The sequence below is a fragment of the Mesocricetus auratus genome, unplaced genomic scaffold (genome assembly GCF_017639785.1).
Source record: "Mesocricetus auratus isolate SY011 unplaced genomic scaffold, BCM_Maur_2.0 Super-Scaffold_100054, whole genome shotgun sequence".
Taxonomy (NCBI): domain Eukaryota; kingdom Metazoa; phylum Chordata; class Mammalia; order Rodentia; family Cricetidae; genus Mesocricetus; species Mesocricetus auratus.
Window position 1 is genome coordinate 1,084,793 of NW_024429231.1, and position 61,214 is coordinate 1,146,006.

At 52.6% G+C, this 61,214-nt stretch overlaps 6 protein-coding genes, 1 long non-coding RNA gene and 4 other non-coding genes across 37 annotated transcripts in view; 9 read left to right on the plus strand and 2 right to left on the minus strand.

The window, feature by feature from the left end:
* Window positions 1-4,422, plus strand: part of LOC121136209 — a 4,934-nt gene extending 512 nt beyond the window's left edge. Inside the window, exon 2 of the long non-coding RNA XR_005873344.1 lies at window positions 1,271-4,422. This is a non-coding gene — a long non-coding RNA (uncharacterized LOC121136209). The remainder of the gene's footprint in view (window positions 1-1,270) is intronic.
* Window positions 4,423-12,314: 7,892 nt separating this feature from the next.
* Klk15 (kallikrein related peptidase 15) lies at window positions 12,315-21,911 on the plus strand. The gene is made up of 6 exons (XM_013124129.3): window positions 12,315-12,349; window positions 14,590-14,660; window positions 18,559-18,709; window positions 19,318-19,601; window positions 19,704-19,840; window positions 21,160-21,911. Exons 2-6 carry the CDS (start codon window positions 14,618-14,620, stop codon window positions 21,310-21,312), a joined length of 768 nt encoding a protein of 255 aa, XP_012979583.1. The 5' UTR covers window positions 12,315-12,349; window positions 14,590-14,617; the 3' UTR covers window positions 21,313-21,911.
* Window positions 21,912-23,755: 1,844 nt separating this feature from the next.
* Klk1 (kallikrein 1) lies at window positions 23,756-27,681 on the plus strand. 2 transcript variants are annotated; one of them, XM_013124127.3, is made up of 5 exons: window positions 23,756-23,884; window positions 25,675-25,834; window positions 26,653-26,939; window positions 27,049-27,185; window positions 27,473-27,681. In XM_013124127.3, exons 1-5 carry the CDS (start codon window positions 23,839-23,841, stop codon window positions 27,626-27,628), a joined length of 786 nt encoding a protein of 261 aa, XP_012979581.1. In that variant the 5' UTR covers window positions 23,756-23,838; the 3' UTR covers window positions 27,629-27,681. The 2 variants fall into 2 exon arrangements, with proteins under 2 accessions (XP_012979581.1, XP_012979582.1); XM_013124128.2 differs by lacking the exon at window positions 25,675-25,834 and having other exon boundaries at window positions 23,807-23,884.
* A 284-nt stretch (window positions 27,682-27,965) lies between these two features.
* Window positions 27,966-35,011, minus strand: LOC121136207. 6 transcript variants are annotated; one of them, XM_040736116.1, is made up of 5 exons: window positions 34,930-35,011; window positions 30,462-30,662; window positions 29,441-29,587; window positions 28,827-28,955; window positions 27,966-28,686 (listed from the first exon to the last, which is right to left on the minus strand). In XM_040736116.1, exons 1-5 carry the CDS (start codon window positions 34,955-34,957, stop codon window positions 28,397-28,399), a joined length of 795 nt encoding a protein of 264 aa, XP_040592050.1. In that variant the 5' UTR covers window positions 34,958-35,011; the 3' UTR covers window positions 27,966-28,396. The 6 variants fall into 6 exon arrangements, with proteins under 6 accessions (XP_040592050.1, XP_040592053.1, XP_040592051.1 ...); XM_040736119.1 differs by having other exon boundaries at window positions 34,903-34,989; XM_040736117.1 differs by lacking the exon at window positions 34,930-35,011 and adding an exon at window positions 30,161-30,245 and having other exon boundaries at window positions 30,462-30,547.
* On the plus strand, window positions 35,008-40,769 carry LOC121136206. 3 transcript variants are annotated; one of them, XM_040736113.1, is made up of 5 exons: window positions 35,010-35,817; window positions 36,220-36,488; window positions 37,319-37,465; window positions 40,195-40,342; window positions 40,599-40,769. In XM_040736113.1, the coding sequence occupies exons 1-5, from the start codon at window positions 35,150-35,152 to the stop codon at window positions 40,729-40,731; spliced, it is 1,365 nt and encodes a 454-aa protein (XP_040592047.1). In that variant the 5' UTR covers window positions 35,010-35,149; the 3' UTR covers window positions 40,732-40,769. The 3 variants fall into 3 exon arrangements, with proteins under 3 accessions (XP_040592049.1, XP_040592047.1, XP_040592048.1); XM_040736114.1 differs by having other exon boundaries at window positions 40,195-40,326; XM_040736115.1 differs by lacking the exon at window positions 40,195-40,342 and having other exon boundaries at window positions 35,008-35,817.
* Window positions 40,770-42,973: 2,204 nt separating this feature from the next.
* On the plus strand, window positions 42,974-60,561 carry LOC101838366 (Friend virus susceptibility protein 1). 17 transcript variants are annotated; one of them, XR_005873315.1, is made up of 8 exons: window positions 42,974-43,090; window positions 44,452-44,495; window positions 46,316-46,353; window positions 46,637-46,668; window positions 58,225-58,284; window positions 58,374-59,369; window positions 59,484-59,606; window positions 60,169-60,561. XR_005873315.1 is itself a non-coding variant. In XM_040736042.1 (6 exons), exons 2-6 carry the CDS (start codon window positions 43,579-43,581, stop codon window positions 47,857-47,859), a joined length of 1,059 nt encoding a protein of 352 aa, XP_040591976.1. In that variant the 5' UTR covers window positions 42,993-43,090; window positions 43,485-43,578; the 3' UTR covers window positions 47,860-48,602. The 17 variants fall into 17 exon arrangements, 9 of the variants coding, with proteins under 9 accessions (XP_012979730.1, XP_040591980.1, XP_040591981.1 ...); XR_005873319.1 differs by lacking the exon at window positions 42,974-43,090 and adding an exon at window positions 43,097-43,801 and having other exon boundaries at window positions 58,374-59,373; window positions 59,847-60,561; XR_005873318.1 differs by lacking the exon at window positions 42,974-43,090 and adding an exon at window positions 43,097-43,801 and having other exon boundaries at window positions 58,374-59,373.
* On the plus strand, window positions 44,289-44,380 carry LOC121136225. The gene has a single exon (XR_005873365.1). It is a non-coding gene; the product is annotated as a small nucleolar RNA SNORD88 (small nucleolar RNA).
* On the plus strand, window positions 46,145-46,235 carry LOC121136223. The gene has a single exon (XR_005873363.1). It is a non-coding gene; the product is annotated as a small nucleolar RNA SNORD88 (small nucleolar RNA).
* Window positions 46,467-46,556, plus strand: LOC121136224. Its single transcript, XR_005873364.1, has one exon. It is a non-coding gene; the product is annotated as a small nucleolar RNA SNORD88 (small nucleolar RNA).
* LOC121136226 lies at window positions 46,786-46,878 on the plus strand. The gene has a single exon (XR_005873366.1). It is a non-coding gene; the product is annotated as a small nucleolar RNA SNORD88 (small nucleolar RNA).
* Window positions 48,184-57,976, minus strand: Acp4 (acid phosphatase 4). 3 transcript variants are annotated; one of them, XM_040736039.1, is made up of 11 exons: window positions 57,560-57,634; window positions 52,977-53,081; window positions 52,813-52,899; window positions 52,038-52,184; window positions 51,393-51,491; window positions 51,211-51,306; window positions 50,483-50,615; window positions 50,320-50,402; window positions 49,870-49,997; window positions 49,604-49,782; window positions 48,184-48,729 (listed from the first exon to the last, which is right to left on the minus strand). In XM_040736039.1, the coding sequence occupies exons 1-11, from the start codon at window positions 57,626-57,628 to the stop codon at window positions 48,317-48,319; spliced, it is 1,539 nt and encodes a 512-aa protein (XP_040591973.1). In that variant the 5' UTR covers window positions 57,629-57,634; the 3' UTR covers window positions 48,184-48,316. The 3 variants fall into 3 exon arrangements, with proteins under 3 accessions (XP_040591973.1, XP_040591974.1, XP_040591975.1); XM_040736040.1 differs by lacking the exons at window positions 48,184-48,729; window positions 57,560-57,634 and adding exons at window positions 49,345-49,525; window positions 57,867-57,976; XM_040736041.1 differs by lacking the exons at window positions 48,184-48,729; window positions 57,560-57,634 and adding exons at window positions 49,345-49,525; window positions 53,159-53,491.
* Window positions 60,562-61,214: the final 653 nt, after the last annotated feature.

The following is a 61,214-nucleotide window of genomic DNA, read 5'->3' on the forward strand; positions in this document are numbered from 1 at the left end:
CCACCCTAGACTTGGGCAGCCAACAGTGAGCAGAGAGCAGCCCCTCCCACACAGAGCACCATTGGAGGGCCGGGACGCTGCTCCTCCTGGGTCAACTGCCCCTGCTCATCACAGACAGAGAAGGCAACATACTATCCCATCCACCTTGGTGAGTTCATGAGTCACTGGGTCAGCCTCAGGAGCATGGGCGACTCAAAGGCAACTGTATCACCCAAAAGCCTCCCCAGCATAGGTGACGACTCAGGAAAGTTGCTCCTCTGGCGTCCCCTGCGGAACTTCCAGCAGTTCCGCTGAAGAGCATCCCCTCCTGAAGGGCCCCCTGAACCCCCATGCTCAAGCCAGGAAGGGGGTTTAGATGTGGAGAACACAGCTCCACAGAGAGGCAGCCACAAACGTGAAGCACACTTCGGACATGATGGGGTGGGCGTCATAAGGTAGAGCAAGAAGCCTGGCAGGGCAAGAGGAGCACCTGTGGCAGGAGGGGGTGTTGTGTGCACGGGGAGATGAGCAGAGGGGAAAGCAAGTGCCAGGTCCCCAGGTCCCCAGGTCCCCAGGTCCCCAGGTCCCCATGCGCCGGAGAGTTTGAGGGACAGCCAAGGGGCTTGTGACTAGATAAATGTCAGCAGACAGAGTGCGAACAGGGATCAGAGCAGACACGAGGTCGCTCTCTTCAGGGTCTCAGCTGGGCCACGTGGGAGGCTTTTACCCCCTGTAGTGCAGAGTGCAGAGCAGGGAAAAGCTGGCTGTGCTCACAAGCGCCCTCTGGTGTCCGTGAGATCAGGCCGCAGGAAGGCAGATGTATCTCAGCTCTGAGCTGGGTGGAGGCTCCAAGTCTGGTTTCACCTACCACCTTCCTCACAGGCCTTTGCCTCAGTCTCTCTTACTGCACTGCCTCCAAGAAGTCCTTCTAATTTCATACTGGCCTTTCCCCGTCTCTGCTTACAGTGCTCTGTGTCTCCCAGTGCCTGGGCCATGAGGTATCTATTTTAGTGAGGTGTCTATTCTAGAAAAGTTCATGGGAAGGAGGTCATGAGGTGACCCTGGGTGGAAGAGCTGCCTCTGCCTGGGGACCCTGCTTTCTGATCCCCCACTGACTTGGGGACCCTGCCCTCAGTACAGGAGCTGCACACATTTCCCTTCCTCACTCCCCAGGGCTCTGGGCTACCCCCCTTTTGGAATGCTATCCTGCATTCTCCTGGAAGGCAAAGCTAGGAGGTTGCAGTCAAGTCTCTGTTGGTGGCCACTCTACCTCTGTGCCTTCTTCCCTTAGGGTGGCTCCGGAGGCCCACTCATCTGTGACGGGGTGCTTCGAGGGTGGTGACCCCTGTGCCCAGCCTAGACAGCCTAGCATGTTCTCCAAGCTGAAGCTATACAAGAAGTGGAACGAGGTCACCGTGAGGAACAGCCCATGAGGTCCCCGTGTCTCCCTTAGTAAACTGACGCCTACCATCCTGTCTTCTGCACTGTCCCCCTTTTCTGGGCTCTAGGCACCTGGGGGCCCAGGACTCATCTGGCAGAACCCAAACCCTCCTAAGCCTCCCAACTCAGGTGCCGGGTATGAATTCATCACTTAGCAGGAAGAACTGAGACATGTGGGAGCCAGCGGGCCTCAGAGGGGCTCCATGTGCTTCTCCCATCTCCAGAGCACAGCGGGTCTGGAAACCTCTCAAGCAGAAGGAGATGGTGGTGGTGACTCTGGAGTGTGTGTGGAGGGTGTGTGTGTGTGTGTGTGTGTGTGTGTTTCAGAGATGGACGAAGGGTCACCCGGGAGACAGGACCAAGTCCCATGGTGACAAATGCATGAAGCCCTGAGCAAGGCCCAAGGCCCACACAGTGGGCACACAGTGGGTGGTGCTAAAATGTCAACACAACTGGGCACAGAGTGGGTGGTGCTAAAATGTCACCTTCATTCTTCTGGAGGCAGCAGGATGTCTGAGGCCATTCTGAGCAGAGGAAGGCGTTGACCCCATGTTACAGGGCTGGGCTGGAAGCAGGGTGGAGAAGCTTATTCATCTGTGGGTGTTGGTGACCACAGACCACAATTAACAGTAGGACTCACAGCCACCAAAGATGCGGCGCTGAGGTGAGGCCCGGGTGAAGACCATGGCAGTGAGCAGACAGAGATCCAGAGATAAGCTCCCGGTGGACGGTGGAGCCACCTGTCCAGTGCTCCTGCGGACAGCGGTGTGTGAGGGCCTGTCCAGTGTGGGGAGGCCTCCTATCCACAGCAACCGGCCCAGCCTGGTGTGTGGGGTGCTTGCTCACTGGTCTCTGTACCCCTGTACTCAGAGGGTCCACATGATTGGCACGCGGTCCATCTCCAGTGTCACCAGGGCACAGCCCAGGACCCCAGATACCGAAATCCAGGTTCACACCTGCAGTCACACTGCCAGCACAAACTGCAGCTGATGTCTCTACTGCACTGAGACCTCTCAGGCTGGGAAGTCGGAGGCATCCAACAAAGTCCCCAGAAGGGACTCAAGTGAGGGTTCTCTCGTAGTCAAGTTCCCTGGGCTCCTGAGAAATCTACTGTTCAGGTGATGAAGGAAGAGACAGAGTGCGGAAGAGGAGAAAAGAGGGGAAAGGTGAGGAAGAGGGAAATGGAGGAGAGAGGGAGAGAGGAAAGAGGGAGTAGGGAAGAGAAGAGAGGGATGTGTGAGGAAGCCGAGTGGACCCCGGGACAGGTGGGCCGTGGAGGGGCACTCGGGAGAGTGCAGGTGTGGGACAGACCCTGCACTCACTGGGGACAGGGTGGTGACGCCATGCTTTTTCTCCATACGCTTGTGCATGAAGGAGCCCCACCCTGAGTCCACGGGGTGGAGGGATTCCCAACACTCCATGTTGTACACAAGGAACCTCAGGGTGTGTGTCACAGCTGGGGAAGCAGGGCTTGGCTGGGCGTATGGGACCTCACAAGGCTGTATTCGGGATCAGGATGACAAGAGGTACTCTGAGAGCCAGGCTGAGGTTAGTGGACTCTGGTTCTCCCGGGGAGACTGGAATTGTGGTATCAGCATCCTTGAAGGCTGGCAGGATGTGAGGACCTTGCGAGGCACTGCTGGAGGTCCCACTGGTGGAGAAAGTGGCTGGATTGGGGGCTTTCCGTTGGCTGGAACCCTGTGGGCCACTGAGGCCTCCTGGTGACAGACCCTGAGGCGGAAGCTGTTGCTGAGTGCCAGTTCAGACCACACTGTTTGGAGGCCACTTTGATATGAGCAGGTTTGGAGGACACTGGGTGGGACTGGATCCCTCCCTCACAGTCACCTATGAAACCCAGGTGCATGGGCTGCAGGGCTGCAATTACTCAGTAGAACAGAGTCTGAGTCACTGCTGTGACTCCGGGATAGGACGTGATGTCCCGAGTTACCCCAGGAGCTGAAACGCTGTGAGATTGCACCCTAACAGGAGGCTGAGTAAGAACACGGGTGCTCTGCTACCCCTTCCAACTGGACAAGACAAAGTGCCCCAGGAAAAGTTGCCTCTTCTGGAGGCTTTAGGACTAGGGTGAAGGCCACCTAAACTGTAGACTATGACATTGTCTGTGTTCACCCGCATGTCTCCCTCTACAGCAAACTCTGCCGTCTTCTACACAAAGCTTTGTGCATCTCAGATGAATTCGTTTTGATGGAGATCACAGGGACTGGAGAGCCAGGGGGGATCCAGGGTGGAGTCCTGGTGACTGTGCCTTAGAGTGTGAAGGGGCATGTGATGACCAAAATATTTAAGTTGGATTCCAAATTGAGTTGAAAATGTCCTGATAAGCATACTGAAGGAGATATGACAAGATATTAACAATATTAAACATGAAAACATAAAACAGGCCAGAAAAATACTTGGCAGGAAAGATTTAACAGCTGAAAAAGGAAACTTTCAAAATGTGAGTATCTGGGACGGGCAGATGACTCAGTCAACAAAGCACTTGCAAGTGTGAGGAACTAAGTTCGGATCCCAGCACCTACAGCAATCTCCACTGAGGGTGGGCATCCTGGCATCTGGAATGGGGCTCTGTGCTGGCCCTTCCAGGGTCCCACTGGACACAGATTAACCTTCTTTCTGGTCCTTTGTGCCTGCCCTGTGTCCCCATCAGTGTCCACCCGCACAGTATCCCCTTTGCCAGTCTCCAAGATTCAGTTCTGCGAGTCTGACTCTCCCTGCATTTTCAGCAACTTTCCGCTTCCACCTCTAAGCCTGAGAGACGCCTGGATACTGACTTAGCAGGGTGATATCTGGACACTGGGTCTCTAGTATCTGGGTCTGCAATTCTGAGTCTCTACTAATGGACTTTTGGATGGATGACGGTGTCACCCTTGACAATCTCTATTGAGTTCTGTGAACATGTCTGACGTTAGATAATTTATCTGTTGAACAAATTGACTAACCCTGTGAACCTGCTATAAAAATATCATGTGCTACTGATGAAAATAATCATTGTTTATTAAGGAAGTTCTGTCTTTCAGACATTATCATGCACACACAAACAGAGAACTTCCCTGTACCCTTAAAACAACAGGTATCTCACAAATTAAAGAACAGTGTAATCAAATAAATTCTTCAGATAAACAGAGCTGATACATTGAATGCCAAGAGTTTAGGCTGGGAATATACTCAGTGTACCACATTGAGTATGAGTGATTCACCCACAAAGCTCCTTGCTTGGACCCACAAACCCCCATAGTGGAGATTTGGAATAACACACCTAGCCACAGACACCAACATGTAAGAACGCATTAGACCAGATTCCAGCAACTCCCAGACATAGAGCTGGGTGCGCGATACATGTCAGTATCTCCCCTGTGCAAACTTCTGAGACCCCCTTCTGGCACATCATATGGGACATAAGCTATCCAAATTTATACTGGGAACTAAATTAGATCTTATTTTTACATCCAAACATGTCTGTGTTTACCCATGTCTCAACCTTGCAATATTAATTTATGCATATGAACTCCAATGTTGTGGTTATTGAAGCTCCGCCTGTGAGGGTCATCTAACAGTGTCATCCACATTGATACTCTGACATGGGTCCACATCCATGGCCACATCCTAGTTACTGCTGTGATGGTACCCTGCTCCCTGGTCCCAGTTTCTATCGTAGTCACTGTTCTGTTGCTGTGGAGAGACACAATGACCAAGGCCACTCTTACAACAGGAAGGATTTAATTGTGGCTGGCTTACAGTTTCAGAGGGTGAGTCCACCATCTTTGTGTCAGGAAGCTTGGTGACGGTGACATGCGGGGCAGTGGTTAGAAGCTTTACATCCTGACAAACAGGGAAAGAGGAGACACTGGGTCTGGTGTGGGCTTTTGAAACCTCAGAGTCTACCCCCAGCAACACCCCTCCCCCAACAAAGCCACACCTCTTAGCTTTCTAAACAGTCCCCCACAGAGGACTAAGAATGCAAATCGACGGCTCACGGAGGCCATTCCAACCACCACACAAGCCTTTCTTTGTCACTGAGTCTGACTGACAAAGGCAAGCTCTGGGAGCAAACCTTCACTTAGTATGTGTGACAAATGGGTGGTTTTCATGACTGGTTCCCTACGACTGGACCTACTGCAGCCACAGTCCTCATCTCCATCCCCAACCAGAGAGAACCTCAGCCCTGTGCCCCCTCAAGCCTTCCCTTTTATAGAAAATAAGGCAAATGGCAGAAATAAAGAGACACGAGGCTCCAGAAAGGCAGAAGGCTGCAGGTGTGGCTCCGTTGGTAGACTGCCTGGGTTCAAACCTCTGCACCTCACAAATCAGGCATTAGTACCAACGCTCTGGAGGCAGATCAGAAATTCAGATTTATCCTTGTCTATATCATGAGTTCAAGGCCAACCTGAGCCATGAGGCCCTGTCAAAAAGAAAAAAGGGAGGTGACAAAAATAACTGAAAGTGTCTTAGGGTCACTACTGCTGTGATGAAACTCCACGACCAAGAGCGAGTTGGGGAGGAAAGGGTTTATTTGGTTTACACTTCCATGTTGCAGCCCATCAACGAAGGAAGTCAAACAAACAAGGAACCTAGAGGCCATGGAGGGTGCTGCTTACTGGCTTGTTCCCTCTGGCTTTCTCAGCCTGCTTTCTTATAGAACTCAGGACCACCGGGTTCAGCCCACCATGGGCTGGGCCCTCCCCCAGAAATCACTAATTAAGAAATTGCCCCACAGGCTTACATACAGCCAGATCATATGGAGGCATTTCTCAACTGAGGCTCCTTCCTCTCAGATGACTCCAACTTGTGTCAAGTTGACATAGAACCAGTCAGGACAGAGAGGAAGGAACAGAAGCCGTAAGTTCCTGTAGAACAGGCCATGGTGAGGGGAAGGCGTGAGGAGAACCCTGTTCTCAAGGACGGCAACACAGCTCTGAGGATTGTGGCCTCTGTGTCCCATATCCAGGCTGGAAAGTGACCTTGTGGACTTTGACACCTTTAACCCGAGCTTCTCAACCTCTGCCCACACTGAGTGCTGCTGTTCAACTCGCTAGAGAGGCAGGCTCAGCATCCTGGGTACCGAGGCTGGGAGCCAGGGCCTGGCTGCTGGAGAAGCCCTGGAGAAGACAAGGGACTGACTCCCAGATCCTGGGGGAGACAGGTGCTAGCACCTAGGCCCAGACCCTCAAATGCTCTTCATCTTTTTGCCCAAGATTACCCCTCTTTCAACAACCCACGAGTGCAGACTCCAGCTCCAGACCCAAAGCCCCAGGCCTGGATCCTCTCCCTCATCTCAAGGGGCCACACCCAAGCCCTCATCTCGTAAACCAGGCCCTCCTCCCTAGAGCCCGTGTGTCCAGCCTCTTACCCAGGGCCAGAACAATTTCTGGTCCTTGTTCTTCAGACACAAAAGTGGTGGTGGCTCCCTCGTCCCTCTGACAGAGGGGGGAAGTCCCTGTGAATTCACTCAGGCATCACCTGGTGACTAGTCCCTCCAAGTACAAGTCATGCTTTTGGCAGCACAGCCTGGGCAAGGACCTGGGAGACCTGGACTCTGGCTGTGTTGTTCACTCTGTGGTGCCGCCTCACACGGGGCCTCCCATACTCACGTGCCTGGGTTCCCTCAACTGCACACAGGGTCATGGTCAGGGGATTTTAGGGATACAGAAAGGGGTGTCACACCTGTGAGATTAAAAAGAAACAGCCGGGCGTTGGTGGCACACCTTTAATCCCAGCACTCGGGAGGCAGAGGCAGGCAGATCTCTGTGAGCTCAAGTCCAGGCTGGGTGAGCTCCAGTACAGCCATGGATACACAGAGAAGCCCTGTCTCAAAAAGAAGGAAAGAAAGAAAGAAGGAAAGAAAGAAAGGAAAAGAAGGAAGGAAGGAAGGAAGGAAGGAAGGAAGGAAGGAAGGAAGGACAAATGTCTTCTTCCTTGACACCGTCTTCTCCCCTGATCTCTGTGCTCAGAGACTGTAACTCAGCACTGACTCCCAGGGACCCCAGCCACCAACACTGCTCTGTAGAGATGCACTTACAATTCCTGCCTCGGAAATGAAGAAAACAGGCACAGAAAGACTAGGTGATGTGCCCAAGGGCAGGATTTGAACCCAGCCCACCTTGCTTCAGCTGAATCACACATGCTGACTAGTTTTTTGTTGGTTTGTTTGTTTTGGGGTTTAATTTTTGTCTGTTTTGTTTCATTTTGCTAACTAGTCTTTAAGAACTAGCCTGATTTTAAGATTAGCACACACGCTCCATAAGCATCATCTTACTCGGTCCCAGGGAGTCCCCTTCCCATCACCCTAGCCTAAGACAGCCACAGGCCTGCTTCGTGCCCATGGGGCAACAGGATCCCTGGAACCAGAATCTTAGACCCCCAATATCTGTGTCTTGGAGACTGGGACAGTCTTCCTCATGAATAGCCTGTTTGTATGTGATGAATCTAACCATCGATTATGAGAACTTGAAAAAGTAATTTGGTGTTTCAGAAGAAAAAAAGAAAGAAAGAAAAAACTTCACGTGGGAGCCAGCAGGAGCACGGTTCTGATTAGTGTATCTTACAGATGAGAAACAGGTGCACCAGGGTCTCCAAATTAATGATTAATAAACAAAGGTCCTGGATGCAGCTCAACGAGAGAGCACTCACCCAGCCCCGATTCAGTCCCCAGCTTCAGAAACCAGACCTGGTGACACACACACCTGCAAGGCCAGCCCAGGGAGGCTGGAGCGGGGGGGGGGGAGGGGGGAGTTCCTTTTCTATGCAGCAAGTTCAACCTGGGCTACGTGAGGCCCTGCCCTGAATTTCATCCCCAGCACCACATAAAAGTGGGTCGCACATGGAATCAAACTACTAAGGAGGCCTGAGCAGGAGGATCCCTGAGGCTAAATTGCCAGGCAAACTCTGAGTTCAGTGAGACACCCTGTCTCGAAAAATAAGACAGAGAAGGATAAAGGTAACGGTATGCACACACCGTTGACCCTAGAAAATAAGCAAATGGGATATAAGCCAGGCCTCGTGAATCCATTTGTCTCTAAATTCATCGTCGACTGGACCAGTGAGGTCAGGTTCCCTCTGCTGAGACGTCTGCTCTCCCTGGACACCAGGAGTCACAGCACTGTCTTCAGCAAAGACACCTCAAAAACCTGCACCTCCAGACTTCAAGCCTTGTCCAGGGGTGATGGAGACGTCAGAGGAGAGCGGTGAGCCCAGGAGGGTGTGGAGACCACTGGCGACAGGCAGAGTGGACAGACTGCCCAGGAAACCACAATGGCGGGAGCGTGGTGGCAGACCAGAAGAAGATTAGAATGTGAGTTGAAGCCAGGCCGAGGAGAGAGACATGTGGGGACTGGGCAGGGGGAGAGGCGACCAGGGAAGGACTGGAGTGGGTGACCTGCAAGAGGGAAGACATGAGTGAGTGAAAAAAGAGTAAGAGGGGTACGACTGCTCCAAGGTGTGCATGATGGAGGAAAGGGTGGATCGCAAATATGAGCGAGAGCCTAACGATCCAGAGTGGACACAGCTGGGAGACTAAGTCGGTCGTGTGAGGAGACGGACAGCCAGGAGTAAAGAGCCAGTGGCCACGAGACCAAAGGGCCAAAAGGGCCAAAAAGGGCTGGTAGCCAAAATGGCTGCAGTTACAAAAGGAAGAGCAGCTAGGGGAAGGGAAAGCCCGTCCCAGTCCCGGGACTGGAGAAGTTTTGGGCAGGGCCAGGCATGCCAGCCGGAGGATCCTGTAACAGGCAGGGACTGAGAGAGGCTGGGAGAACCTGGCAGCCCACATCAGCTTTGGTGTGTTAGGCTCCTCTCTTAGAATGTGTCCCGGGTTTGAGGCCAACTGTAAGCACAGTCAGTGGGCTGCAGGGAAAGATTCCAGCGGGAGAAAAGAGCCTGAAGACGCCAGGAAGGGGGTCCCAGGAAGCAGGAGGCTGCGAGTTAGGGCTCGATGGAGACCCGGTGTCCTCAAGAGATGCAAGGGAAAGGACGGGGAGAGGAGGAAAGGGGGGACAAATGGAGGAGTGAGGGGGGAGGGTGGAAAAAGGAGGCGAGAGGAGGAGGGAGAGGAAGATGAAATAAAAAGGAGGAAGAGACAGTGGGAGATAGAGAGGACTGGGAGGCAGAGGCGGTGGGGTGAAAAGGAGAGAGAGAGGAAGAGGAGGAGAGCAGGGTGGAGAGCACACCCAGCCAGAGGCCCAAGGACTTCTGGGTTAGCCAAGACACACAACCAGCCTGGGGCACCGCTAGGGGGCGGGGCAGAACACTCCCAAAGCCCACACCCCAGACTTCACTTGGCAGGGTGAGAGAGCACCTGGACTGTCCCTTTGTGCGTCTTAGAGCCAAGGTCAGTACCTGCCTGGGCGGGCTCACAGTGGAAAGCTTAGTGCAAGCCGCCCCCCACCAGGAACCCTCACTGTAATCCCAGAGCGCCCCTCAATCCCTCCCACCCCCACACCCCACCACCAGGGTGCTCCAAGAACGGAGGCTGGCAAAGGAAAGCTAGACTCCCCTCCCCTTGGATTTCTGCATAACCTTTGCCCCATCTGAACTCCAATCTCTCTGTTAAGGAGGGAAGCCCAGGAACCGGCGCACACGATGATCTGAAGACAGCGCTGGGTGGCAGCCCGAGTCCCACAGAAATGCCCAACTGCCTCTCACCTCAGCATGAGGCTACACAGCTCTGTGTGTGAACATTGCAATGAGATAAGTGGACGGGGAGACTTCCGGTCCTGCTTAGCCGTGGGGGCCCAGGGTGTCTGCAGGTCTAGGATGGAGACTTAAACTTGGGGTTCTTGGGGGATTTGAAGCTCCAGGACTCCAGAGTGCCTGGAGGCCTGTGATTCCAGACAATTCTAACACCTCCGGTTCCAGGGTTTCTGTGGATGTGGGTAGACAAAATGTCCTAGAATCTGAAAGCCGATTTCAGATATCTGTGTCCAGTAGCTCCAGGGAGGTTGAGCCAGCCATGCAGGTTTGTCCCATAAAGTCAACAGCTTCCCAGACCTGGGAGGGACAGAGCCTGTAACCGATGCCATGCTTGGGCTGTGTGACCTCAGCTCAGTCCTCCTGCTTCAGGGACTTTCTCATCATCAGGGTTCTAGGCAATTGCTCAAGGCCCTCTGGGGGTGGAGACACCAGGGTCAGCCACAGATACCAGAACCTTGGGTCATCTCTGATGGTGCCAGCCTATAGACGTAGACTCTGGAGGCCAAGCTCCAGACCCCAGGATTGACCACAGGGAATCCAGAATCAAGACACAGGGCCTACCTGAGCGCTGAGTTCTGCTCCACACCCGACACTAGCATTCCAGAACCGGAAGTCGGGCTGTCTTGAGTCCAGAGGTTGGTTTGTTGGGTGAGACGGCATTTCACCCTGCCTCAGGCCGACAGCTCAGGCTGCCTTAAACCTCCATCGTCCTGTGTCTACTTCCTAAGTGCTTGGATTGTAGTATACAGGCTTGTGACGCTGGGCCTGGCTCTGTGCAGGCCCTGGTCTTCGTTTTGCTTCTACTACTGTTGTTGATTGAAGCAAGTCTTGGATAACCCAGGCTGGCCTCAAGATCACTTGTAGACAAGCACATCCTGAACTCCTGATCCCCCTGCCTCAGGCCTCCAAGGCTGGGATTGCAGGCGTGCACTGTCACATCTGGTTGATGTGGCACTGGGAGGGAATCAATGGCAAGAGGAGGAGGTGACACCAGAGAGAGAAACGTGAGGGACACAACTGAGACCTCACAAGTTGTTCGCAGTTCTGACCCCAGGACACTGGGCCTCAGACTCCAAAAGTAAACTCTCTAGGGTGTGGCACGGCTCAGTGAACAAAGTCTTGTCATGCAGTCCTGAAGACCTGAGTTCGATACTCGGAACTTATGTAAAAATCCAGTCTGAGCCTGTAATCCACTGTGGCAGGGGTGGGTCTCTGGAGCCGGTTACCCGACCAGCTTAAGTCTATCAGGGAGCTCCAAGTCCAACTGAGAGACTCTGCTCAACAAGCAAGGTGGACACTGGGTGTTGGTGGCACACGCCTTTAATCTCAGCATTTGGGAGGCAGAGGCAGGCAGATTTCTATGAGTTCGAGGCCAGCCTGGTCTACAGACAGGCTCCAAAGCAATACAGAGAAACCCTATCTCAAAAAACCAAGGTGGAGGGGCTGCAAACACGGCAGGTAGCAACCAACACAACCCCCGGGGATCTAAGGCCTCCCTGGCACCGCACGTGCAAGCTTACACATAATAAAAACAAAAACAAGGAGGGCCGTGACTTGGGAAGACACCCACAGTCAATGCATGTTTTAATGACTAAAAGTAAAGGTAATTAAATTTCACACAGTAAACTTGGGCCATGACAACCAATGAGACCTCCCCCATCCATAAGCTAACATAAATCCAGATCCAAGTTCCAAAGTGGCATGTTGGCACACAGCCATCATCCCAGCCTTTGGGAGGCTGAGGCAAATGGATTCAAGTCCAAACTCAGGTCCGCCTGAGCTACTCGGAAAGACCCTGTGTCAAAACAACAAAACAGAATCAAATCTCAAAACTCTCTCCCAGATCCAAGAAGCATGACCTCAGAATTCAGCTCCCCCACTTGCACCAGAATCCCAGGCTCTGCATTTCACTGTCTTCCAGTTTTCTGCACTCATCCTACTGTCCCCTCCCCTTGAGGGAACTACCCCTGGGTGGAATTCCTCCTTACAGACTCAGACAATGGCCTCAGACTAATAAACGCTCATTAGACCAACCTAGTCTGGCATCGCACCTTCCGCCAGGGCGTCCAGCCTGTAAACCTGACCCTCCGCTGCCTCTCACTCCTCTCTACCCAACCCCACCCCCAGACCCAGGCTGGGCCAGGAGCTTATAAATGCCAGTGTCCAAGCGCCTGCTCCTCTTCTGGCATCCCAGCTGCTCTGGATGTCACTGGAGGACCTGGAGGGGGTGAGATCTTTGAGAAAGAGCTTGGGAAAAGTGGGTGGGCGCAGGGAGGGGTCCCGGAAATGCCTTGGTCTCCAGGAGGCAAAGACTACCCTGAAGGACCAGTTGTCAAGGGCACTGGGTCTTCTGTGCCCTTTTCTTGTAGCTTCAAGTTGAATCTGAACCAAGAAAATGTCTCGAAGCTTCTAGAAAGAGCCTGGGCTGGAGGGGGAGAAGGGAAAGCAAAGACTTGAAAGGACGTCCCTGAAAACACTTGTCATGGAGCCAAGGACATGGTCAGCGGTTATCACAGGTCAAGTCAGTTCAGAAAACCTCCCTGGGATGTCTCCAGAGCTGGGTGCCAGGCTGAGCAGAGCTGGGGACAGGAGGGTCTGACCTGACTCCATCTTCCTAGGATGAGGAGTGGGAGCAGCCAGGTGTCAGTCACTGCAGTCAGTGCAACCATGCAGGGCATCAGGGATGGCACAGGATCTCAATGGCATCCCCTCTGATCCCACTGTCTTGGAAGAGTCAGGCTAAGCTGAATGTAAATAACAAGATGCAAGATGAAAATGAGTTTGCTCCCCCAAGCTTCTGGAGGTCTCTCTATGGGCCAGACCCTAACCCTGGGTGGTACCTGGGAATCCAGTCAGGTGGGGTCTGCTCCAAAGGAGTTCTCAGTCTGATGAGGAGACCCCACAGAGAGTCTGGGGAGGAGTCAGAAGGTCAAGGGGGTGGGGAACAAGCTTAGCAAAGGTGGTATGAAACTGCAGGACCAAAGTCCAGCACTGGCTGTGCCTAGGGAAGGTTCCAAAACCCCGCTGGACAGGCTGGAAGGGGAGGAGGCATTTCTGTCCTTCCAAGTACTGCTGAGCATATGGGACTTTATCTGGGGGCTGTCAGGAGTCCATAGGAGGCTGTGAGCTGGAGAGAGGAGTCCTCAGCTCTGGGCTAGGAAGACCCTGCAGAAACCAGGTGTGGTAGTGAATGCCTGTCGTTCAGCACTTGAGAGGCTAAGGCATGAGAGTGCAGAGTTCAAGAACAGCCTGGGAAACTTGATGAGACCCTGTCTCAAAATGAATAGTAAAAAGAGATGTGGGGACGTGCCTTAGCAGTGTGCATTTCTAATCCACCAGTGAGGGGCAAGGGGCATGGCTCAGTGCAGTTAGCCAGCATAGGTCAGGCCCTGCTACCCAAGAGGAAGGAGAGGAAAGGAGGGAGGAAGGGAAGGAGAGGGGGAGGGAGGTTAGCTCTACAAGGCTTTGTTTACAGAACAGACTACAGGAGTACTAGACTTAAGGGCACCCAAGAGTGTCCATGGGAACCCGTATAGAGACCTGGTCCAGGGCCATGGGGATGAGGGAGAGAGACCCAGGGGGTATTGAATGTGCTGGTGTCTGCCAACAAAGAAAGGACCAGAGGGCCCTTCAGAGACTAGGAAGGAGCACGGTGCAGGCTGCGGCAGATGGAAGGCGGGGCCGTAAACATAGGTTTCTTAGTCTAGCACAGAGCCGTACACCCGTCTCAACGGTCAGGAGGCTGAGGCTGGAAGGGCTCAGGTTTGAGGCCAGCCTGGGATATATAGGAAGTCACTATCACAAAAGACAGGAGAAGAGTGTGTCACACATGGGCATGCATCTCTGTCTACAGGGATGGTAGTGGGGACAGATGGATCTAGAAGAAGAGTGTGTCACACGTGGGCATGCATCTCTGTCTACAGGGATGGTAGTGGGGACAGATGGATCTAGAAGAGTGTGTCACACGTGGACATGCATCTCTGTCTCAGGGATGGTAGTGGGGACAGATGGATCTAGAAGAGTGTGTCACACGTGGGTATGCATCTCTGTCTAAGGGATGGTAGTGGGGACAGATGGATCTAGAAGAAGAGTGTGTCACACGTGGGCATGCATCTCTGTCTAAGGGATGGTAGTGGGGACAGATGGATCTAGAAGAAGAGTGTGTCACACGTGGGCATGCATTTCTGTCTAAGGGATGGTAGTGGGGACAGATGGATCTAGAAGAAGAGTGTGTCACACGTGGGCATGCATTTCTGTCTACAGGGATGGTAGTGGGGACAGATGGATCTAGAAGAAGAGTGTGTCACACGTGGGCATGCATCTCTGTCTACAGGGATGGTAGTGGGGACAGATGGATCTAGAAGAAGAGTGTGTCACACGTGGGCATGCATCTCTGTCTAAGGGATGGTAGTGGGGACAGATGGATCTAGCCTCACCCCAGCTTTTGTCATCCTCCCCCCCCCCCAGGTCTCCAAGCCCAGGACCCTCCTCCACAATGTGGCTTCTCCTTGCTTTCGTCTTGCTGGTGGTGTCTGCAGGTGAGGGACACCAAAGTTGAGTAGTGGTCTGATGACATGGGGTCCCCTTTCCCCAGAGTATATGCAACCTAGGATCTGCCAACCCATACTTCACCCAGAGACCCCTCTATGATCCTATCCCAACCCCACCTGAACCACCTGCTAAATGCCTGTGAATCCTCAACCATGAATCATCAGAGATTCTGGAGGTGCTGAGCTACCTGAACCCTTGAACCTGAGTTCCAGACCATTCCTTATTGCTGTGTAGCCTTAGGAAAACTTTTACCTCTCTGGGCTTCAAGTACTTTCTACCTGTGACAGTCACCGTGAAGTCCTGGTCACATCATGTAGGTGATGCGCAGGACAAGCAGTCAGGCTGGTTCAGACACAGGACGTAGATTTGAATCCTGTGGCTGCCAGTTCCCCAACTCTGCAACTCTGCTTTCCCAACAGCAGGATGGAGGCAACTGTCCTCCATAAAAATTCAATGCGGTGTCCCATGAGGTGTGTGGGCTTGATGGAACAGTTTGGACACTCCAAGCAGGGCACATAGCATTCACAAATAATGACTGTGTGAGGTAGAGGTCTTGGGGAGATGGCCCAGTGGATGCTGTGCCTCCTGTGGAATTGTGAGGATCTGAGTCCAGATCCCCAGCACCCACACGAAAAACCAGTAGGCCTGTAATAATGTGAGCTCTATAGTCAGTGAGAAAACCTGTCCCCCAAAATGAGCTTGGGACTGGCGAGATGGCACTGATGGTAATGCTGTCAAGCCTGCACAACTGAGTTCAGGGCCCACACAGTGAAAGTTGAGAGCCGCTGTTGCCTTCATTGACCAGGGAGCAGGTTGGAAGCAGGGATGGCCACTAAACCAAGGTCACCCTGGGTGACAGGCCAATGCCAGACCAACCTCTACCACATCTTGTGGAAATTTTCAATGTAACCTGATGCTTCCTGCCCTGGAGAAATTGGAGGGGGTGTCATTAACGATCCCCCTGCTCCCCACATGACCTATGCCCAGGGCTCTCAGCCCTCCCCCATGGCAGGCAAGCCTCCCCTTGGGTTCTCCCTGTGCTCTGCCCCTGCTGTCTGCTGCACCCAACCGGGGCCTCCGCCCTCCTCCAGCTGGGACTGGCTGGGTGCAGCCCAATGCCCAGCTGTTCGGTCAGTGCCCTCCTCCTCAGGGCGACCTCACCCTCCCTCTGTTAAGCCCCTCTTCTGCCACATCCGCATTCCCACAGCCTCCCAGGCCCTTTGGCCCTGTTCCTGACCTTGGAGGACAGAGGGCAGAGTGTGGACATTTGGCTTGGTTGTAACAGTCCAGCCCAGGAGTTGGGTGTCTGTCATGTTCTTGACCTTGGAGAAGCGAAACAGTCACATCGCTCGGTATAAGGAACTGTGGCCTCAGATGATCCAGTTATGCCATTATATGTGATGCCATTCTCTGTCTCTGACTCTGTCTCAGTCTGTCTGTGTGTGTGTGTGTGTGAGAGAGAGAGAGAGAGAGAGAGAGAGAGAGAGAGAGAGAGAGAGAGAGAGAGATTTGCTGTCCAGAGCCATGATCGAGGTCCCCCCTTATGAACTTCAAAGAGTGACCTTAAACATTAGTGATCCTGTTTCCTCTGTCTCTCCTGCTATGCATCTTTGACCTTGAAATCTCAGCTTTATGTCTGGCGAGTGTGGTCTAGGTTGGTGGAGGACTGTCCATGTCTGAGTATTCACCCTGTAGATGGGTATCTGGGTCTCTGAGTTCAACCAAATGACTTGTGGGTAAAACACATCTTTATATTGTGTGCACATGTGTGTACATCCAGTATGTGCACATGCATGTGGATGCCAGAGGTCAATATTGGCTCATTCCTCAGGCACTGACTGCCCTGTTTTACTTTATTATTTTATGTGTAGGAGTGTTTTGTCTGCGTTCATGTATGTTTACCTTGTATGTCCCCTGGAACTGGAGTCACCATAGAAATTAAAGCTGGGTCCTCTGGAAGAGTAGCCAGTGTCCTGAACCAGTGAGTCGCCTCCAGACCCACCTTCATTTTTTTGACGCAGAACTTTTCAGTGACCTAATGCTCACTCATTAGGCCACACTGCCTGGCCGGAGTGCTCCAGGGATCCGATTGACTCCAGACACTGAAGGTGTCAGCTTGCACCGCTGTGCCTGACTTTTTACCTGGATGCTCAGGATTGAACGTGGGTCCTCATGCTCACAAGGCAAGTTCCTACCAACTGAGTCATGTCCCCAGCCTTTAAACTGTGGTTTTCATGTTGGCTGTTGTAACTAGGTCTGTGCAGATATCTGTCATACTGTGGCCACACCTGTGTCACCAACCTGAGCATCCACATGGACACCCCCATAAATAAATGGGTGTCCTTTGTTGAAAGTAACAAATGTACATGACTGTAATCTCAGAGCCTGAAGGCTGCCCTGAGCTCAGAACACCCTGGTTACATTGTAAGTTTCACACCAGGTTATGCAACAGAGTGAGACCCTGCCTCAAAATAACTGAAGAAAAAAATCAATTAATAGTGTTACAAGCAGTTACAATGTGCCAGGTACAATTCACACACAAACACCAGCACACAGAAAGGCACCTGTAGGCCCCTCTTGTTTTCATGGCCACCCCCACATTTTTACAATTGAGAAAAACACTAAGAGATCAACTTCTGGCTGCGAAGACAGCTCAGTCCACCATGAGCTGCTTGCTGTGCAAGTGTGAGGACCTGAGTTTGACCCTCAGACCCTGTGTCACAAGCCATGCATGTAATGCAGCGCTCGGTGGATAAACACACAGCGGGTTCCTGAGGCCACTGGCCAGCCGGCCTAGCAACGTCAGTGAGCCCCGGGTTCAGTGAGAGTAATCAAGTCTCCGTCATCAAGGCGCAGGCGGCTGAAGAATGACACAGAGAGTGTCCTCTGACCTCTATGCACATGTGTGCACCCATGCATGCCCAGACATGCAGATGCAAGAGTCAACACTACATGGCAAAGACAGGCAAGGACAGGCAGCAGCTTCAAGACAAGTGTGTGTGTGTGTGTGTGTGTGTGTGTGTGTGTGTGTGTATGTGAGGGGGAGGGAGGAAGGGAGGGAGGGAGATGCATGTGTGACCACCTTGCAGTGTGGGTGGAAGCAGAGGCTAGCACTGTCTTCCTCCATACTTCTCCTTATTTATTTTTGTTTTGTGTGTGTGTGTGTGTGTGTGTGAGAGAGAGAGAGAGAGAGAGAGAGAGAGAGAGAGAGAGAGAGAGAGAGAGAGAGAGAACATGCATGTGGATGCCAGAGCCCAGAATAAGGTTTCCTGGAACTAGAGTTCCAGGCAGTTGTGAGCCATCTTGTTGTTGCTAGGATCTGAACTCAGGTCCTCTGCAAAAGCAGCATGAGCTCTTAACCACTGAGCTGTCTCTCCAGCCCTCCATGTTTCCTTTCCTTTCCGTTCCTTTCCTTTCGTCTCTCACAGACTTCACCATTGCACTAGCTAGTCAGCAAGCTCCTGGGATCAGCCCGTCTACCTCCCCAACCCCAGCACTGGGGTTACAGGCATGGCTGACACAGCTGGCTTTTTATGTGGGTGTTAGAGGATCCAAACTTGAGTTCCCCTGCAGCAAACACTTTACCTAGGGAACCAAACCCAGCCCTAAACAGGGATCCCCACCCCCATCTCCCACTGCCCCACACCACCCCCAAGACAGGGTTTCTCTGCGTTCCCCTGGCTGTCCTGGAACTTGCTCTTGCTCTAAGACCAGACTGGTCTCAAACTCATAGGTCTGCCTGCCTCTGTGTCCCCAGTGCTGGGGATTAAAGGGGAGATTTCTCAATGAACAAGGGGAGAAGGGCCTGGGTAAGCCTTCAGTGAAGATGGGGTGAGGGGGCGGGGATGCTGAAAAGGCAGGGCTCAGAGAGAGGTCTCCCCACAGCTCAGGACGGTGACAAGGTACTGGAAGGCGAGGAGTGTGTACCCCATTCACAGCCGTGGCAAGTGGCCCTCTTCGAGCGTGGCCGTTTCAACTGTGGCGCTATCCTCATCTCCCCACGCTGGGTGTTGACCGCCGCCCACTGCCAAACCCGGTACAAAGCCAGGGGATGGGGTCCTGTGGGGTGTGGCTGGGACTGGGAACTTCTAGGCTTGGGGCACCTGGACAGTTGGGCTCGAGTGGGGAAGTAACCCAAGTTCTTGGTTTCTGAGGGACACAGAGGCTGGAGGTGAAGGTCCTGGTGAGAAGGGGTGTGGATTCTGCCGCTGTAAATCCCTAAAGGGAAAAGAGAAGGCTGCAAACGTCCCGTCTTTTGGGACCCCTGATGGGAGAGATATCTAGTAGATGAGAATTTTCTGTCTGAAGAAGGAAAGGGGCCAGACCTCAGGTTGAGTCCCACATGTGTGCCTGACTGGGGACTCCTGCTTTTGTCTGTTTCTAGAGAGAAAGTGTCACTGTGTAGACCAGGCTGGTTCAAAACTTTAAAAAATCCACCTGCCTCTGTCTCCCGAGTGTTAGGGTTAAAGGCATGCATCACCACACCCTGTGACTCATGGGTTCTTGAGGGGCATGGCTGGAACCATTGACTTCAATGAGGAAAGGAACAGAGATTTTGAGGTTCTCAACAGGTCAGAAAGCCGCAGGCTGCCCACTCTTTGACCCCTTTGTCTACTCCTTTCCGGTAACTACTCACGGGCCCAGCTTCATGAGAGTGCGCCTGGGCGAGCACAACCTTCGCAAGCACGATGGCCCAGAACAAGTGCGCACCGTCTCTAGAATCATCCCACACCCGCGCTACGAGGCTCGCACCCATCGGCATGACATTATGCTGTTGCGACTTCTCCAACCTGCCCGGCTATCATCCCAGGTGCGCCCTGTGCCTCTGCCCACGCGTTGCCCCTTTACTGGCGAGGACTGCGTGGTGTCAGGCTGGGGCCTGTTATCAAACAACAAGCCTGGAGCCACAGAGAGTCACAAGTCACAAGGTGCGTGGAAGGAATTCCAGCCACGCTGCCCTCCAGGGTTCTCGGGTGGAGGGCACAGGGACCGAGGGGAGTGATATACTCAAAGCCATCTGTCCTCCTCAGTGAGACTCCCCGACACATTGCACTGTGCCAACATCAGCATTATCTCCGAAGCATCGTGCAACAAGGACTACCCGGGTCGAGTGTTGCCCACCATGGTGTGCGCTGGTGTAGAGGGCGGTGGCACCGACTCCTGTGAGGTCAGAGCCCAGTGGGGACTCTGGGTAAAAGAGGGGAATAAGCTGTATCCTGGCTTGCTTTTCTGTTACTGTGATAAAAAATACTCTGACCAAAAGCAACTTGGGGAGAAAAGAGTTTATTTAGCTAAAAACTCACAGTCCATCATGGAGGACAGGAAGCTCAGAAACCATGGCAGGATGTTGCTTACTGGCTTGCTCACTGTCCTGTTCAGCTGGCTTTCATTTCTGTCTTTCTTCCTTCCTTTCCTTTTTTTTTTTTTTAATGTGTTGAGTGTTTTGCCTGGATGTATGTCTGTGCACCACACACGTGCAGTGTACATGGAGACCAGAAGAGGGCTTTGGGATTGAAATTACGGACGGCTGTGAACTGCCTTGCTGGGAGTCAGCTGGGTCCTATGCAAGAGCAGCCGGTGATCCTAACTGCTGAGCCAGCTCTCCAAGTCCTCAGCTTGATCTCTGATACAGTCAAGGCCCATTTGCCTAGGGGATAGTGCCACTCGGGGAGCTGGGTCCTCCTGTATTGGCCAACGATGAAGACAGTGTCCCACATCCTGGGAACAGTTGAAACTCCTCAGATGAGCCTAGGCTGTGTCAAGTTGGCAGCTGAAACTACTTAAGACAGAATAGGACACGTAGGGTTGCTTGAATTTTCTTTGGGCGAGAGACAATGCTAAGTTTAGGTATGGGATGGGATTCCGGGAAGAGTTAGAATCATGGTAAGAATGGAAGTCGGGTTAGAGATGTGGACATGGAGGGGATTATATGGTCTGGGAAAGCACTGAGGGGAGCTAAGAAGGGGAGTGAGTTCGGTTTGACTCAGGATGGGAAATGTGTTGGGGTTGACATCGGATGGCGTGGGTTTGGGGGAGTAGTGAAGATGATGCAAAGATTGGGACTGGGTTGTGTTTGGTGAGCACAGGTTTAGTTGGATTTTGGATGGGAAAGATGTATGGATTGATGGACTCTGACTTGGCTTCATGCCATGGGGCTGTTATTGTGATATGGAGCTGAACGGGGGTCGGGGGGGTGAGTGCTCTTGGGTTGTGTTGAGTCAGAGTAGGCTTGGATTGGTTTGGGGTAATGTTGGAGTTTTCTGGGGTGAGTGAGGTTGGTTTGGCACTTCGTTGAGATAAGGGATTACAGTTAGACAGTGGATTGCAAGTGTGCCTCAGTTGGTAATGTCCTGGCGCATCCGAAGCCTGATTCTATCTCCAGCACCATGTTAACCAAACAAGGCAGTACACACCTGTCATCTCAGAACTTGGGAGGTTGAGGTGTTCATCAATGAAATATTGAGGAAACCCTCTTTATCCCCACAGGGTGACTCTGGAGGACCCTTGGTCTGTAGGGGTGCCCTGCAGGGCATCGTATCCTGGGGTGATGTTCCCTGTGATACTACCACCAAGCCTGGCGTCTACACCAAAGTCTGCAGCTACTTAAAGTGGATCCGGGAAAACATGAATAGGAACTAACTCATTGGCCCACAACTTAGGTCCCTCACTGACCACCTGGGACCCTGACCAAGAATCCCCTATAGTTGGTCAGCAACCCCATTCCTACCAGAGACAGAGCTGAGCCCCTCTGCACACTGCTAGCCAGGGATCCTCTCCTCCTAAGGTCACCTGCTTATAGCATCAAGAAAACTTTTCCTAGCACTCTCGAGGCAGAGGCAGGCATATCTCTGAGTTCAAGGCCAGCCTGGTTTAAAGAGTGAGTTCCAGGACAGCCAGGGCAACAGAGAGAAACCCTGTCTCAGAGAAAAAAGAAAGAAAGAAAATAAATAAATAAGGAAGAAAGGAAGGAAGGAAAGAAAGAAAGAAAACAGCTGACCCAACTTTCTCTGTGGATATGACTTTCTTTAAGGTATGATGGGAAATGGATGGGGGGTTAGGATATAAAGTCTACTGTTCTGTGTCACCTAAGGTCCCCTTCCCTGGTCTAGAGACCATTACTTTGCTCATTTGGACCAGATGTTAGATGTTAGATCAGGGGCATGACCTCCCTCATTCTTGGTTTTAACATCTGTGAAATGGGTCACCATAATACTTATCTCCCACGGTGTCTGTAAAGATTAAAAGACTCATTCATCTTAACGGATCAGAACAGTGTCTGCCACTTTGTCCACAGTCATGAACTGTACATTCCAGTGAGAGGACCCAATATACACTAGCTTTCCAAGAGTCACCATTAGCTCTAGGCTTCCTGGTGACCAAGGCAAGAAGGTCAGCACGGATGACACACAGTCCAGCTGTCCTCACTGTGAGCTGCCTTGTTCATGTATGCACATCGCGTTTGGAGCCTGTGGCTTTGCCATCAAGTCTATGGGAGTACAGTTTCTGATTCTCTTCTGAGATGCCAAGATGTGATTCTTGGGGTCACTGAATGTTCAAGCCCTTGATTTTGGTCATAGAAATTGACAGATTAGATTGAGTGAAAGGTTGTCATTGCAACTTCTGATATTATCTTTATGATACATATTTATTTTATATGTGTTCAGAGGTTAGAGGACATATATTCTAAGAGTTGGCTTTCTTCTACCATTGGGATTGAATTCAAAAGCTGTCAGGCTTGGTAGAGACACCTTATCCACTGATCCTTCTCACCAGACTCAGAATATTTTTGTTTATTTATTTATTGCTTCACATTAGCCAAGGATGACCTTGAACTTCTGACCCGCCTGTCTCCACATCCCACTTGCTGGTTTTACAGGCATGCACTACCACACCTGGTTTTACAAAGCACTGTGGCTTGAACCCAGGACCTCATGCAAGCTAGGCAATCACCCCACCAACTGACATATGCTCCCAGTTCCCACCAACTCTCTCTCTCTCTCTCTCTCTCTCTCTCTCTCTCTCTCTCTCTCTCTCTCTCTCTCTCTCTCACACACACACACACACACACACACACACACACACACACACACTTCTTTTGGAAGACAGGGTCTCACATAACTCAGACTGACCTAGAACTTGCTATGTAGCAGAGCTGACCTTGAACTCCTGATCCTCCTGCTTCTCCGTCCCAAGTGTGTGCACCAGGTTCTATGGTGATAATCTTGCCTGGGGAATCCAGTTAGTCAGACCTTTGGAACTTTGAGGAACATGACCTTAAGTATCCTTATCTAGGAAACAAGGAATAGAATGAACATTGTGACCCCAACACTGTGGGTGGGTGACATTCCCCTGGAATAACCTGACTTCTCATAATCTTTGATCAAAGGGTGATCTGGCTGTGGTAATATTCTAACTTCTATTATTTTTATTTTATTGATTGGTTTGAGACATCTCTCTATATAGCCCTGGCTGTCCTGGAACTCACTATGTAGACCAGGCTGGCCTCAAACTCAGAGGTCCACTTGACTCTACATCCCAGGCACTGGATTTAAAGGTGTGTGCCACCATGCCTGTCCCTAAACTTCTAACAGGAACAATAAAAATCAGTGATCTAGATTCCAAGTCTTCTAAGACGGTAAGAACCCTGACATTCCCAAAATCAAGGTTTGTATTTGCAGGAAGTTTGTAGCCCTCTGACTACCACTGGTGCAAGGAACTTGTTTCAACCTCTGGTTCCTGGAGATATGCTGGTCTTGAGGTTCAGGGCCTCCCTTAGCAATGTGTGACGGGGTCACCTGCTCCTCCACTCTCCCGCGGCACTCCTCCACGGCCGCCACAGCCCGACACTGCCATCCTGGCCGTGGATCGCACGCGACTCCGGGAGCAGTAGGCCCTGCTCCACCCAATCTCAGCCCTGGGAAGGCGGCCAGGGTGACCTAGGGCCTGCAGGACAGCAGGTGCACCAGGTCCCTCCCCTCCCACAGCTGTGAGGGTGGGAGTGGGGAGTCCACCTCCCTCTGTCAGCAAGGGCAGAGCCTTGGCCAGCATCTGGGTGCCAACAGGGCAGGGGCGGGGCTGGGGGGGGAGAATAAGGGTTTTTAAAGGCACTCTGAGGAGGCTTCTCAGCTCCAAGCTCACGCCTGCAGCTCCTGGACACCTGTCACCATGTGGTTCCTGATCCTGTTCGTAGCCCTGTCCCTGGGAGAGACTGGTGAGACAGTGGGGAGAAGCAGGAGGGGTCAGAGCCCTGACTCTCCTGCTGCCTTTACCCCTGGAGATCTCTTTCCTATTTCCCCTTCCCCCACCCCAGCTGCATCCCAAAGTGCACCTGCACCTCTCCCTGACCCTGTACACTGCCGAGTCCCTCACAGTCCTGATTCCCATATTGATTCCCTCCCATTTTCCAGAACTTTCTCCTCTTCTGTAGTCACCTGACCATCTCTGGGCTTCTCCAGTCTTTCCAAGGAACCCAACCCCTTACAGACCTTGGGACCTTGGTTGCCCCTCTAAATTACTTTTTTTTTCTAGAGCCTAATAGTCCAACTCCTGAGCTAGGGGCTCCCCCAAGCCCCACCCCTAGAGACTTTGGCTGTCCAGCAGCTGTCAGCCTTCCACTGTGTCCTCAGTCCCAACAACTGGTCCCCCATCCTCTCAAGTCCCTCAGTTTTCACCAACAGTCTTAGCTTGTGGGGATCTGCCCGTGTCCCTTCTCACTGGGCTTTCTGTTTGGTCTGGTTTGAGGAGGCGTCCTCCATCACTCTCCACCTTACTTTTGAGGCAGGGTCTCTCACTGAGCAGAGCACTCCCCCATCTGGCTAGGCTGGCTGGCCAACAAGCCTAGGAGATGTCTATTTCCACCTTCCCAGCTCTGGGGACACAGGCAAACATCACCACACCTGACTTTTCCTGGGCCCTAGGGGCATGAGTTCAGGTCCTAATGCTTGCATGGCAAGCAAGTCATCTCCCCAACTCTTGGAAACAGTTGTGAGACAGGGTCTCATTGTGTAACCCAGACTTGCCTCAAGCCATGGCAATCCTCTGCCTCAGCCTTCTGTGTGCTGAGGTTAAGAGCCACCATGCCTGGCCCAGGCTTCCCTCCATGCCCCTCCCACCCTCAACTGCAGGCTCCTGCTGACTCTTGCTCTGCCCCAACTCCTGTCCCATCCTGACTGAGTCCCACAGCTCCAGTCCCCACTCTGCCCAGGACTTCCCAAAGACCCCCAAGTGGGTCTTCCATCCCACGAGGCTTGTCGTTTTAAGTCCTTTTCCACTCCTGTCCCTTGGCTGCCTCCAAGCAACCCTGACCCTCTCAGTGACCGCAGACCATTAGCCCCACCTCCATGAGAAACAGAGCCCACACCGCGCCAGCAAGTCTTTCTCTCACTACAGTCCCGTCTCAAACTCTGTCCTCAGGGAGCTCCACCCTCTCAGATACCATCCCCACCCAAACCCACAGGAGCCCGCCTTAACCCTAACCCACTGTCCAGGAAACCCTCATTCTCTCCAACCCAGCTGGCCACTTCATGCCCAATCCAAGATCCCCCAAATCATGTTGGACTCCCTTTTCTGGGCTCATTTATTCACTCAAGCCTGGTTCTCTGAGACGTCAGCCTTTCCAGAATGTCCCAAACACAGCCCAGTCCCTGACTTCTTCTCAAGCCTTGGAGACTCTAAATGCCAAATCCTACTGACATTCAACTAAGAGCCACTGGATTCTGGAACCCCACCTCTCTGTCTCTCCCCCCCCCTCAGCCATTGTCCTGCCATCCCTTAGCCCCAAGTTCTAAGTGACCTGACATCATACCCAACTCTTGCTCCAGCTGCAAGCAGCTAAGTTATTTCTGTCCCCACAGCAGAGATCTCCCTGTCCAGAGCCAGCCGCCTATGGGTTCCTTCCCCCAGGTCCCCTGGCCATGTCCCCTGACCCCAGCCCTGGTCAGCCGTACCCCCACGGCGCACCTCCCCCTCTGAGCCAGTCCCGCCCCCACCGCTCTGTTGCAGGTGCTGCACCTCCCATGCAGTCCCGGGTCATTGGAGGGTTTGCCTGTGAGAAGGGTTCCCAGCCCTGGCAGGCAGCTGTGTTCCGCTACACCAAATACCAATGTGGGGGCATCCTGGTGCACCCCGAGTGGGTGCTCACAGCGGCTCACTGCTACAACGAGTGAGTAGGGCCACGGCCAGGGAAGCAGGGTGGCAGCCAGAGAACATGACCCCAGACCAGGATTGGGTACTGAGGACAGGAGGACGGGACCGGCTGAAGGTTGAGGGGGGCAGAGCTGGGCTAGACCCCTTTGATCTCTCCATGCTCCCCCAGGCTTGCGTTTGATTCCTGTTTCTTTCTTCTCTGTCTTGTTGCCCATGTGTCTCCTGTCTGTAGTCACAACTGAGTGTCTCTGTGTCCACCTGCCGTTATGTGTCTCCCCATCCAGGGCTCTCCTAGCCTCTCTGGGTCTGGGTCTTTCTTGTCCTCCTCCATCACTACTGGCCATACTGGAGAACAGGCCTAGGGGCTCCCTGAGCGTAGGAAGGGATCTCCCTGAATCCAGAGTACTCACTGTCCCCAGGCCAGCTTGGCCTTAGGACCTTCGGTCCACTCTGAGGACACACAGAGAAAGGCTGGTCTCAGCTGGAGCTGGGTGAGGACAACTGAGCACAGAGGGGAACAGGGTGCTGTGGGGGAAGAGAGCTCAGGCCTTGGGCTGTGGGCCAGGCCTCGCCTGCTGGGGAAGAGCAACCCAGTCACAGCTGCAGCTGAGCAGCTCTCAAGCCCTCCCCCTCTCCCTGCCCCCTCCCTGTATGCTCATGCTCTCTCTGTCTGTCTCCCTCCCTCTGTGTGTGTGTGTGTGCACACGCACGCGCATATATGACTTTCTGTCTGTTTCTTCTTCCTCCCTCCTCCCTTCCCCTCCCTCCCCTGCACTCTGCCCAACCTTCCTGGTCCCCTCCTCTCATTCCCTCTACCTCTCTCCCTGCCTCCAGCAAGTACCATGTTTGGTTAGGCCGCAACAACCTGTATGAGGATGAGCCCTCAGGTCAGTACCTGGCTGTCGACAAAAGCTTCCTTCACCCTGACTTCAACATGGACCTCCTGAAGAACTATTCCCAAAACCTTGAGGAGGACTACAGCAATGACCTGCTGCTCCTGCACCTTGCCCAGCCTGCTGAAATCACGGATTCTGTGAAGGTCCTCAGCCTGCCCACCAAGGAGCCCACACTGGGGAGCACCTGCCTTGCCTCAGGCTGGGGCAGCATTGAACCCCTCAAATGTAAGTCTAGGCCAAGCCACACAGCCTGAAGAGGGGCGCGTGGGTCTACAGGAGGAGAGAGGACAGGGCTGGAGTCTGCTCACCACCCTCTTGCCCCCCCCACCCACAGTCAAATACCCAGATGATCTCCAGTGTGTGCACCTGGAGCTCCTGCCTAATGAGGAGTGTGTCAAAGCCCACACGGAAATTGTGACGGACCTCATGCTGTGTGCAGGAGACTTGAAAGACGGAAAGGACACTTGCGTGGTGAGTGAGCCCCTCCCTGCCATGTGATGAACGCCTGAGAGAGGGAACTCAGATTCTTGATTCCCACGTCAACCCCGCATTCAGCAGGTGCTTCTCACCCTTCGCTGTGGAAGCCATGGGCTCTGGGAGGGGGGAATCCCATAGCTGGCTTTCAGGGACTGTCCTGTCTGTCCCCCACCTGTGTCCCTGCAAAAGCAGGACTCCCAAGAGCTGTAGTCAGCCCCAGGGTGTCGAGAAGACCCCAAGCGCCAGGACCTTCCTCACTCCTGTCTCTGTCCTGCTTTCAGGGTGACTCAGGGGGTCCGCTGATCTGTGATGGCATGCTCCAAGGTGTCACGTCATGGGGCCCTACCCCATGCGGCAGACCCGAGAAGCCGGGCATCTACACTAAACTTACTAAATTCGTCACTTGGATAGAAGAAGTTATTAAGAACAATTCCTGAATGACACATTATCCCTTCTTGGCTCCTAATAAAACCCTCCATGCAGCAAATGAGCTCAAGTTCTGACATTTTCTAGCCTTCTGGAGTCAGGTACCAAGTCGGGGCCCAGCCAGTTGAGGTCAGGACTTCCCAGTGGATGTCAAGCTTGTGGCAAGGGACAGTTGTACATGTGCAGGTGGTCAAAGGGATGGCCTGAGACAATGCAGACAAAAGGCTCAGACCACGTCAGCGATGCCACATGAGTCCACTCTGGCAAGCAAAAGGCTCAGATCTCAAAGGCAAAGTTAAAGATGTCAGGAAGGTCAGGCCTACCTAGCAATTCGACACTGACAATTCGGACTGCTGGCCTGGTTTTATTGAGTCCGAAAGCCAAGAAGGAGATGGGATGTTATATCAAGCCTTGTCTTCCTGAGGAGGGGTCTGTCCACAGTAGGGCAAGGGCTGCCCCCAAAACTGGGCTGCAGAGTGTCCGCCTGGAGCCCCTGGAGGGGGACTACATGGGTGGGGCTGGACCAAAGGATGGAGAGTGGCTTAGGGGCGTGGCCTGTGGGGGCGGATCATCGCCCGGCTTGGGGGCGGGATCACACTGCTTAGGCTGCTTGAGACGGTGGACCAGTGTCTGCTCCAGGGACACGCCGTGTTAGAGGACTTCCAGAGTGAGGTCCTTGCCAAGACTCAGATTACAAAGGGTGGGCCCTAGAGCTGAGGAGCGGGGCTTGCCACCTATCTCCAGAGGGTGCTACCTGCTCTCAGGGGAAGTGTGGGACCTCAAGGGAGGTCCGATGGTGACGGAGTCACAGGGACAGAGGTGGAGGCATCTGGCTGCGAGAACTCCTCAGTGTCCTGAGAAGTTGCAGAGTCCCCCCCGGGGGGAGCCTCAAGGTGGTTCACTAAGCTGCTTGCAGCAGACTGACTCTGGGTGGACTCCAATCTCTGGTCGGAAATGGGCTGCAGCTGCAAGACGCGTCTCGAGGCCCAACGAAAGTAGCTAACCCTCCGTTCCATGAGAGGTGTGGTGTAGGTCCATACGCGCACTTGGTTGAGGAAGGACAGCGTTCCTGTGGGAAAGAACACGGTGGGCACTCGACTCTGAGCCCCACCCCGGGCCCCACCCTGGCCCTGGAGGCTGGCCCCCTTTCCTGGTCTCCTCCCCTGCCCTGCCCAGGTCCCGCCCTTCCATCCGAGGCCCCGCCCTCACCGGCCCACAGCATCAAGACGCTGGCGCACCAGCACAGGTAGAAGGCCAGCTGGTAGGATACCTGTGGCCTCGGGCGCAGCCTATTGCAGTTGATGACAAAGAGCGTCAAGCTGAGGAGAATCAGGAGCCCTGCACTGGGGTGGGGCCAGAGAAGGACAGGAGGCTAGACAGGGAACCCCCCAAAGAAGAGGAGGGAGAAGGACAGGAGGCAAGACAGGGAACCCCCCCCCAAAGAAGAGGAGAGAGACAGAAACAACCTCCCTGACCTGCCACACTAAGTAGATACATCTATGTACACACACACACACACACACACACACACACACACACACACACACACGACAAATTGAAACATACTTGGAGACAAGGAAAATGGGGAACAAAACCATCAGCCAGGACTGGTGGGCATAGGCCCCTGATCCTAGCTATTCAGGAGAACGATAGATTCGAGGCCATCATGCACTACAGAGTGAGATCAAGGCCAGTCTGAATTATAGAGACACCCCTGTCCCCCAGAGCAACAGAACTGGAAGTGTAGCCACACCTTTGGGAAGGAGGCAGTTCTGGGGTGAGGTGGGGGCTCCCCAAATACCCCTGTCCTCGCCGACACTTACCGATGCTAATGCTGAGGAAACTGAAGACAAAGTCGATCTTGTTCAAGCGGCGGCAGACTGGTCGGAAGGAGAGGAACATGGCGGGCAGCAGGACGAGGCACAGTGCCAGGGCCAGAAATATGAAGCCCTTGCTCATGTGAATGTGAACTGGGGAGGAGTTGGAGAGATAACCACAGTTACCCCAACACACACACACACACACACACGCCTGCATACACGCACACACGCACGCACACACACCACGCACACACACACACACACAGCACACACGCACGCACGCACGCATGTCCTTTCTCTCTCCCATCATTTCCTCTCACACCGTGAGGAGCACAACAGTTCTTCAAAACACCCCCAGTGCAGGGTCTGGTGGCACACACTGTCGTTCTAGTGCTCCAGAGGCCAGGGAGGAATACCATTTCAAGGTCTGCCTGAGCAATTTAATGAGGCCTAGACCCTGTCTCAAAATACAAAGTAAAAGAAGGCTAGGGTCTTGGGGCTATAACTTACTGGTAGGATGCTTGCCGAGCATCTCGGAAGGCCTTCATTCCATCCCCAGCCCTGTGGTAAACTGGGTGTTGGTGGTACATGCCTGTAAACTCCACACTTGGGAGGAGGCTCAGAAGTTCAGGGTTATCCACAGCTAAAGAAGGAGTTGGAGGCTAGCCAGAGCTACAGAGACCCTGTCTCAAACAGGGCAGAGGATGGGAAGTAGCTCAGCACCTGTCCGCAATCTCTCAGTGAGGAGCTGGGGGTGTGGCTCGGTAGTAGAGTCCCCTTGGAGTATGCGCAAGGCCTTGGGTTCTAGCTTCAGCACCCCCAAAAAATGAAAAGAAAAAACATTACATCCACACACATCACCAAAATCGCTTCCTGGAAATTCTAAAATGACTCTACTGCCCCTCACAGAGTTACCCTCCAACAATAATGCCCCCATGTGAACCTTAAAGTTACTCCCCCAGAAAGACTCCAGGGAGAGTACCGCTGGCCCGACCCAGAGTGGACGCACAGTCTGTGCACTGACCAGTGACTTGGCCCACGTTGGCACACTTGTGCCTCCTGCAGTCAATCCAGAGGCCGATGAAGCCCGTGTAAGGACCATGCACATAGGCCATCCGCCCATCCACCACGCTGAACACCAGCAAGGTTGCCAGGAAGATGAAGACGAGGGACCAGCCACGCAGGACCAGCTTCCGGTCCTCCTCCCAGGAACAGAGCAGGTCAGCTGGGAAGGGAGAAAGTTCTGGGGACCTGGATCTTTCTCCACTACCTAGTCTCATTCTCATCTTCACTTCCGCCTCCCACTTACAACCGCCTCCCTGTGGAAGCTGTCCCGGCTCATCTCCAATTACACTTCAACTCCCGCCATTTGCACTGGCCTCTTCTGCTCTGTTACCACCCTGCTGCTAATCCCAACTCAATGCTGGGCTACCACACACTCACCAAGTCCTATCTCAAGTCCTCTCCCCTGTCCCTTGTGAGTCTCCAAGCAGCTTCTCCTACCTCTAGGAGCTGCCCTACCCTGGAGTCTCAATGCAAGTGTGCCTCTTCTTGGGACACTTTCATGGGTTTGGATTTGGGTTTTGCTTTTAAGACAAGGTTTCACGTAGCCCGAGCTGACTTCTAACTCACTAAAGAGCCAAGGACGACCCTGAGCTCCCAATCTCCTTCCTCCACCAACCAAGTGCTGGGTAACAGGTGTGCACCAACGCTGCTTTATGTGGTGCTGGGAATGGAACCTGGAGCTTTGTGCCATGCTCTGCCTGAACTCTTACTGAGTGAGCCACTGTCCCAACCCTCATTGCTCACTTTTGCCTGGCCGTCCACAACCACCCACCCTTCAATTTCTCTTCTTTCCATCTCCTTCCCTGGGCTCAGCCAAGAACTCTCAGTCCCCAGAACTCTCAGTTCCTGTCAGTCTGCCTGTTAGATGTTTCCGTGGTGTGAGTTTGTCTCCTTCACTGGCAAATCACAGATTTAGAATTAATTACTTGTTAATTGCTTTCCCCCTCACCAATTCTCTGCAACAGTGTTACATGAGGGTGGGAAACAAATCGATTTTGTTCTTCGTTGTACTCCCATCTCTTAGTAGAGAGGCTGTGGCGCTTATTAAGTAAACGGAGTAATAAACGAATGTATGAATGGATGCATGCACGAATGAATACACACGTGAGTGAATGAACAAGTGGACACATGAATTAATTAACGGAAACATAAATAAATGAATGAATGCATGAATGAGCTCATGAATGGATCGATGTGTGCATGAGCAGATGCGTGCATTAATAGTAGCAGGCATGGTAACTTCTTTCTCATCCAGAACAGAGTCGTTTTCAGAAGAACTAGGGAAGAGTCCTAGGATGCAGAGAAAAGCTTGGTGGCCAGCTCCTGGCTTTCTTGGAGCGGATCACACATGCATATGCCCAGATCAAATGTGATAAATGCCATGAGAGTTGAAACAATCTAGATGTCCACCCAGGAGAGGATAGGTCTGAGACACGCAACAGGCAAAGACCACGTATCCCTCCTCTTCTGTAACAGAGCCCGGGCTCAACTCTGGATTTTTAATTTTTTGAGACTGAGTTTCCCTATGCAGGTCTGACTGGCCTGAATTACTAAGTGGACCATTCTGACCTGGAGCTCACAAAGATGCCCCTGCCTCTGCCTCCTAAAGTCTGGAATCAGGGTGTGCACCACCATATCCAGCTCCCAAGCTGAGCTCTTAATGGTGCTTCTGGAGGGTGTGTGTGGCATTTTCTGGTTGCTGTTTCTTGAGAAAGGGTCTCACATAAGCCCAGCGTGAGCTAACCTCAATATATAGCTTAGGATCATCGTAGACTTCTGATCTGTCTCCACCTTCCCAGTGCAGGGGGAACAGGCAATGCCTGGTTTATGCCAGGCTAGGGGTGAAACCCAGGGCTAAATGACTGACCTGGGTTTTGTTTTGTTTTTGTTTGTTGTTTGTTTGTTTTTAGATAGGATTTCAATATTGGCCTTGAATTCACTATGTAGACCAGACCGACTTCAACATCCTGGCAAATTCTCCTGCCTCATTATACTTAGTCCTGGTATTACAGGAGTGCAGTGGCTAATCCAGCAAGTGTTTATGATTTAAACCACCATTGTTTTGTTATAAAATTTGGTTCCAGGAGCCAAAAAAGTATCTCCACAATGGGATATACCACATTTCATGCCAATTTGGAATGCAGCTTTCTCTTAGATTTTTGTGTCCAGACAGGGTCTCACCATGTAACTCTGGCCTACTCAGGATTCACTATGTATATCAGGCTGACCTTGAACTCAAAGTGATCTGCCTACTTCTGCTAAGTGCCAGCACTACCAAACCTGACTAGAAGATGCAGTTTTAACACCTTTAAAACTAGGATGCATCATATGATCAGACGCATCTCAAAATTCACCTTTGACCTCTAAAAATAAAAAAAATTAACATCTACTAAAGCCAGGCATAGTGGTGCACAGCTTTAATCCCAATACTCTGGAGGCAGAGACAGGCAGATCTCTCTCTATGAGTTCAAAGTCAGCCTGGTCTACATAGTGAGTTCCAGGCTAGCCAGAGCTATGTAGAGAGACTCCGTCTCAAAACAACAAGCAAACAAAAGAGTAACACCTGGATCTCAATATTACGTAATCAGTGAAATGTGATCAAGTTTGGCATGCTGGCACTCTTCCATAATCTCAGGACCTGAGAAGTTGATGCAGGAGGATTATTATGAATTTGAAGCCAACCTGGGCTACATAGTGGGTTTAGGGCCAGAGCTAGATAACAGGATGATAGATAGATAAATAGATGATTGATAGATAGATAATAGATAGATAAATGATAGATGATTAATAGATAGGTAGACAGATGGATAGATAGATAGATGATAGATAATAGATGATTGATAGATGATAGATAGATGGATAGATAGATAATAGATAGGAGATAGATAGATAATAGATAGATAATAGATAGATAGATAATAGATAGGAGATAGATAGATAATAAATAGATAGATAGATAATAGATAGATGATAGATGGATAGATAGACAGACAGACAGACAGACAGACAGACAGATAGATGAGAAGATGACAGTGGCTCAACAGATGGAGGCTTTTCCCAGCAAGGCTAATGACCTGAGCTCAGGCTCTACAACCCACATGGTGGAAGGAGAAAACCAACTTTTAGAAATTGATTTCTGGGCACTGGAGAGATGGCTTAGCAGTTAAGAGCATTGACTGTTCTCCCAGAGGACCTGGGTTCAAATTCCCAGCACCTACATGGCAACTCACAACTGCCTGTAAGTACAGTTCCAGGGGACCCCGACACCCTTACACAGGCAAAACCAATGCACAATAAATAAATAATTTTCTAAATAGTTGTCCTCTGACCTCCACACACTCCCTGTGATACATAAACACACACACACACACACACACACAAATGTGGAGCTGGAGAGTTGGCTCAGTGGTTAAGAGCACTTACTGCTCTTGCAATAGACAAGGGTTCAGCTCTCAGCGGTCACAGTTGGGAGGCTCACAACTGCCCATGAGTCCAGATCCAGAGAACCTGACGCCCCCTTCTGGTGTCTACAGGCACTGCATGCACATGGTGCACATATAAGCACAGGCACTCACACATACACATCAGAAAATATAAACAGGGGCTGGAGAGATGACTCAGCAGTTAAGAACACTGGCTGATCTTCCAGAGGACCTGGGTTCAATTACAAGCACCCACATGGCAGCTCACACCTGTCTGTAACTGATGTAAAGATAAAATCTAATAATATGGGTGTTTGTGTAATAAACATACAAAAGTTTGAGAGTAGTTTTTCCTCTAAAGTTCATCAACAAAAAGTAAGGGGAAGAGTAGGATGTTTTCAGTGGATGCTTTTGCTGTTAGTATTTTGGGACAGCCTCTCACTCAGCAGCCCAGGATGGGCTCAAACTCAACGCAATCCTCCTGTCTCTGAGTGCTGAAACTGCAAGCATGCACCATTATACCCACCTGGGGGAAGAGGATCTCAAAAGTCCCTCTCCCTGTATGGGATGCCTGTCTGCCTGCCTTGGTCCTTACTGAGCTGTGGCTGTGTTCCCCCAACCCCAGAACTGAAGTATTCAGGAGCAGACTCAGCCTTCTGTGAGGTCTCAGTGGAGGATAAATGGCAAGCAAGAGAGACAGACGGAAGACAGAACAAAATGAGACGTGGAGGTAGAGAGAGAACAAAAGATAGAGGCTGGCCCAGAGCAAACCTGGGAACTGAGGGAAAGACACCAATAGGTACAAGGAATTATAAGTTCAGATCTTCTAGAAACTAGAATTCATCTCTAACGTGCTGCTGAGCCAGCCTTGACTCTCAGTCCTGCCTAACCCTGATCCTAGCCAAGCCCAGCCGAGACCCTCACTAACTCAGCATCACCTTGTCCCACCCAATGCAGACCACACCCATTTCCACTGACCGCAGCCCTAATGCCCAGGTCACTCACGAAGGTCTATGGTGGAGACTGAGGCCATGGCCAACTGCAGCCTCTTGGAACCCTTCCAACTGTCATAGAACCCACCCCACCCACAGCTGCTGCCCAGCCCAAATCCCTGAATGCTATCTGGGGAAAGAGAGACAGACAGCAGGAGCCACAGGAGTGCCTGGAATCAGAGGCTGGTGCAAACTGAGTACATTCAGGGACTAGCCCCATCCTGCTTCTCCAGATGGACCAAAACTCCTCTAATCTCCAGAGCAAGAGGACAGCAGCTCCCCACAGCAGACAAAATAAAACCCAAGACTCTCTGACAGTGACCTCTAACCTCCCAGATGACACCCAAGGTCACCAGGTCAACATGCAAGCACCTATGCCCATCATCCACACTCAAGAACCCAACATCCAGGACCCATCAACATCCACACCTATGCCCCGAAGGGTGAGCATCCAGGAACCACCAGCATCCTTTCTTCCTCGGAGATCCAGCACCCCTGCTGCTTTCTCCCCGTCCACCATTCCTCCCCGAAGGTTCAGCATTCAAGAGACCCATTCTCAGGGTTCCCAGCTCGATACACAAGACATACTATCTGTTGCCTACAATCGCTGGCTCCGTTCCAGAGAAGACGCTTCCCTAAACTCTAATACTCTGTGCAGTATCCAGTCAGAAACTGACACTGACAGACACCTCTCCTTGATTCAGTCACACAAGCTCAAAAATGTGGATGTCCTCCCATCCATAACAGGCAGCCCAGAAGCCAGAGTCAGAAGTTTTGAGTCCTTTGTCTGGGACTCCAAGGAGAGCTTGACGGGAGTTTCACACCACTCTGTGTCCAGTCATAGTACTCTAGGCAGTTTCTTCAAGCAGTCAAACAATTATCGCACAGCAGGCTCCAGCAGGTGAGTAAAAGAGAGGAGCAGGGGCCACATGCGAGCAGGAGGCTGGACAACTGCATTTGAAACGGGAGTGTAGGGGGGGAGAGGGTACCGGAGTGAAGCAGAAGGCATTTGAGCAGACACACGGCTGGTGTTCTGGTGCTCGCTTCGGCAGCACATATACTAAAAAAAAAAAAAAAAAAAAAGACTGGTGCTCTGTTTTGCTTTGTTCTGTTTTGTTTTGTTTTGTCTTTCTGTGTAGGCCAAGCTGACCTTGGGCTCAGATCCTCCTGCCTCTGTCTTCTGTGCTGAGATTGAAGGCATATGCCACCAGGCCTGGCTTCTCAGATGGGATTTGAAAAATGGTTGTGGGGTGGCTGGCAAGGTGGATGAACTTCCTGCTGATGGTCACATGGTCTGTCACAGGATACAGAGCAAACGCTGGTCCCTGCTGCCCGTGGGCTGGAAGCTGTTGCTCGAAGCCAAGAAGATCAGCCGGTACTTTAGCCTGGTGCTGACTGTGGCCAGCATGCTGATACTCAACCTCACCGCCTTGTGGCGACCTTGGATCCACTTCCAAGTGCCTCTAGTGCCCCCAGGGGACCCCACAGGCCCCAGGACCATCCCCATCGACACCATCTTCTTCAAGCGCTGTCCTGACATCTCCTGCATGAATGAATATGATAAGAACGCCTGTAAGGTTGGCCCTGTCCTCACCCCTCCTGAGAACTCTTCTTTGTCCCAGAGAACTTCAAGGAAGAGTTTCTCCCCTCTTAGGCTACTCTTCTTACATAAGTGTGCATGTGTGTGTGGAGATCAGAAGGCAACTTCAGGTGTCTTTTCAGGAACCATCCCAGTAGAGTTTCAATCACTGTGACCAAAAGCAACTTGGGAAGGGTTTGTTTCAGAATTGGTTGCAGCAAAGCAAATAATTCATTTTCATGGTCCTTAATTCAACCACCTGTAATACCAGTTCCAGGTAATCTAACGCCATCCTCTGGCCTCTGGGAGACAGAGACAGACAGACAGACAGACAGAGAATATGTGTGTGTGTCTGTCTGTACCTGCATGTGTATGTGTGCAAGTCTGTGTGTGTGTGCACACACATGAATGTGGAGGTCATTAATGTCAGGTGCTTCCCCAATCACTTTCCACCTTAATTTTTAAAAATTTATTTATTGGAGACAGGTTCTCACGAAGTACACCAGGCTGCCCTCAAACTCACAGAGATCTGCCTTCTGTTTCCCAAGAGCTGAGATCAGAGCTGTGCCCCAACATGCCCATCTATTTTAAAATCTTTATTTATATGTGTGTGTGTGTGTGTGTGTGTGTACATTAGTGCAGGTGCTCCCAGAAGCCAGAAGACATCATATTCCCTGAAACTAAAGGTACAGATGATTGTAAGATGCCTAGTGTGGGTGCTAGGAATTGAACTCAGATCCTCCAGAAGAGTAACGGACATGCTTAACTGCTCCACCATCTCCTTAACACAGACTTGGTGCTGGTAATTCTCCTCTTTCCCCAGACTTGCTGGACCTGGCCTGGGCCTGCCTCCTCATCTCCGGTGTCATGAGCTTCTGTGTGTGCATGGGTCTCATCAGCACCATATTCTTCCCCAGCACCAACATGCCCTTGATGGACTTCTCTCTCTTCGTCTGCAGCCTCATGACAGGTGCCCATCATGAAGGCCGGCCACATGCCCTCTATACTCAACCCATCCTCATCTTCACCCTCAGCCCCAGCCCTACCTCCTTACCAATCCCCAGCCATCATGGTACATCCAGGCCTGAAACTAGCCTCATCTCCAGCTCCCATCTCATAGCCAGAAAATCCAAACCCCCGACCTCCTCCGACACCAGTCCCTCCCACCTCATCCTGAATCCATCTTTTCCCAAACCACATTCCTTACTATCCCCAACCTCTTCACAAATCTCACACCCAACTCAAGCCTAGTTATGCACCATGACTGTCTCTCGGTCAGCCCGGCCCTGTCCTTCTAAGAAGTTCAGCCTCACCCTCAGTCCTACTCTCTCCCTAGCCCCCCTTCCTGCTCAGTCCACACTCCAACCTACCAGTTGTGACCTTCCCTTTGAAACTCATCCCAAGTGACTCCCAACTCCATCCTCTTCTTCAACCCTACCCAAGGACATCTTCCCCAGTCACGTCCTTGGACTTGAGCCTTTACACGTTACATGTCTCCACATGTAATGCCGTGTGGAATTGTGTCCCACTGTCCCAACAGCATTTCCTTCGAGCTACTTCATCTCTCCACGCCATGCTCTTCTCATCTCTTGAGAAGGGACACGTTCTCCTTTTTCTTTAAGTGGGTCTCCTGTAGCTGAGGCTGACTTTGATCTACATATATATGCAGCCAAGTATGTCCAACACATCCGTGAACTCCTCCTGTTCCCACCTCCCCAGAGCAGTGGTGGAGATGGAACCTTTGTGCATGCTAGGCAAGCACTCTACCCACTGAGACGAATTTTCTGCCGTGATGATGTAGTGAGTGTTCAACTAGAAAATGTTAACTTTGTTATCTTTGTCACCCCGTGAGTCCCACAGCTGACTCACCTGATCTGATTAGCTAGGCAAGTGTCCCGTTCCTCCTCACCCTTCCACTGTAAACCCCTCCTTACCCAGGGGAGAAGGGGCATTCTTTGGTCTAGGCCATATAAATAACTGAAAACCCCTGGTAAAACCTCCAAGTTTCTAGGATCCATCTGAGGCACACGGGTCAGTGGCATATGTGAATGAGGTGCTCCGTGGTGGCCAGCATTCAGAACCCTGAGGTTGGTGAGACATGGAGGAGTGAGCACCTGAGGCTAACCCTTACTGTCATCATCCCCCAGTCTCTCTAGTGATTCAAGACGGGCAATGCTGATTAGGACATCTGTTTCCATACACATTCCCAAGCTGCAAAAGACTGAGGGCATTTTAATTTGGCGACAAGTGATGATGTTGTCCTGTCCTTGACCACAACTTCCAATAGTTTCACAAAACATTTTTGGAGAGGAACAGCACCACTGAGAACAGAGAGCATGCAACCCTGTCTGTTGGTCGCCGGCTGGTGTCTGCTTTGTCTGGTAGCACTTGCTAAATCATTGATGTGTCTGTTAATTTCTATGCCAGGCTGACCAGGAGTCCCAGTCACCTTCTTTCTTCAGCCTCCCCTTTGCTGGAATGAAGGCATCACACCTCTAATTGTCTAATTATAGTTATTGAGACTGGAAAGACAGCGGGTGGTTAAGAGCACACAGTGTTCCCAGAACTCACAGGGCTGCTCACAACTGCCTGTAATACCAGCTCTCGGGGAGCCGATGCCCTCTTCTGGCCGTGTGTGAGTGCTGCACCCGGTTGTGAACACCAACCCCCACCACACATACTTATAATCAGATAAAATAAATCTTAAATATAATTGTTTCAACATAAACCACAATAGGTGGAGAATGCCTGAATTTAAAATAAGGCATTTTCAGTCAGGTATTTTTATCCTGTCCTTTAATTGGACACAAAGCATTTATGTTATTTTCAACAACTAAAAAAAAAATCTATGTCCCAGTTCTATTAAATCTGAAAGAGTTTCTTTTTTTTCCCTCTTTTCACAAAGTATCTTCAATTCCTGTCTATTTGAATTACCCAAAATGACTGAATTCTCTCTCGGTGGCTCCAGAATTCCAACATCAAGGAGCCAATAATAATGAGAATCATCCCAGTACTTGAGGTTTACCATGGGTCAGGATACCTACCGATCACCACATACCCTCATGATGGCCCTCACAGATGGGCTGGCAGTTGTACCCACTGTACAGATGAGAATATCGAGGCTCAGGCACATTGGAGGCTACTCTAAAGTAAGGAGTAGAGGTAGGGTAAGAGGCCGGGCCTGCGAACTCCAAAACCTTCCAATGTCTCACATCCGGGTACCGTCAAGAGGCCATGGGTGGAGGTTTAGGGTCTGAAGACGGAAGACACTGGTAGCAATGTGGTAGCACATGTTTGCAATCCTACAACTTGGGAGGCTAGAACACGTTTTCTGCAAGTTCGAAGTCAGCCTGAACTGCATGAGTCCAATGCTACCCTGGGCATAAAGCAAGCTCTTATTTCAAAATGGCAACCAAAAGGAAGGCAGTAAGTGGAGGAGGAGAAACAGGGAAGGAAGCACGAGGAGAGAGAAAAAAGAGGCTGCAGACGTAGCTCAGTTGGTGAGCCCTTGCCTAGAGAGACCAAAGCGTTGGGCTCCATCCCCAAACTGGACGTGCTGAGTCTGAGATAGGAATCCTGAGCTCAAGGTCGCCTTCAGCTGCATAGAGAGTTTAAAGAAACCAGCACCATAGTGATAAAGCCACAGCCATGTGGCTAACCCTGTGGGGCTGACACCTGGTCCTGCTGTGTGCCCCACAGGGGTCAGCATCATTCTGGCCGTCCTGTTCTACCTGATGCAGGCCCGGAAGTTCTTACAGGAAGGCATGACTTACACGCTGGGGAGCAGCTTCTACATGGCCTGGACCAACGTCTTCTTCTTCTTCATGATTGGTCTGGCTGGCTTGGGGTAGCCTCAGTGGTGCAGATGATGCCTTGGGGATTGTTAGGAGTGGGGATCAGGTTGCACACAGGGCCAGGGAGGGTGGGACTGGGCTTGGAGCCGGGGCTGGGGATTCTTGTAGATTTGGGGTGGCTTGGGGACAGTATGAGGGTGGAGTTGATTCTGAGCTTAGGGATGGGGCAGGGGTGAGGCCTGGACTATGTGGGGTACACAATGAGGGCTAGCCTCCTGACCTCTGCATCTTCTCTGCCCTCTTCCTCAGGTCTCTTCTCCTATCTGAACTACATGAACTTCTGGTCCATCCTGGCAGTCCAGGCCTTGTGGTCTTAGAACATGACAATGAACTGATACCAATGGTCTACTACCTGACAAGCTTGCTCTCCAGCCCAGAGTAATAATTCTTATTTTAAAGAAAACTATCTTTTGCCTTGAATAATCTATTACTTGGCTTTGTGTGTTGAAAGCACTTGTGGAACTGCCAATACCTCTCCCTCTACTCCCTGCCCGCCTCCACCTTGCCCATTTGGGGCTACTGTTAAGTAGAGGGATAGAAAAGGGATGTGGGAAAAACATCTAAGGCCAGCAAAAAGACTGGGGTGAGGGTCCCAGAACTCACTCTGTAGACCAGGCTGGCTCGAATTCATAGAAGTCTACCTGCCTTTGCCTTCCATGAGTGCTGGGATTAAAGGTGTACCAGCACCACCTGGCCACATAGTGCTTCATGCTTACTGACTTACCCCCATGTCTTAACTTCAACCTTTAGTTCTTTTCATTTCTGCTGTGGTGTTTGTTTTTGAGACAGAGTCTCACTATGTTGACCAGGCTGGCCTGGAACTCGTAGAGATGGGCCTGCCTCTGCCACCCGAGTGCCTCACTGTTCCGAGGCTCCAACCTTTAGTTTCACTCACCTTTTCTGAGAAAATCCTGCTTACATCCTCCACTCACCTCCCATCCTTTCCTGCAGTTTCTCCCTCACTCACCCCTACTCTTCTTCCCAAAGGCCCTCAACACAAGTCTGCTCCGCATAGGGCTTTGGGAGGGAGGTACGGGGCCAGTAGTCAGCTGCTGAATGGGGAAGGGTTGACACCCAGGTAAAACGCCCATCCCTTCCCAGGTCCCCACCACCTACTTCCTGCAGAGGGAATGGGGAGCCCCATTTCTTATTCCCATAGGTCTAGAGACTCTGTCACTGACTTGGGACTCACTAGAGGCAATGATCTGCACAGGTCCAACCTTTTGACATCATCACATGATAATATTATCTACAAAGTTTGTATCCAAGCACTACACAATCAAAGGGCTAGCACGATGACTTAGTAGTTAAGTGTTTGCTTGCCTTCCCAGGAGACTGAGTGCAGTTACCAGTTAGCTGGCTCACACTGCCTGTATGTAACCCCAGCTCTAGGGAGTCTGCTACCCTCTTCTGACCTCGGCAGGTACTACACCCACCCACCCCCATACACACACACGCACGCACGCACCCACACACCACACACGCACCCACCCACACACGAAAATAAAAGTAAATTTGAAAAAAAACCTGCACAATTGAGTTATCAAAAAGCAGCAAGGGGGGGCTGAATAGACAGCTCAGCCTGTGGTACGCAGACATACATGCGAACAAAACACGCACATTTTAATTTCACAAAAAGAATTAGATCCTTCCTCATGTGCTCCAGACTGGTGTGGAACTCACTAAGTAGACAAGATGGAACGTGAGGTCGGAATCTCTTGCTGGTGTTCAGGTGGACACAACCGTGCCGGCTTACATAATGCTGGGGGTTGAAGCCAACACTTCTACAAGCTGGGCAAGCTCTCTTCCAACTGAGCCCCAGCCCCAGCGAATGTCCATTTTTAAATAAAGATGAGCTACAACTAAATGCCTTCAAACAGACAGTCCCAACCCTGTGCCCATCGGGAGAAGGCTGAGAGGTGAGGGAATCCACGGGAAGAGAAAGGAGGTGTCTTATTTTTATGTTGCTATGATAAAACCTCACTCAGTCCCAGAGATCCAGGCCCCGGCCCTCTTTCCTCAGACTCAGGGGTCCACACCTCAGTCCTCCTCCTTTAGACCGAGGCCCAGGCCCTGCCCTCCTCCCTCTGAGCCATTGGTGCAGACCTAAGGCACCCTCCGGCAGGCTCAGGGAAGCCCCGCGGTTGCTCACGAGCGTCCTTGCTCGGCCCCGCCCATCACAGAGCACATCCGCCTCTAACCGCACCACTCCGGGGCTTCCTCTGAGTCTGTCAGTCAGTGCGTGTCCCGCCTCCCGCGCTGCAGCTGCCACGGCGGTTGGGTAGGCCCTAGAAGCGCAACCCAGCTTCCGGAGCCGAGCCTTGCTCCCCTGCCGCGCTGGCCAGTCCGTGGCTTCCGGTTCTGGCCCCGCCTACTCTCGGGGGCCTTTCTCGCCCCGCCCATCCTTGTGGGGCTGCCTCAGAACTGCCTGACGAGAATGACGGAAGAGCTGTGCGGGTATGTCCTTTATCCCTTTTATTCCTCTTTGGAGACAACACTATCTCGTCTCCTGACCAGGGATACTCTAGCGGCAGCGGACGCTTATTCTTTCTTCCGTCTCCAACGCGTGATTCCCAACAAAGGCTCCATTGTAGGCTGCCTCAGGGCGGAGCCTGCGGAGCGCCGGGGGCGGGGCGTGCGGGCTCAGTGGGCGGGACTGGCAGGCGGCGCGCGCTATAAAGTGGGACTCGCGGCTCCGGCGCGCGCTTGAGGAGCGCGGCCGGGAGGTCCTCGCCTTCGCGGTGAGTTTTCTCGTGCTTGGCCCGGGCGCCATGCGGTGTGCGGTGCTGCCCTGGGAAGGGCGAGTCCGGAGGTATCGTGGCCCGGCCGCGGGCTCGCGTGTCGCGTGGATGGGCTCAAGGGCGCTGCTTGGGGCCGCGGGCGCGCTCGGGTTGAAACCGGGGTGTCCCGTGAAGGGACGGATGCGGGCGCTTTCGGGGACAATGCCTCACGCCAGGGGTGTGGAGCTGGGGATGCCGGGACGGGCCTTCCTTTGTCTGTGCCTTAGCCGGGCTACGCCATTTCTGCTGCTCTCGTCGCGGGTCCTGTCCGCCATCTTACCCGTTTTTAGGTGGCAGGGAGGGGGGTGTGTGTCATAGGATTTTCCTCCCAGTGACAGCCCCGTGCTACCTGCAGGTTCTCTCCGTAGGAAGTCTCTACCACTGCCCCTACCTCCGTGTGGGATTTTGGCATTTTTGTGCAACCTAGAACACATGAGGGCTGGAGGAGGATGGGGTGTAGGGGCAGACACAAGATACGGAGTTACCGAGGCGGAAGTGAGTCCACGTGGAGGACTGGAGTGCTTCGGAGCCGCAGGTAGGAGTAGACAGGAGAAAGGAAGTCAGGCCTTTTTTCCCGCCCGCGAGAACACCGATGCAGTGTTGGACCTGATGGTACAAGCATGTCATCCCAGCTACCCGAATTTTGAAAGTAAATCACGTATTTCACCCAAGGTATCTTAACCACACGTTCGCCTCTAAAACTGCGTTTTTCTGCCTCCTGGTCAATGCTATTCTTACACTTAATTAGACTCTTCCTCCTGGGACCCTGCTGTTCTCTTTGTGTTCATTGTGAGGTCATCTCCCAGGTATCTTCCACAGGGTGGTTCAAATCTGGCTGAGTAAGGCCCCTGTTTATCTCACATTTTAGTGTGTTTTTTTTTAATGTGTGTGGTGATTTTGTTTTTTTCCATAGAACAACCCCTTAGTTCCTCCCGCCAGGTTCTTCAGAGGGATTTGTGTCTTTACAGGTTTTGCTTTTCAAGGTTACTAGCAGATACAGCCAAGACAGGGAGCGCCAGAGTCCTCTTCATGCCGTGGGTCCATAGGAAATCTCTATGGACCTGTGTCACTGGGGAAGTTGGAGCATCTAGTGGATTTTGTGTTTATAGCTTGGCCACCATCCCTGAAGGCAAGTAGCCTTGACACTGCAGAAGGCCTGAGGCTCCCATGATGTTTAGCACTGGGCTCCGATCATCTGTGAGGACACGGTGCACCTCCAGGACCTTTGACACCTGGGGGTCTGAGGGGCTCTGGTTTAGGTGTCCTGCATCCGTGACCTGTCCCCACACATACACCCTCACCAAGTCCTTCCTGTATTACAGGTGTGTCTTGAAGACAAGTCACCGTCTACCATCATCTCTTTGTGGTGAGAACCTTTATTTCCTGATCACCTACAATAGTGTACCTTCCTCTTAGGCAACCTTCCATAATTTGGGATTTGATGGGAACTCTCACTCATGAGGCCAGTCAGCTAGTTGGTAGAGATTCCAGCCCTGCTGCTCATAACTGGTCAGTAAGCCATCTCACTTAAATCCAGGTGCTAGATGTACCATATATATTGAGGGCTGGTAAGGTGCAGAAGGGCCTGATCTTCAAACTCAGTTGAGGGGAATTTTTTTTAAGAACCTTGAATTAACATAGGAGTCATTATTGAAATAATAAGTTTTATCAGAAGACAAGAATGTGTTATCTGGGGAGCGGGGACAAGTTTTCAGCTCTAGGAGAATCTCTCCTTGTTTCTTGGGTGTTGGGGACAGGGAGAACAATGGCTGTATTGCTCCCTTGAGATATTTTGTATCTGACTATACTGGGCTTGGGCTAGTAAGGAGGTCCTGCATATCACTGAACACATGGAGTCTCTATGGGCAAAGATAATGAGAACTGAACAAGAGAGAGAAAATACAGCTGGATAGGGATACCTGGTGCCTGTAGTCTATGTCCAAACCCCACTAAGTCAGAATAGAGCAGGCAGGACAGAAATGTGTCTATTGTTCACCCCAGAACCATATGGGACTTAAAAACACCTTAGCTGGATGGTAGGTGGCACACGCCTTCAATTCTAGTACTCGGGAGGCAGAAGCAGCTGGATCTCTTTGAGTTCGAGGACAGCCTGGTTTACAGAGCTGTTACACAGAGAAACCCTGTCTCAAAAAAATAAAATAACAGCCAAAACAAAAATAGCACCTGAAAATGGGAGTCACAGGGGCTAAATTTTTCTTTCTTAATTATGTGACTGCATCTTTGGACAGCTCATTTCTGCACAAAATTGATACTTGTGGTTGCTAAATAACTGTGAGCACTTGTGTGAGTACTTGAGGCATAACAGTAGGATGACCATGAGTTCAAGGCCAGCCTGGGCTACATAGCAAGACTGTTGGGTGGAGAAGGAAAATGAGTTCACCAAATCCTGCCAGGATCCTAGCAATAGGCAGGTGTCGTTTCTCCCCCACAGAATGCTCTGGCAAAGTCAGTTCCCAAGTTGCAGTGTGCAGCAGTGATGCTGGCCAAGCTCAGGCAGGTTGAAGAGTTAGTTGTGGGAGAACAGGCCTGGAGGAAGGGCAGAAGCCATTGAGGCACATGCTCACTATATCCTGGGAGGTCCAAACAGGCCTGGAGCTGAGCCACGAGACCAGGACCAGCCTCTACATTTTGACCCACATTCCCAAGGACGAAGCAGTCTTAGTCTCTTTGCAGCAGGGGCAGGGTGGGCAGTGAGGGGTAATTGTGGCACCTGCCTATAATCCCAGCATTCCACGTGGCTGAGGCCCTGAGTTCACATCCATCCTGGGCTACATATAGAAATAAAGTAAGATGAGGTATGGAAGTGTGTCTGTAATCCTCTACTTTGGGAGGTAGAGGCATGAAGAAGTGTTGCAGACCCTAAGGCGGACTGCTTTCTCAGACACTGTCAGTCATTTTCTTGCCTGAACTTGTGGGCACTGGACTACATTATTATCCCTCTTGGGAAAACAAGTAGCTCTGGGACCTAAGAGGGGGAGGGTGTTGATACTACCAGGACCCCTGTGATGTCCAGCACTGGGCTCTGACCACCGTGAGGACATGGTGCCCCTCAGGGACCTTTGACACCTGGGGGTCTGAGGGGTCCTGGCCACAATGGGAGTGGATGGAGAAGTTGTGCTCTTCATGCGTCTCAGCAGCCTCTTTCCCCTTCCCTCCTGCCAACAGACAGACAGTTCCTTCAGACCGCAGGCTCCCCCCCCCAGGTAAGCAGAAGGGTTGCCTAAGGTGGGGTAAAGGTCTAAATAGTGCTCGTACAGACAGCTCAGTTTAGACTTGGTGCTTGTGTGGTGAGAAATCCTGTCGGTGTGTGCTTGGGGGACCCCTGTGATGTCCAGCACTGGGCTCTGATCACCCTGAGGACACAGAGCTCCCCAGGACCTTTGACACCTGGGGTTCTGAGGGGTCCTTACTACAAGGAGGGTGAATGGGTTATCATGGTCTTTCTGGGCCTTACCAACCTCTTTCCCCTCTCCTTCCCTCCTACAGGCGGTTTCGGCAGACAGCCTGCTTCCCTCCAGGTAAGAACAGAAGGGCTGTCTGGGGTGGGGGTACAGGTCTGAACTCCCTTCAGACATAGGAGTGGGTGAAGAAGTTGGACCAGGTTGCCATGAGGCATCCTATCATACTGTTCTTGGTAACCCCCATGATGCACAGCACTGGGCTCTGACCACCGTGGTGACATGTTGCTTGCCCCCGGGACCTTTGACATCCGGGGGTCTGAGGGGTTTCCATTCTAGGTGACGCTAGGTGGGAGCATGGCCCTTTGTCACCTACTAGATGCCCTATGTCTTCTTGCAGCCTCTGTATCAGCCTTGCTTCTAGCCCTCTTGTCCTTGCTTTGAGGCTGTAGGGCCATGGCGGAGAGAGTGCTGGTACCCACTCAGATGGGCCGGGGGGACCGCTACTACACGTACACGGAGCTGTTGGCTATCTCACGGCGTTTCAAGCAAAACCCCAATGAGCTCATGGTCACCTGGATCCTGCGGGTGTATGACCAGGGAGGCCCTGCCCTGTCCCTGAATTCCGGGGAGCTGGGGCTTCTGGGTGACCTCACCCACGATGCCATCTTTAACTACCGATGCAAAGCCCTGCGGGGGGGTGGCTGCCAGACACTGTTGAGCTGGCTGCTGCAGGCCTGGCGCCAGCGCTGGGAATCCTCCCTGCATTTTGAGGCCACTGAGCTGCCCTTTAGGCCTTGGACCACCATGGAGGAAGGCATTCAGCTGGTGCGGGAGCTGGGTATGATTGAGTGGATCTACCTTGACCCAGAGGGGCCTGTGGACCTGGCCCCAGAGGATGTGGCCTTCACTCAGGGCCTGCAGCGCCGCCTGCTCACAGCGGCGCCCTCTGAGCTGCGGCTCTCGCTGGTCAGCCTGCTGGTGCGTGGCATGACGGTACTGGAGGCTGTGATGGAGATCCAGACCATTGCTGATGTGGGCCTGCTTTGGCGCCAGAGCCAGCCAGGCCGCACCAAGCTTATGCTGGGCCCCAATCCAACTCGAAAGGACCTCCTAAGCTGGCTGCTCAGCCACGGCGTGCCCCGGGAGCAGGTGGACAGGCAGCCCACCAAGGTGCTCCTGGAACTGTACATCAAGGAAGCCAAGCGCAGTCGTGGTCACCCCAGCTATGGGCTGGCTGAGGAGCAGCCCCCGCCACCTCCCTACTCCGACCAGGCCTGTGGGGAAGAGCCACCCGTGAGGCATGACTAGACCTGGACTGGCTTCAAGAGCACACTTGTACCCCAGGGTTGAAGGCGGGGAGATGATTGCACAGAGGCTGCCTGCAACCTAGGCCACTGGGAAACAGCTTGGCAAACACTTTCCCCACATGTCTGTCCCTCTAGCACTTAGTGCCAAGTCCCCAGCCACACGGCCCATGTGAGCCACAAGTGGCCATCTGCTGTGAATCTAGGGTGCTTAATGGCCCTCTAGTTAGACCCTTGAGTTGGAGCATAAGGCCATGCTGAGTGGCCACATCAGGGTCCCCACCCCTCTGCTTCCACGTGGGCCCCAAAGCACTACATACAGGCCATCTTGAATTTTTTACTTTTTCAATGCAACACTTACATAGACTTTAGTATAGGTCACACTTCCATGGACCTTTACTGGGTGTTTGACACTTTAGGGCCAGTCTCCCTATTTTAAAGGTTTAACATTGTAAACTTTTCTAATGCAGCATTTTTACTTTATATTTTATTTTGAGCTTATGTGACACTTTGGTTTTGGGGAGGGGAGAGCCCCCTTTTGTAAAGACTTTGCTTTGGAGATCCTGTCCCCGGTTTCTTTTAGCCATGCCCTTCCCTTTTGAAGCACCTTCCAGCTGGGTCTGGTGTCCCTGGCTGCACACATGGCCCCTGGCCAGTGTGGATCTGGATTTAATGGAGGGGCGAGATGGGCAGCCCTGGACCTTCCGCCTTCGAGAGTTCCTATTAAATGGCTGGTTCATTACCCTCTGTGGGGCGTGCTGTTTGACTTGGTCCCGGCGTGGGTAGAATCGGGGTGATGAGCTGGCTCCCGGGCAGGTGAGGCACAGGCGTACTTGCCCACCTCTGGCCTGTTTCCAGAGGATGCTCCAGCGGTCTGGTAAGGAAAGTGGGCTGGTGGGAGCCAGTCACAGCCACAGGCTGGCCTTGGCCCCTACCTTGCATCCTGCATTTGGTTTGAGTTTGGTTTGGTTCTTGTGAACCAGACCCTCTAGCTCAGGCTATCCTGGGATTCCAAGGTATGCTCCATAGCTTCCTCTTGATCTTGGGTCTTACAACTCCCCCAGATAGGATCCTGGCCACCTCTCAAGACAGGGAACCCCCATTGACTGCAGTGTCAGCTGGAGGTTCTGGGGAGTGATGGGTACACAGACAGTGGGGTTTCTGGGGTGGCAGTCCTGGGTACAGGCTCATCGTCAGGGACTTCCCTCTCCATGGAGAGGTTAGGATAGTGGTGAGAGGGTGACTTCCAGGAGGCACTGGCCACCGTCAATACCCTGGGTACTGTGTGACCAGAGCAGCCAGTCCCATCTGGCTGCCACCAGCAAGAAGTAATTGCTGGGGGTAGAGTTGGGCTCTCACCTGCACACCTGCTTATTGTGCCACACCTGTATGTGTAGTGCCTGACTGCAGACATTGAGTATGCTCAACTCCTGGGGCCCACCCAGCCTTCATCCCCACACGCGCGAGCATAGTAAGTGACAAGTCAGAGTAGCAGGTGAGCACACGTGTTGGGATCCAGTGTCAGCTGAGAGGGTGCTTTGTGTCTATCCATCCCCCTCATACGGCCCCTCCCAGGGCCCTCAGGCAGCTGGGCCTCCAGGCCAACAGGCCGAGCCCCAGGCTCAGCACAGCCAGCACAGCCACAGCTCCAGCCAGCAGGGGCACCGTGGCTGCAGGAAGAACATGGGGGTTGTGAATCCCGGGTCTTGGGAACTCCCCACTCCCGCCCCTGTGCAGAGGGCTGTCACCTGGGGGACTAGTAGGTTCATAGGAGCCGTGGCAGGGGGCCCCATGAGCCGGAGGCCTGGCTGGAGCAGTCAGCTGCTGGAAGCGCCCAAGCGGACAGGGAGCTGGGCACCCAGGGACCCTGAGTGGCAGGGGCGGGCGGGACGTGTCATTTCGGTAGATGAGAGAGATGGTGACATTCCTGAAGGTGGAAAGGACAGTAGCATCGCCCATTCCCCGCCTCCTAAAAGTCCACCCCACCCAATGCCAAGCCATCACCCATCCTCACTCTCCGTCTTCCTCCTCGGGTTCCCTGGAGCTCCCCCGGAATTCAAAGGCCATGCAGGCAGCATAAGGTGGGGTGTTGCCATCGTAGAGGCCCAGGGCCCCCTGGAGGGCCAGCAGGGTGCTGTCATGCTGCAGATAATTCCATCCAGGGCAGATGAATTAGGACCCCAGAATGCTCCTAGCATCTACCGTGTTCCCCCTTAGAAATACCCCAGACCACTCCCGTCCACACGATGGGCATTCGATGATTGTCCAGACAAGCAGAGTATGCCTGGGCGGCCACTCAACACTCAGTCCTTGCAGGGAGACTGAAGTCTTGCTCCTCTGACCCCCTCCCCGGTCTTTCCTGTGTTTCTAGTGATGCAGTCCCGTTAGTCCTGTAGGAGATGAGAGTGACCCAGGCAGTGGACCACCCATGGAGCAGCAATGCCTGCCTTTCCCAGGGACTTACAGCCGAGTACATGACCATCTTGAGGGGCAGCCCCAGGCGCTGGGCCCGGGAGAAATTGCTGAGAATGGCATCCAGCAGAATCCCTGAGTGACAGGAGCAGAGTGCTGATATGTCTCCTCCCCACCTGAAGAACAGCTCCCCCACCCATGGGCCCACACCTCACCCCCTGTCAGCTGGGCCTTTTCTGCTGCTCTGGGTGGCCCCACATGCGCCCTGATGTCCAGAGCTGAAATCTGTGACAGAGTCCTCAGGACGTCTGGGGAGGCCCAGGATGGGAGGGCAAGGCCATGGGCACGCTGCGGAGAGAAAAGGAGAGGGGGAGTCCCCAGTCACCCCCTCATTTGTTTTGTTGTGGATAATGTGTGTGTGATGCGCACGTGTCTGTGTAGGTTAGCGGTTACCTGCAGGTGTTCCCCAGGCCTGGCCCACCTAGTTGGAGAGTCTCACTGGCCTGGAACTCACCACGTAAGCCAGGCTGGCTAGCCTCCTGTGAGCTGCAGCTTCCAGCTTTTTCATGTAGGTGTTGGCAGTCCAAACTCCTCATGCTTGTCCACTAGGGTTTTATTGACAGCCAACCCTCCAGACCCTGAGCCTCATTCAAACCCCTTAAAGATGAGCTCGCCTCGGTGTGGGCCAGACCAGAGTCCTTACCAAGCACTTTGGGGCCAGAGCTGCCTTGGAATCAGGCATTTGGGATCCTAGAAAGATCCAATGGATGTAATATGCTATGTACCAGGAAAGGGGGTGTCATATGCTGTCACCACCTACCAGCCTGTCACTGTCCCCACCATGCAAATGGAGAAACCAGAGTACACAGGGCTAAGTCACTAATGGACAGGCCAAGTGTAAATTTGAAATGTCCCCTGGAGAGGAGAGGCGATGAGGACTTACCTGGCAGATCAATGTGTCCAGAACTTTCCACGCTCTGCGGAGTGGCTCTCCAACCAGTGACAGCCCAGTGAAGTTGCCCAGGCGGGTCAGGAAGTCCTGAGTGGAGATGCAGGGCTGCGTGAGCCCTGCCTGACCAGTCCTTGCTTGGCACCCAGCACCACCAGCCCACTGCAGCGACTCACCGTCCAGCCCTCCAGGGCCTCCTGGTAGTCAGCTGCCTCTGTGGACTCCCGCAGAAGCTCGTGGTAGCGGGGACAGCTGCGCATGGGGAACCTCAGCAACTGGGGGAGACGGAGGCTTAGGGAAGACAGCAGCAAGTCTGGGGGCTCACAGTTGGCCATGGGGCTAGGATCTCTGGCCTCTCCCAGTTTCCCCTGTACCCAGCTATGTTGCGTAGGGTGGCAGCTAACCCCTCCGGACAGTTCCATCAGGGACAGTCTGAAGTGGGTTCCCCTGGATGGAAGCTGCCTCTACCCCTCTCCAGCTCAGTGCTACACTTTGTCTCCATCCCTTCTTGTGTGTGTGTGGTGCTGGTTATGGAGCCCAGGACCTTGGACAAGCTAGGCATTCCCTCTACTCCTCAACCACACCCCAGCCCCTCACTGGGGGATTCTAGGCAGGAGCTTCACCACTGAGCCACACTCCCAGCCCCTCACTGGGGGATTCTAAGCTGCAGGGGGAGAGGGGATTGCCCACCACTGACCTCATCCTGAGTCCTCTTGTTAATCTTGTTAAACGTTTCATTTTGAGAAAGTCTCACTAAGGTTCCCAGAATGACCTTGAACTCTAGACCCTTGTGTTTTTCCCATCAGATCCAGCCCCCTGACCTTGTCCTCAGACACAGGCACTGTGTGCACTGGAATGGGCTTCCAGTCGGCCTCAGGACTTCCAGGGGCAGCCTCGGGGAACAGCCCAGCCAGGTTGGCCTGTGCGCTCTCCAGTGTCCGGTCAAAGTCTGTGCTGCGGATGTACACCTGGGGTTGATGAGGGCAGCAGAGGGGTGGGCAGGCCCGGGGTCAGCCGTGTCCCAGTCACAAGCTTCAGACTCAGTTTGGGGTGGGTTAGGTTACAGGTCAGGCACTGAAGGCGAGGTCAAGTGTCAGGGACAGGTCGGAGGGTGATGTGTTGGACTGCAGGGATCTCCTGGTGTTGAGAGTTGAAGGTCAAATCAAGGGGGTCAGAAGTAAAAGGTCACGATGGAGAAGGTGGGAGTTCAGTCCTCAGGGGTCAGGGCCAGGAGGACTCAGCCCAAGGGTGTCAGCACAAAAGGACAGTCAGATCTCATGAGGGCAGAGACCCGGGCTGGAGGTTGGCAGTGGGGGTGCTGCTCAGCGATGGAGGGCTTGCCAAGCATGTGTAGGCCCACATCCCTTAGAGACACCCCACCCCCTAAGAACATCAGGATCAAAGGTCAGAAAGTCAGGACTAAGGTTGAAGTCGGGTCAGTGGTCAGACTGTCATAGTTTGGGAAGTCATAAGTCAGAGCCCAGTGTGGATTCTCTGCTCACTCAGAAGCCCGTGGGAGTGTAGATCAAGTTGATAGAGACCAAAGACAAGAGGTGAAGGCCAAAGGGGCGCTGGGGTCAAAGGTTAGCCAAGCACCTCTTCACGCCGGTACTCAGGACTCAGGAATGCCTTGTAACGCCTCCTCAGAAATCGGCCGAGCTCCAGCTGCTGACGGATCCCCTCCTGGGGACAGAGGCAGCCTCAGCAGACCCTCTCCACCTGTCCCCCAGCCCTCTCCCTCACCCCCTCTCCCTCCTCACCTTGGTCAACTGGCCCAGGCCTCGAGGCCACAAGGTAGAGGCAGCTTCCTTGTGTGGGTCTGTGGGGTAGGAGGCCAGTGGGGCCCGGTCGCCATGGCGAAACACCTGGGGATGTTGGAGAACCAGGTCAGGGCTGATCTGGGAGGTAGAGAGAGGGTCAGGTGGGATGGGAGGCTTCGCACCAGAGCCACAAACAGCAGGGGCCCCTCCAGCAGGGCCTGAGGTGTCGGCAACAGCAGCAGCAGCAGCAGCAGGGGGCCAGCGGTGTGGCCCTGAGACCCGGGTTCGGCCATTTCCTCAGAGCAGACGCTGAGCTCAGCCTCCGTCTGTGCTGTGGCCTCACCTGCTCATTAGCTTCCGACTCAGCCCCCTGCAAGCAGCGCAGGCCCCAGCATGCTCCCCAGGCTGCTGAGGCCTGGGATTAACGCAGTTCATCTTCACAGACCCCCCAGGAGATAGCCATTTGGCCACCAGCATCCCTGTTGTGCTGATGGGGAAACTGAGGCACGACAGGACCACTGACTTGCCTGAGGAAGCATTTAGGGAGTGGCTAAGCTAAGAGGTAGTTACAGGGAACCCCACCCCCGCTTCCCCTTGTTTCCTGTTCCTTTTCTAAAATGTCAAGTCACCTTCCTGGACTTCTTGAAGATCACTTTCTTAACATACCATGTACAACTGGTTAAAACAAACAGGGCTGAGGCGGGAGATCAGTGCTATAAGAATATAATATATTTATGTTCTGAGGGGACAGAAAGCATGGCAGGCTTCCAGGGGAGAAGAGAGCTTCCTTTTTTTCTTTCACTTCCTTTTATCCTCACCTGTGCTAAAGCTCCCTATCTCCACCCTTATGGGCGGAGTTTTGTGGGCTCACCCCTACACAGGGCTCTGTAGCCAGGAGTCAGGCAGATGTGTGTGGGATAGTTTGGAGTTACTGTAGTTCTGTGTGTCTGCCTCACAGAACGAATCAGGTGAGTTCAAAGTGCATTAAGACTTAAGAGACCCTGTTTGCAGAAAGGAGCTGGTAGGTTGTGTTTATGAGCACACAACAAATGACCCTAGAGCTTTAGTAACTTGCGTGTGTGCAGGCGTGTGTGCGTGGGGGGGGGAGCCAGATGCCAGCTGTCTGTCAAACACGCTCTACCTTTTAGACACCTGGAGCTTGCTCATTCGGGCTAGACCAAGCTCTAGAAATCCTCCTGTCTCAGCCTCACAAACTGTGGAATCACAGTTATAAGCCATCCGGCCAAGATCTTTAACATGGGTACTGGGGAGCCGAACCCAGTACCTCATGATTGTGGGACCAATGGTCCACCTCCCCAGCCCCAAGCGCAGTATCTTAAGGCAGTTGTTTTTGCTCATGGGTCAGGAATTGGGAGGAATTAGCTGTTTAAGTTTTGAGATTTTTTTTTTTGAGACGGTGGTTTGAGACAGGGTCTTACTATGTAATTCTGGCTGTCCTAAAACTCACTGCATAGACCAGGCTGGCCTCAAACTCACAGATCTCTGCCTCTCAAGTACTGAGATTAAAGGCGTGCATCACTACAGCAGGCCATGATTTTATGTATTTTTATTTTATATGCTTGTATGTATGTGCGTGCAGTGCCCACAGAACGAGAAGAGGGCGCGGGATCCTCTGGAACTGGAGTTACAGATAAGCTACCGGATGAGTTCTGGAACCCAGGCTCCCAGGAAAGCAGTCAAAACAGCAGCTGGGTCCTGCTTGGTACTGCTGTCATTTGAGCACATGCGGAACAAGTGCTGTATCTCTGAGCTACAGCTTTAGCCACAACACCTGCTTAAAACGTTTGAATGTGGTAGACAGAATTGCCTCCCATTGCCCAGGCTAGCCTCCCATTGCCCAGGCTAGCCTTGAACTCATTCTGTAGCCTAGGCTGGCTCCAACTCGCAACACTCCAACTTCAACTTCCCAAATGCTCAGATGACAGGTGTGTGCTACCAGGCTCCAAAAGTCCTATCAATCCCAGCTGGGCACGGTGGTATTTGCCTTTATTCCCAGGACTCAGGGGACAGAGACTAGGTGGATCTCTGAGCTCAAGGTCAGCCTGGTGTGTGTAGCAAGCTAATCCCAAAGCAAAACAGGAGACAACCATAGGTGACCCAGCCAAGGGAACGATGTGGAGTGGTGACCAAGTTCTGTCCCCAGAAATGTCGGCACACTCTGCCTCCCGTGCTGCTATAATGATTGGCCCCCAACCCACAATCCCCAGCTGCCCGGGAGGCGCCAGCTCCACAGTTGGTGTGACTGGAAATCACGGTGTCCTCAAGTCGAGCATCCGCCACCAGCTGTGAGGGAGAGCCTCATCCCTGCCTTTCCCACCTCTTGGAGCTGTGTCCCAGGACTCCCATTTTCTTGTTTTGGTTTTTTTAAACTTAATTTAAATTTTTTTCATTTTACATTCTAATCCCAGTTCCCCCTCCCTCCCCTTCTCATTCCATTCCTCAGAGGGAAGGCCTCCCTTGGGGAGTCACCAAAGTCTGGCATACCAAACGGAGACAGGACCAAGCCATTCCCCCGAATTAGGCTGGGCAAGGTATCCCCCCATAGGCAATGGGCTCCAGAAAGCCAGCTCATGCACTGGGGATAAAACCTGGTCCCACTGCCAAGGGCCTACCAAAAGATCAAGCCACATAACCACATAACCATCGCCCACATTCAGAAGGCCTAGTTTGGTTCCGTGCAGGTTCCCCACGTGTCAATTCTTGGAGTTAACCAGTATCTTGGGTCAACTGTCTCTGATTTTTCCCATCATGCTCTTGACACCCCTCCACACTGTTCATATGATCAGTGAACTCCAGGAGCTCAGCCCAGTGCTTGGCTGTGGATCACTGGATGTAGATTGTATGATGGGAGTTTGGGTGGTCATTAATCTGTTTACAGGGCAAGGCCAGTTCAGGCATCCGCTCCACTATTGCTAGGAGTCTTAGCTGGGATCATCCTTGTGGATTCCTAGTTTCCCTTGCGTGAGGTTTCTCCCTACCCCATAATGGCTCCCTCTGTCATGATACCTTTCATTGCTGTCCCTCTGTCATGATACCTTTCATTGCTGTCCCTCTGTCATGATACCTTTCATTGCTCTCCCTCTGTCATGATACCTTTCATTGCTGTCCCTCTGTCAACTTGGCCATCTGGATCCCTATATTCCCAGCTCCACCCCCTCCCTTCTAACCCCTCTCAGTTTACTCAGGAGATGTTAACTATTCCCCTTCCAGGAGTCCAGTTTCAAAGACAGGCACATTCCTTCACCTTTGGATTCTATGGTCTGGTGTCCCCTGCTTCTCTGTGTGTGTGTGTGTGTGCTTATTCTTTTTCTTTATCGTTATAATTGAAAATAAGTTACACTTGTGGGGTGGGGGCATGCACATGCCATAGCACATATGCAGAAGTCACCGGAGGATTTGTCAGTTCTGTTCTACCAGTGAGTTCTGGGAATTGAACTCAGATCATCAGGCTTGTCAACAGACTACCCACTGATCCATTTCAACAGCCCTTAATTTTTTATTTTCTTCATTGGTTTATTCACTTAGTAACAGGGTCTTATGTACCTCAGGCTACCCTTGAACTCTATATACTATGTAGCTGCATTGGTTTATTCACTTAGTAACAGGGTCTTATGTACCTCAGGCTACCCTTGAACTCTATATACTATGTAGCTGAAGGTGACTCTGAACTCCAATCCAGACCGAAAGAGCAACAGTGGACCCAAGAAATTACTCCATCTGAGTCCAGCATGGTGAACCAGTTGGTGCACTGGGGTCACTCACAGGATTGTGACTCAAAAGCAGCTGTAGCACCAGAGAGTCCCGCAGAGGAAGGATGCGTGGAAGCCATGTCAATGGAGTCCTCTGTGCACCTCTCAGGAAACCCCACTTAAATGTGTCCTCCCTCCAGAAACCACCTACTGTTTATATGACTTGTGAGCCCAGAAAAATGTCTTGAGTTTTGTGAGCCTTGAGCCTTTTCCCCACCGTGGCCTAGAGAAACATCTGCACCACAAACATAAGTTCTCTTCTGTGTGCAGAAGCCAGAGGTCAATGTCAGAAGTCAGAGGTCAATGCCAAATGTCTTCCTTAATTGCTTTTCTCCTGTTCCGATGGTTCTTGCTGAACCTGGGGCTCTCTTATTTGCTGGCAAGCCCCAAGGATCCTCCTGTCCCCACCTCCCCAGGGTTAAGGTGACAGGCACACGAGCCACACCTGGCTTCCTATGGGAGTGCTAGGGAGTCAAACCGGGTCCTTGTGCTTATGTGATAAGCCGAGGTGTGCTCAGACATCTTTAAGTGACTCGCTGAGGCCATCCCGCTAACAGGCGCCAGAGCTGGGATTCAAACCCACACAGACACTCACTCCAGGAGACTTCCCACCCTTCCCTCCTCAGTGTCCAGGCTGGGGCATCACCACAAAGGTGGAAGTGAAGGCAGTCAGCACGCACACATGAGCGTGCGCGCGCGCACACACACACACGCACACACACACACACACACACACACACACACACACACGGTACCTCTCGTAGCCTCTAGTCATTCTAAACGTATAGAGGACAGAAAGAGTTAGGAACCTACGAAGAGCACTGGGCGGTCAGAGTCACAGTGCCTTGCTGTCCCTGTGGTCCAGACGTCAGAATCTGCCATGGTCACCAGGCTTCACACCATTATGATGCTCCTGCCATCCTCCCAAACTGGGGACCAAATTCTAGTCTAACTCCTGACTTTGGTCCCCACTTTTGCATCTGGCAGATGGGATGCAGCTTTGCCTGGTCCGTTAGACCGGTCTCCACACCTCAGGCATTCTCCTGCCTCAAGACACCAGAGCCGATCTGTTCCTCCCCTGCTCCCAATTCTCCATGACTCCCCAGCATATTCCAGAGACCTCCGTGTGGAGCTCCAGTTCTGAACTCTCCATCCCGCAGGCCCCGATGCTGGACTTAGACACCATGTGTGGCATTCCACTCCTACATCTCCCTCTCCCAACCCCCAGTGTGAACGTCTCTTCTACCCAAAATGCCCTTTCCTGGTCACCATGGTCACCATTCTGGTCTCCCCGACAACCCCCTCCCATTCTTGAGGCCGCTTTCCTGTCTGACTCTGAGGCCTGAGGGAGGGAGGTCGAGCCGCTGTGTGGCTAGGACCCATGGCCATGAACTTGCAGGAAGTGAGGACAGGTGAAGGATCTGGGGCAGGGGTGGGGACAGGGAGGGGAGGGAGCTGACCCTGACCTCCTCCCCCAGAATGTGACCTTGGCCATGGCCGTGTTCACCATCCTCGCTTCCATCTACTTCTTCCACAAGGTGAGGGGGAGACCGAGCGCGGGAGGGTCTGTGTAGCCTTTGCTTCACTGAGTCGCTGTGTGTCTCCATCACCTTTCTGTCCGCTCTAGGCTCAGCAGTGAGGAAGCACAACAGGTCCCCAGCCCACCAGCCTGGCCCCTGCTCTGCTGCCATGGCTCTGGCCTCTGAGATCTAATAAATGAACAGCATCAGACCAAGGCTTCCTGCTGCCCACAGCCCTGCTCCCACAGCCCTGCTTCCCACAGCCCTGCTCCCCACAGCCCTGCTCCCCACAGCCCTGCTCCCACAGCCCTGCTCCCACAGCCCTGCTCCCACAGCCGCCCTGCTCCCAAACAGCCCTGCTCCCACAGCCCTGCTCCCACAGCCCTGCTCCCACAGCCCTGCTCCCACAGTCCTGCTCCTCCAGGTCCACGGATTGCACAATCAGCCAAAATCTCAGAACAAGAAGAAAAGTAGAGACCTCGTCCCTAGATCTGAGGGAGGAGGCTTGGGCCCTGTCCCTCCGAGTCTGAGGGAGGAGACTGGGCCCTGGACCACTGAGTCTGAGGGAGGAGACTGGGCCCTGGACCTCCGAGTCTGAGGGAGGAGACTGGGCCCTGGACCTCCGAGTCTGAGGGAGGAGACTGGGCCCTGTCCCTCCGGGTCTGAGGGAGGAGGCTGGGCCCTGGACCTCTGAGTCTAGGGAGGAGTGCTGGAGCTTGGATCCCTGGGTCCCTGGGTCTGAGGGAGGAGTGCTGGAGCTTGGATCCCTGGGTCCCTGGGTCTGAGGGAGTTTTGGAAACTGAGGCAGGAGTGACAGTGACTTGTGCTCTCTAGTTGGAGGATCAGGGTCCAGTGTCTGATCTGGGTTTTGAGGAATGAGTAGGAGTCTGTAAGGGCACATGGGTATCCGAAAGGCATTTCAGCTGATGCTGGAGCACGAAGATGACTTCCAGGCTCCAATTCTCCACCTGGCACCAAGCAACTTGTTCAGGACTTAAGGCTTGTCACTTCTCTCTGAGCACTCCTGCCAGCCGAGGTGAAAACTGCTTAACAGAAGGCCACACTAAGGATTGCTGGAGGTCAAATGCTGAGCGGACATGACTGTGTGTAATTCCTTTCTTTGTTATTTTAAGGAATGCTGACACTTCCCCTCTTTTCTTGTCTTAGCAAACTCCTATTCAACGGTTATCCTCTATGATCAAACCCCTTTCTTATAGAAGTGCCCAGAACCTCAAATAGGGGATCTGCCAGGCAGCACTCAGGCACCTTCCTGCCACTTCTCCAGCCTCCCCAGCGGAATGCCATGAGGAACACCTCTGTCCAAGTGACCTCTGAACAAGGTATGCACTGGCTCTTCAGGATAAGGCTAGAAATTTCCAATCATGAACAGATATGTGACTCTGTTTAGCTCAGGTCCGTGCTATTTTAGTGACTTACAAGCACTGAGGCCAAGCCAAACTGGCAAGCAGGCCCTCTGCTGAATAGAGCCTGGAACAGCACCTTCTGTCCTAGAATACAAGGGCTCTCGTTAGCAGAATCAGAAATAGCCGCATGGTGGCGATGTCGGATTATCTTCCCAGAGTCTAAGTGGCCATGGAGTTGGAGTTTTAATTTGTGGAGCAGACTGGCCCTCCCGCCTGGACTCGCTCCTAGACTCTTCCCAAGCCTCCACCTCCTGCTGTCAGCAGAGTGGCCTCTCTCCAACCCGAGACCACCCTGACCCTCTCTCCTCTCAGGGCCCCCCCAGGCCTCTCTGCTATATCCTTAGTCCCATAGCTCAACCCAGTAATACGGTTACCCCATGACTGTCCACCTGCGGGCCCACAGCTGAGGCGAGCTTCGGAACATCTATTTCGCAAACACTGAGAGCATTCCTTCCTGCCTCCCCTCCTCACTCCCCAGGTGGGCTTGGCTGCTTAACCGCATAACCAAGTCAACCTTTGTGTCACCCACATCCTCCTGGCTCCAGCGCTTGACCGTTTATGAGGTCTCTGTGTCCTCAGAGGGCTATCAACTTAGCATTTCCTCAGCCGCAGTCTATCCAGGGCGGATGGATACATCTCAGGCCGGCGCTGTGGTGATCCACTGAGCTGGGGGGGGGGGGGTGACGACATCGGACTCCGCTCTGAAAGCTCCCCAGGGTGCTATGAATGGACAGTTGGGATTCTGAGGCTGCTCACTATTGGGAAGATGCTGAGCGCTTCGCAGAAATTCTTTCAGAGACCTCTACTCAGAGATGGAACTTTTTAAAATGTTCACTGTTTATTTTTAAAAATAAATACTTGCTATGTGTCAGAATTGCATTATGTGCTTTAAAGATTATAATTTAATTAATCAATTATTATTTCTGAGTCCAATTAGCTGGAACTCACTCAGAACAGACTGGCCTCAAAGTCATAGAGCTCTGCCTGTCCCTACTGGAATAACAGGGCGAGCCACCACCCTTGGCTTTTATTTTTAAATTACATGTATATGGTGGTGGTGGTGGTGGTGGTGGTGGTGGTGGTGGTGGTGGTGTGTGTGTGTGTGTCCATGGAGGCCAGAAGAGGGTGTCAGATCCCCTGGAGCTGGATTAGCATGCTGCAGACTGCCAGACACGGGTCCTGGGAAACAAACTAACCCAGTTCCTCTGCAAAAGCAGCAGGTGCCTTAACACTGAGCATCTCCAGCCTGAGAGTCAGTGGGAAACAGTTGGAATTAAGATTTTAGGGCTGAAGAGATGGCTCAGTAGTTAAGAGCAAAGGCCTGGGTGGAATTTTCAGCAAACATACCGCAGGCAACTTGCAATCCTCTGTGACCTCATTTTCAGGGATCTGACACCTCTGTGGGCACTGCACACACGTAATATACAAGAAATAATGCAGACAAAACACACACACACACACACACACATATATATAGGTTGGGCATTGGTGGCACATGCCTTTATTCCCAGCACTCAGGAGGCA

What these genes read in the sequence shown, in the direction of transcription:
- Klk1 (XM_013124127.3), top strand. Translation starts at nt 23,839, where the DNA reads ATGTGGTTCCTGATCCTGTTCGTAGCCCTGTCCCTGGGAGAGACTG. An exon ending in GCGGCTCACTGCTACAACGA is followed by an intron (nt 25,835 to 26,652) that starts GTGAGTAGGGCC and finishes CCCTGCCTCCAG; the next exon opens with CAAGTACCATGTTTGGTTAG. An exon ending in ACGGAAAGGACACTTGCGTG is followed by an intron (nt 27,186 to 27,472) that starts GTGAGTGAGCCC and finishes TCCTGCTTTCAG; the next exon opens with GGTGACTCAGGGGGTCCGCT.
- Klk15 (XM_013124129.3), top strand. Translation starts at nt 14,618, where the DNA reads ATGTGGCTTCTCCTTGCTTTCGTCTTGCTGGTGGTGTCTGCAG. An exon ending in CTTGCTGGTGGTGTCTGCAG is followed by an intron (nt 14,661 to 18,558) that starts GTGAGGGACACC and finishes GTCTCCCCACAG; the next exon opens with CTCAGGACGGTGACAAGGTA. An exon ending in GTGGCACCGACTCCTGTGAG is followed by an intron (nt 19,841 to 21,159) that starts GTCAGAGCCCAG and finishes TTATCCCCACAG; the next exon opens with GGTGACTCTGGAGGACCCTT.
- Acp4 (XM_040736039.1), bottom strand. Translation starts at nt 57,628, where the DNA reads ATGGCAGATTCTGACGTCTGGACCACAGGGACAGCAAGGCACTGTGAC. An exon ending in GCCTGGGCCAGTTGACCAAG is followed by an intron (nt 52,900 to 52,976) that starts GTGAGGAGGGAG and finishes CTCTGTCCCCAG; the next exon opens with GAGGGGATCCGTCAGCAGCT. An exon ending in AGGCCCTGGAGGGCTGGACG is followed by an intron (nt 51,307 to 51,392) that starts GTGAGTCGCTGC and finishes ATCTCCACTCAG; the next exon opens with GACTTCCTGACCCGCCTGGG.
- LOC121136206 (XM_040736113.1), top strand. Translation starts at nt 35,150, where the DNA reads ATGGACCAAAACTCCTCTAATCTCCAGAGCAAGAGGACAGCAGCTCCC. An exon ending in TGAATATGATAAGAACGCCT is followed by an intron (nt 36,489 to 37,318) that starts GTAAGGTTGGCC and finishes CTCTTTCCCCAG; the next exon opens with ACTTGCTGGACCTGGCCTGG. An exon ending in ATTGGTCTGGCTGGCTTGGG is followed by an intron (nt 40,343 to 40,598) that starts GTAGCCTCAGTG and finishes CCTCTTCCTCAG; the next exon opens with GTCTCTTCTCCTATCTGAAC.
- LOC121136207 (XM_040736116.1), bottom strand. Translation starts at nt 34,957, where the DNA reads ATGGCCTCAGTCTCCACCATAGACCTTC. An exon ending in TTTCCTCAGCATTAGCATCG is followed by an intron (nt 28,956 to 29,440) that starts GTAAGTGTCGGC and finishes ACCCCAGTGCAG; the next exon opens with GGCTCCTGATTCTCCTCAGC. An exon ending in CGTCTTGATGCTGTGGGCCG is followed by an intron (nt 28,687 to 28,826) that starts GTGAGGGCGGGG and finishes TCTTTCCCACAG; the next exon opens with GAACGCTGTCCTTCCTCAAC.
- LOC101838366 (XM_040736042.1), top strand. Translation starts at nt 43,579, where the DNA reads ATGGGGTGTAGGGGCAGACACAAGATACGGAGTTACCGAGGCGGAAGT. An exon ending in GGAGTGCTTCGGAGCCGCAG is followed by an intron (nt 43,665 to 44,451) that starts GTAGGAGTAGAC and finishes CCTGTATTACAG; the next exon opens with GTGTGTCTTGAAGACAAGTC. An exon ending in GACAGCCTGCTTCCCTCCAG is followed by an intron (nt 46,669 to 47,000) that starts GTAAGAACAGAA and finishes TTGAGGCTGTAG; the next exon opens with GGCCATGGCGGAGAGAGTGC.